At 39.9% G+C, this 72089-nt stretch overlaps 6 protein-coding genes across 6 annotated transcripts; all 6 read left to right on the top strand.

The window, feature by feature from the left end:
* Positions 1-9796: 9796 nt before the first annotated feature.
* LOC143958033 (olfactory receptor 1N1-like) lies at positions 9797-11566 on the top strand. The gene has a single exon (XM_077467480.1). The coding sequence runs from the start codon at positions 9812-9814 to the stop codon at positions 10748-10750; it is 939 nt and encodes a 312-aa protein (XP_077323606.1). The 5' UTR covers positions 9797-9811; the 3' UTR covers positions 10751-11566.
* A 1280-nt stretch (positions 11567-12846) lies between these two features.
* Positions 12847-16487, top strand: LOC143958032 (olfactory receptor 1J2-like). Its single transcript, XM_077467479.1, has one exon. The coding sequence runs from the start codon at positions 14688-14690 to the stop codon at positions 15627-15629; it is 942 nt and encodes a 313-aa protein (XP_077323605.1). The 5' UTR covers positions 12847-14687; the 3' UTR covers positions 15630-16487.
* Positions 16488-23768: 7281 nt separating this feature from the next.
* On the top strand, positions 23769-25837 carry LOC143958087 (olfactory receptor 2A12-like). Its single transcript, XM_077467538.1, has one exon. It carries the CDS (start codon positions 24470-24472, stop codon positions 25406-25408), a length of 939 nt encoding a protein of 312 aa, XP_077323664.1. The 5' UTR covers positions 23769-24469; the 3' UTR covers positions 25409-25837.
* An 8475-nt stretch (positions 25838-34312) lies between these two features.
* Positions 34313-41456, top strand: LOC143958031 (olfactory receptor 5H18-like). Its single transcript, XM_077467478.1, has one exon. The coding sequence runs from the start codon at positions 34405-34407 to the stop codon at positions 35338-35340; it is 936 nt and encodes a 311-aa protein (XP_077323604.1). The 5' UTR covers positions 34313-34404; the 3' UTR covers positions 35341-41456.
* Positions 41457-46343: 4887 nt separating this feature from the next.
* LOC143958086 (olfactory receptor 8U9-like) lies at positions 46344-47606 on the top strand. Its single transcript, XM_077467537.1, has one exon. The coding sequence runs from the start codon at positions 46435-46437 to the stop codon at positions 47371-47373; it is 939 nt and encodes a 312-aa protein (XP_077323663.1). The 5' UTR covers positions 46344-46434; the 3' UTR covers positions 47374-47606.
* Positions 47607-63680: 16074 nt separating this feature from the next.
* Positions 63681-64701, top strand: LOC143958084 (olfactory receptor 1N1-like). The gene has a single exon (XM_077467536.1). The coding sequence runs from the start codon at positions 63763-63765 to the stop codon at positions 64699-64701; it is 939 nt and encodes a 312-aa protein (XP_077323662.1). The 5' UTR covers positions 63681-63762.
* Positions 64702-72089: the final 7388 nt, after the last annotated feature.

Raw genomic sequence — 72089 nt, 5'->3', positions numbered from 1 at the left:
GGTCATGTACAGATGTTAGCTTGTTACAGATGGAGCGTGCATTCCAAAGGGCGCATGAGATAGGGGGGCTGCTTAGAGGAAGCAGGGGGATAGAAACTAAATTAAGTGGATTGCGGTGGTTGCCAGAGGGGGAGGGGTTTTGAAGATGTGGCTTGCAGTTTGAGAGTGGTGGCCCAGGATTAGGAGAAATGTCACCCGAGACTAGGAGAAGGAGGAGGGTGAGGAACACAAGATGGGAGTGAGATGAGCATGAGTGCATGTGTCTCGTGGCTTTGGAGTTTATGCCAGCATATGGATGCAGCAAATGCAGGAGATGATGGGTGCAGTAGTAGGAAGAAGGTAGGAGTGAGGGTGATATGTGCATGCTGCAGGGTAGAGAGGAGGGATAGAGTAAGGAGAATTTGAGGATAGAAGACACTGATGTGAGAAGGAAGAGAATGAGGAGCATCGTACTAGATAGAGTGGGAATCTGACTTGATACAAAATAAAGGAGAATTGCTGGTTTGCTTGTTGTCTTGCAGAGATCTTGTTGTGTCTTCATCCACTTCTAGTTATCCTGCTTTGGTTAAACTGCGTCGCTGAAACTGCGCATCACTCGTGACAGAGCCACTCAGGAAAGAGCCATGATGTCTGCGCCATGCCCCGGTCTGCGCCCCCCCCATAGAATGATTTAAATTTATAGGGAGAGGGAGAAGGCATGCATTTCTCTATTGGTCATCATAGGGTCTGATTTAAGACACCTGAATATGGGAGAGAAGATGTCCAAAACCAGACACAGGCTAGAGTCATAAAGCTAATTGCTTCAGTGATCAAGAGAAGTACATGGGGTTTAGAATCAGTCACCAGTAACCAGTAATGTTGCTATTGTAGTGTGGTTGTTATATAGCTAACATTAAATATGGAAGTTTAAAGATATGACAGTAGAAGTAATTTACCAAATATGTTACAGCAATGACAGTTCAGCAGAGAGGAGTAGATTGTACAGATGGATAAGTAATTTACCAAATATGTTACAGCAATGACAGTTCAGCAGAGAGGAGTAGATTGTACAGATGGATAAGTAATTTACCAAATATGTTACAGCAATGACAGTTCAGCAGAGAGGAGTAGATTGTACAGATGGATAAGTAATTTACCAAATATGTTACAGCAATGACAGTTCAGCAGAGAGGAGTAGATTGTACAGATGGATAAGTAATTTACCAAATATGTTACAGCAATGACAGTTCAGCAGAGAGGAGTAGATTGTACAGATGGATAAGTAATTTACCAAATATGTTACAGCAATGACAGTTCAGCAGAGAGGAGTAGATTGTACAGATGGATAAGTAATTTACCAAATATGTTACAGCAATGACAGTTCAGCAGAGAGGAGTAGATTGTACAGATGGATAAGTAATTTACCAAATATGTTACAGCAATGACAGTTCAGCAGAGAGGAGTAGATTGTACAGATGGATAAGTAATTTACCAAATATGTTACAGCAATGACAGTTCAGCAGAGAGGAGTAGATTGTACAGATGGATAAGTAATTTACCAAATATGTTACAGCAATGACAGTTCAGCAGAGAGGAGTAGATTGTACAGATGGATAAGTAATTTACCAAATATGTTACAGCAATGACAGTTCAGCAGAGAGGAGTAGATTGTACAGATGGATAAGTAATTTACCTGTAAGAAAGCAGAAGAAAAGACATGATCAGGATTGATAACTGCGTCGCTGAAACTGCGCATCACTCGTGACAGAGCCACTCAGGAAAGAGCCATGATGTCTGCGCCATGCCCCGGTCTGCGCCCCCCCCATAGAATGATTTAAATTTATAGGGAGAGGGAGAAGGCATGCATTTCTCTATTGGTCATCATAGGGACTGTTCAAAATTGCCATTGTGATACATATGAGGGTCATCATTATAATGATTTCAGAGAGGGGAGAATCTATTGCACGTATTAAATGGTGGATGACAGTATTAAGACAAATTGGAGTAAGAAACCTGATCCTTATGATAACGTGCGGGTGAACCTCTCTGATAATAGTTTTCATGTTCAAATTGAGAGTTTCTAGAGTTATCACCTCTAGATTGTCCTCTCCCACCCCTCCTATTTGAATTCTGACCTCTCCCCCTATATGTGTTAGTGGGGGTAAAAGTACCTGGGTATCTACCTTTTTGAGTGGAAGAACTCTCTCTTGGTACATACCCTTTAGTTGTATTAGAAATAAGAAGTTTAATATTGGGGCGAGTACAATGTTCTGTAGTCTCTTCTCCACTTTGTTGGCCTGCAATAGCAGTGCCAACCTCCATGGCTGAATCAGAAGCCACTGATTGCTGCCACTTGAATACATTCCCTGATTTATATTCCCAAATATCTCTGGAGTACTGTTTATGTTTTTTATTTTTCTGATCTCTATCCTCTTTGATGATGCGAGCTTGGAGATTAGAAGACAGGGAATTGTATTCTATGGAATTTTTATAAACCAAAAGACCATCTTTAAGCTCTTTGATCTCTCTATCAAGAGTAGAGAGACGATTACATTTTCTTGTAATGAGAAAATTCAGAAATTTTGTTCCTGCCTCATTAAAATATTTTTACCATGACTCAAGGTCGGTATTCCACAATTGTGATCCCAGGGGTCCAAAATGTATGATCATTGGCAGATTCATTCCTCCATGGAGAGGGGGTGCCTCTACTAGGGGTGTTTCTAGACTAGAAACTTTTTGGGATATACCAATTACAGTCCCACTGCCCATTTTATATGAATGTTGAGTGGGACGTAAATGCTTTTATAAATAAAGCATGACATTTTTATGTTCATAGTGGATCATCTATGTGAGATTCTTCACTGTGAGAATACCACTATTTCTTCTTTTTAGCATATTTCAGATATGTATATTATATTTAACCTGTGCATTATATGCTCTTAGTTGTATATAGTTTAACTGCTATGTACACCTCATACCATCATGACTTTTTTTATGTTTTTAGTTGTTTTCTATGGGAGTTCCATCTCTGAGAGTTAATTATCATCTTTTCTATAACTATATTCTAGATGTGCACATTTTATCTATTGTTTTGTTGTATGCTTGTTGTTGTATATAACAGGACTGATATGGCTTCAATTTGAATTGGCCTCTATGGAGATACCATGGCCGGCACCCCATTCCTCTATATTTTGTCCATTTATGGTACTGCATTCCTTTCGGGCCTCTGTATTGGCTGACATGCGTATTGTTATCACGTTCCGTCATGCTGTTTAACGGTCCTTCACCGATATTACGATCGAGGCTTGAATGCGCTTCCACTAGGCTTGTGCAATTAGTTTCGTAATGAATCGAAATTCGGCCGAATTTTGCATCTTTCGGACATTCGGATGCATCCGAATGTCCGAATAAAAGAATAACGAATAACAACGAATACGAAAGAAATATAACAAATTAATTCGACATGATTCGGTAATTCTTTAAAGATCTAATGAAATGAAAGGTCAGCTCAAAGTAAATCTTATAGTCCAATCAGCTAATTAATTTTGTGCCGGAGGATGGATTACTGGCAAAGTGCAATCCTGAGAACTGAGTTAGAAGGGTGTTGTATTGTATTTGAGCCGAGGAGAAGAGACGTTGTCATTGTGTGTGTTAAAAGATTCAATAAACAAACAACTTTCCAAACTACGAATCATTATCACGAATAATTATGTATGTATTACATAATACATACATATGTAGCGAATTTCAACAAATACGAACGAATGAATTCAACACTCTACGAATAATAACGAATTATCCGAAAACGTATTAACGTAACATAACGAATATAACAGAACGAAATGATGTATTTTACGAATGACAACGAAACAAAACTAAACTAAATTTTCTGTTGTGCACAAGTCTAGCTTCCACTTCTGATTTTCATCTGGAAGTGACGATATCGTCCATTCAAAGTGAGGCTTGAGACGCGTCAAGTTCCGTTTTATCCGGATATGACGTTGTGTTGTTTTTGTTAACATTACGGCTCCAGTTTTCTGCACTTTGCCGTTGTGGCTTGTTAGCAGCCCACATCAAAGTGTGGTTGAAAAACCATTTACCTTATAGGATATATGGGGTATATATGGGGTATTGTTTGTTACTGTTGGGCACTTGAGGTTTTTACTCTGGACTGGAAGTGACATTTATTCAACCAGAACTTCCAGTAGGTAGAAATTCTTTTTGGAGCCACATTACCTATAAAAGCACACTGGTGATGGCTGTTACTTATACCCCAGATGAAATCTATTCAAACGAAATGCGTCGGTAGAAGTGCCGCTATCACATTGTGACATCTTATGCCATTAATCTTTGGTTGATATGTGAGTGTTCAATTTTTTTACTAATTTTAATTAAAAGATCTGAAATTATGATGTGAAGTTATGAGTGATTATCACACTATGTGGAAACTTTTTTCATTTGGCCTACAATTACTAACTCACGGACATTGTCCGGATTCCTCAGACCATTTGGTCTTTACCACATATCTGTCAGTTTACACGTGGCTTTGCATTATTACAATATTGTCTATATTTATGAACAGATTTTCTTTTTAAAGCGCTGCGTTATTTTTTCTTTTGGTTTCTGAATTGGAACTGGACTGTTGTTGCTTCTACCAAACTGGGTTGATCCTGGTAAATTTTTACTTTCCTTATTTTTTTCTTTTATTTTTACTTTTTCATACACTTTATTACATATCAAACACATACGTAATAATAAAAATTACATTTACAATTTTCTACATTAATCATTCTGTTCATCTACTCTATCTCTCATTAGTCTCTTTCATACTACACCATTTACTCCAAATTTTCTGATATTTCTGTAAGTTTACCCTACTTTCCTATATACATTTTCAATATGCTATGATATGATTAACTGCATTCATCCATTCTCTGATAGAAGGAGTTATAAATGGCATCCATCTTTAACCACTTAAGGACCGCCGTATTGCCATTGTACGTCATCACAATGGCACAGGCAGGCACAAGCACGTACATGTATGTGCCTGCCTTCCAGCGGGTGGGGGGTCCGATCGGACCCCCTCCCGCTGGATACGGCAGTCCGGTTCGCTGCAGAAGCGATCTGTGATGAGGGGATGGCCGTTGGTTTCTGGCCACCCCCTCTGGATCGCTCCTGGCCAATGACGTATATATTGACGTGTATTGTTTACACAGGAAGGAGGAAGTGATGTCATTCTCCTCGGGGCGGTCTTTTTGACCGGACTACGAGGAGAAGACTAAAAGTAAGTGTGTACCAACACTACACTGACATGTAGGTACACACAGGCACACAAACCCCCCCCGATCCCCCCCCGCCCCCCCTCCCCCCCAGTCACAGTGTCACTGATTGCATTGATCATTTCTTTACTGATCACTGCATTCAGTGTCAGTTGTAACAGTTAAAACTGTCAGGGCAGTTAGTGTTAGGTCCAGGGTAGACCCTTATCACCCCCCAATAAAGATTTAACCCCCTGATTGCCCCTAGAGTTAACCCTTTCACCCCCTCTTGCCAGTGTCACTAAGCGATCATTTTTCTGATCGCTGCATTAGTGTCGCTACTGTCGCTAGGTAGCTAGTTTTTTTTTTAGGTTCACCGCCAGGTTTTTATATCGCTAGGTACCCCGATATACTACCCAATAATGGTTTTAACCCCCTGATTGCCGCTAGTTAACCCTTTCATCCCCTTTTGCCAGTGTCACTAAGCGATCATTTTTCTGATCGCTGCATCAGTGTCGCTACTGTCGCTAGGTAGCTAGTTATTTTTTTAGGTTCACCGCCAGGTTTTTATATCGCTAGGTACCCCGATATACTACCCAATAATGGTTTTAACCCCCTGATTGGCCCTAGTTAACCCTTTCACCCCCTTTTGCCAGTGTCACCAAGCGATCATTTTTCTGATTGCTGCATTAGTGTCGCTAGTGTCGCTAGGTAGCTAGTTATTTTTTTAGGTTCACCGCCAGGTTTTTATAGCGCTAGGTACCCCGATATACTACCCAATAATGGTTTTAACCCCCTGATTGCCCCTAGTTAACCCTTTCACCCCCTTTTGCCACTGTCACTAAGCGATCATTTTTCTGATCGCTGCATTAGTGTCGCTAGGTAGCTAGTTATTTTTTTAGGTTCACCGCCAGGTTTTTATATCGCTAGGTACCCCGATATACTACCCAATAATGGTTTTAACCCCCTGATTGCCGCTAGTTAACCCTTTCACCCCCTTTTGCCAGTGTCACGAAGCGATCATTTTTCTGATCGCTGCATCAGTGTCGCTACTGTCGCTAGGTAGCTAGTTATTTTTTTAGGTTCACCGCCAGGTTTTTATAGCGCTAGGTACCCCAATATACTACCCAATAATGGTTTTAACCCCCTGATTTCCCCTAGTTAACCCTTTCACCCCTTTTGTCACTGTCACTAAGCGATCATTTTTCTGATTGCTGCATTAGTGTCGCTAGTGTCGCTAGGTAGCTAGTTATTTTTTTAGGTTCACCGCCAGGTTTTTATAGCGCTAGGTACCCCGATATACTACCCAATAATGGTTTTAACCCCCTGATTGCCCCTAGTTAACCCTTTCACCCCCTTTTGCCAGTGTCACCAAGCGATCATTTTTCTGATTGCTGCATTAGTGTCGCTAGTGTCGCTAGGTAGCTAGTTATTTTTTTAGGTTCACCGCCAGGTTTTTATAGCGTTAGGTACCCCAATATACTACCCAATAATGGTTTTAACCCCCTGATAGCCCCTAGTTAACCCTTTCACCCCCTTTTGCCACTGTCTCTAAGCGATCATTTTTCTGATCGCTGCATTAGTGTCGCTAGGTAGCTAGTTATTTTTTTAGGTTCCCCGCCAGGTTTTTATAGCGCTGGGTACCCCGATATACTACCCAATAATGGTTTTAACCCCCTGATTCCCCCTAGTTAACCCTTTCACCCCCTTTTGCCAGTGTCACTAAGCGATCGTTTTTCTGATCTCTGCATTAGTGACGTTAGGTAGCTAGTTATTTTTTTAGGTTCACCGCCAGGTTTTTATAGCGTTAGGTACCCCCATAAACTACCCAATAATGGTTTTAACCCCCTGATTGCCCCTAGTTAACCCTTTCACCAGCGATCACAGTATAAGTGTCACTGGTGACGCTGGTTAGCCAGTTAGTTATTTAGGTTCCCCATCAGGTTTTTATATAGCGCCAGGGACCCCCATATACTACCTAAAAAAAATTTGAACCCCCTGATTGCCCCTAGTTATCCCTTTCACCACTGATCACCGTATAAGTGTTACGGGTGACTCTGGTTAGTTTGCTTTTTATAGCATCAGGGCACCCGCCATTTATTACCCAATAAATGTTTAACCCCCTGATCACCCGGCGGGTGATATCAATTAGGTTTTAGGGTCAGGGTCTGCGTCGCCCCAGGCAGCGCTAGGTTAGTGCCAGTACCGCTAACACCCACACGCAAAGCATAAACCTCCCGTAGTGGTATAGAATCTGAACAGATCAATATCTGATCTGATCAGATCTATACTAGCGTCCCCAGCAGTTCAGGGTTCCAAAAAAACGCATTGTTAGCGGGATCAGCCCAGATACCTGCTAGCACCTGCGTTTTGCCCCTCTGCCCAGCCCACCCAAGTGCAGTATCGATCGATCACTGTCACTTACAAAACACTAAACACATAACTGCAGCGATCGCAGAGTCAGGCCTGATCCCTGCGATCGCTAACAGTTTTTTTGGTAGCATTTTATATTTAAATCCGGAAGGCAGTGCTTGGTTTTCGGGGTCACGTACATGGCTAGGCTCCCAAAAAGTCCCCCACATGTGGTATCCCCATACTCGGGAGAAGCAGCAGAATTTATTTTGGGGTGTAATTTGACTTATGCCCATAGCATGTGTGAGCAATATATCATTTAGTGACAACTTTGTGCAAAAAAAAAAAAGTTTGTAATATTCCCGCAACTTGTGGCAAAATATAAAATATTCCATGGACTCAACATGCCTCTCAGTAAATAGCTTGGGGTGTCTACTTTCCAAAATGGGGTCATTTTGGGGGGTTTTGTGCTATTTTGGCATTTTATGGCCTTCGAAACTGTGATAGGTAGTGAGGAGTGAAATCCAAAATTTGCACCCTTAGAAATCCTGAAGGTGGTGATTGGTTTTCGGGGAACCGTGCCGTGCACATGTGTTATCCCCATACTCAGGAGTAGTAGCGGAATATATTTTGGGGTGCAATTCCACATATAACCATGGCATGTGTGAGCAATATATCATTTAGTGACAACTTTTTGTAAATTTTATTTTTTTTGTCATTATTCAATCCCTTATGACAAAAAAAAAAAATATTCAATGGGCTCAACATACCCATCAGCAATTTCCTTGGGGTGTCTACTTTCCACAATGGGGTCATTTGGGGGGGGGGGGTTTACTGCCCTGCCATTTTAGCACCTCAAGAAATGAGATAGGCAGTCATAAATTAAAAGCTGTGTAAATTCCAGAAAATGTACTCTAGTTTGTAGACACTATAACTTTTGCGCAAACCAAAAAATCTACGCTTATTGACTTTTTTTTTACTAAAGACATGTGGCTGAATAAATTTTGCCCTCAATGTATGACTAAAATTTAGTTTATTCGATTTTTCTTATAACAAAAAGAAGAAAATATCATTTTTTTCAAAATTTTCGCTCTTTTTCCATTTATATCGCAAAAAATAAAAATCGCAGAGGCAATCAAATACCATCAAAAGAAATCTCTATTTGTGGGAAGAAAAGGACGCAAATTTCGTTTGGGTGCAATATTGCATGACCGTGCAATTACCAGTTAAAGCAGCGCAGTGCGAAATTGGAAAAAGACCTCTAGTCCTTAAGGTGTTTATTGGTCCGGGGCTGTAGTGGTTAAGCAATTTATTTACGAGCCTAAAAAAAGTTGCTTTTTTGCAAAAAGATATTTTTCATGTCCTGACCCTTCTTCATCATTCAACATCCCCAACAAACATACTTCAGGGGTACAAGGCACCGGTCTTTTAATCATTTCAGATAGCTTTTTTATTTCTTGATTCCAATATCCCATTACCTCCCTACATAACCAAATCAAATGGCAGATATCCGTTTCATCTTGATGACATCACAAACATTCTGATGTTGGCCTTCTACACATTTTATATAGTCTAATGGGGCTAAGATATATCTGTTGCATTATATACAATTGTGTAATCTTGTTATTATCTTTTGACGATACCAACAAGTACGAGGAGCATATCTCCTCCCATTTCTTATCTGTTATTTCTGGGACTAAATCCATTTGTCTCTTACTTAGACGCCGGGTTTCCCCCATCCAATTCGCAATAGCAGGAGATTTTGACCTTCACTCTATAGAGACGGTTCACATATATCCACTGCGGCTCCGGTGCGAATTTGCACACGAGCCCTGTGCATCTTTTGGTGCTCCTTTTATAGTGTTTTATATCACTCTGTCCACTAACCAATACATAAAATAAGTGACAAAAAGGTAAAAACACTTTCAGTGGATTCTAAATTCAAATTTTAAAGACTGTTCTCAATTATAGAAAAGGGGCTCCCAAGGTGTTATAAATGACATCTTAGGAGACCTTTTATGAGACTTTCAGCTTTGTGTTCTTACAGCACAGCAGACTGTCCTGAGGGGAATGCCAACATTTTATATAAGAATAAATCATTCGCTGGTAAAAATTCCCACATGTAAACCTGGGTGTAATGTGTAGGTACACCGTACAGGTTTTCATTTTAAACCTCATATCTATCCATAAATGTAAACAGAGAAAAAAATAATAATAATAATATGAGAAATGTGACAGAGATTTCCTTTTTCACACTTGTGGGTCTATCAGACCATCCACAGACCATGAATGGACTATTTGTGCTCTTCCTTCTCATCTATCTGATGACTCTGATCACAAACCTTCTTATTTTTTTCTTAGTCCTCACTGACCGCCATCTGCACAACCCAATGTATTTTTTTCTTGCCAACTTGGCATTTCTGGACATGTCCTGTTCATCAGTGACGGCACCAAGGATGCTCTTTGATTTGGTCACAAAAAGACGTTCAATATCCATTCCCGCCTGTTTATCCCAAGTCTTCTTCTACCTCTCCTTTGCTTGCTCAGAAGTTTTCTTGCTCTCAGCTATGTCCTACGACCGCTACATTGCCATCTGCCACCCTCTACATTACAAACAAATTATGTCTTGGAGGGTCTGTACTCATATGGCCTCTCTGGTCTGGGTTGGAGGATGTTCTCTCCCTTTGGTTCATACTTTACTTTTGCTCAGGTTGTCCTTCTGCAGAACAACTTCCATCCAAAACTTCTTTTGTGACCTTCCACACCTTTATCAAATTACATGTACTGACCCCTTCATAAATATAATGGTGGTATTCTTTTTAAGTGGTAGTATTTTATTGGGAGTCTTTCTTTTGACATTTCTTCCCTATGTCTTTATTTTCAGTACCATCCTTCGAATCCGTAGCAAGACAGGAAAGAGGAAAGCCTTCTCCACCTGCTCATCACACCTCACCGTGGTCTTCATCTTTTATGGCTCCTTACTTTTTATTTATTTTGTTCCCTCCTCCAGCAATATGGTCAATTTAAACAAACTGTTTACAGTCATATCTGCCCTCATTAACCCATTGCTGAATCCTCTGATCTACAGCCTGAGGAACAAGGACCTTATAGAGGCACTTATGAGGTCTTATTATCACTTAAAGTTGATCCAGGCATCATGATGAAAATATCATTGGAAACGTTGACACTTTTTGTATTTCCGGGACATTTTCAGTTGTTTAAAAATGTTAGTAATGTACTTTATAAAATGTAAACATGTCAGGGACTCATACTTGTACTTACAATTGCACGACCAGAGGCAATATCCCACAAACCAAATGTATCCATTTCAATACACTTTGATTATCCTCAAAATAACTCTGTGACTAAGATGTCTACCATTTTGATGCATAAACAAGGCTATTCATTAGAACAAATTATTTATAAATGCTCAAATCAGATTCTTTAAAAACTGAGAATTAGAGAAAAATCTGAAAAAATTCAGTTTTCGTTTGATTTATGAGCAATGTATAATACTTGTTCAAATATTTTTACCAAATTATTTTCTCCTTTTTCTCCCAAGTACAGGAACCCCGGTGTAGGTTTTGGTATACGTTGGATCTTAATGGTTGATAAGCAATATATTGTACTCAGTGGGTGGATGGGTGATCATTCTATACAGCATCTCTTACAGTAGAAAAAAAAAAACATTTTAACTAAGTGAATAGGACTTTTTAAATGCCAAACGAGACCATTATGCCCTGTACACAGGACCGTTTCTCCCATCAGAATAATCGCTGAAGGTTTTTCCCGACGGAAACTGTGTTGCGTACACACGATCACACCAAAGTCTGACCATCTAGAACGCGGTGAAGTACAACACGTATGATGGAACTAAAAAGAGGAAGTTCAATAGCCAGTAGCCAATAGCTGCCGTCTAGTACTTGCTTCAGAGCATGCGTCGTTTTTGGACCGTCGGAACAGCATACAGATCAGCGGCTTTCCTGATAGGAATTGATTCCGTTGGAAATATTTAAAACATGTTCTATTTCTAGGTCCGTCAGAATTTTCGGGAAAAAAAAAGTCAGATGAGGCCCACACACGATTGTAATATCCGATGAATAGATTCCGTCTGACTTTTTCTGCCGGAAAGTCCAATCTTGTGTACGCGACATTAGATTTTGTGTAAAACTCATGTTTTCTGAGGCATGCATCCCAAAATCCATCATAATTTAGCACCTTTTCCTTTTTTTTTATTCATGCATAAGGATTTATTTATTATTACATGTGGAATAAGTAACATAAACAACCAGACAATATTAAAGGTATGGTTATTTGGTAAGCACCCTAAATATCAAGTAAGCCAATCTGGATCGTTCATTTCAGATAAATCAGCAGATAAGGGAGGTAGGGGGAAGAAGGAGACAAGGAGACTTCAGTTTATCAGGAGAGTCTTGTGTAGGTGGGAAGGTCACATTTTCACTGCTCCTACCATTGACCAATCTTAGGTGAATCTAAACAGAGAGGGTAAATATACCGAGTTGAAAGAAATTTTCTAAAAAGTCATATGGAGTAAGAAGCTCTTGATTGGATCAGCTTGAGGAACCGAGCAGCATGCCGTATTAGGAAGTATAGGAATAACATCCAACTGGGTAAGGGAAATATAGAAGTTACATTCTGAAATGTAGAGATTGTTTTGTGATGGTTCATAAATGAGGCGAGGAGGTATGGCCACTTGAAAAGGTGATTAAATGAGGCAAGAAGAGTTTTTACGGGACATCCTAAAACATTTTTTAAACCGCTTCCAACTGCCCCCCGCATATATACTGCTGCAGGGCGGCCCAGCTGTGCAAAATGACATTCCAGTTCGTGATTTTGTGTACAAGGTCTGGGGCACATGCAGCACCCCCGCTGACCCGCTTCCCTTGTGATTGGACCCCACAATCTTTGAGAGGAAAAGGCAGAACGGTGATTCTGCTTATGTAAACAAGGTAAACCACCATTATGTGAGGGAGGAAAAATGGAGATCTTGTGTTCCTGCTATATATCTTGCTGATAAAATGGTTAGATTAAAGCCCCGTTTACACCTTGATTTTGTTTTGCTGTGCTTTGCTTCGGCTTTGCTTCAAAAATGATACCCTATGTCACTTTAGATGGGCTTCAAAGCATCTTCAAAGCCTCCATAAAAGTCTATGGCAAAGCTCGATTGAAGCCCCACTGAAGCCTCATTGAAGCCCCACGAAGACTCACCAAAGACTCATGAAAGACTCATCAAAGCCTCACTAAAGCCTCATGGAAGCCGCATCAAAGCCCCACCGAAGCACCAAGCAAAAGCAAGGTGTAAACAGGACTGTAAGCTAACCATTTTATTTAGTGACAGGAACTTTCACTGGCATTCAGAGAGCTTTAACAAAGCCTGAACGAAGCCTTATTTTGAAGCAAAGTGTAAATTAGCCCTAAGACAGCTACCTGTATCTTATTGTAAATATAGAGGAATTGGATTATAATGGTACTAATGACAAATGGTTCATAACAAGTTGAATAAAAAAAATATATATAATCTCTTTATTAATATAAAGAGAAAAATATAAACAGGGGATAATGAAGTAGTTAAAATCAATGGTAGAGCATCTACACTAACTATGCTCAAAATTGAAAAACAGATGGGCTTACGGGCACCCCCTGCCCTGCCATGACAAAGTCTATTTTTGTGTTATTATGTATTATCACTTATATATATTTTTTGCCTTCTATGTTAGAGCTGGATTATTGTGGTGGTCCCACACTATCCCCTGAGGAAGCCATCATTGACGAAACATGTTGGGATTCAACTTCCATCTGTGACCATCTTTTCTTTTCCCTTGTGGGTCACCAGAAACCCAATATATGGGGTACAAGGCACCGGTCTTTTAATCATTTCAGATTTGTTTTTTTTATTACCTCCCTACATGTCCAAATCAAATGGCAGAAATCCGCTTCATCTTGATGACATCGTGAAAACATTCTGATGTTGGACTTCTACCAATTTTATAATATTTATTTAATGGAGCTAAGATATATCTAGTGCATTATATACGATTGTGTAATCTTGTTATTATCTATTGGAGATACCAACAAGTACGAGGAGCATATCTCCTCCCATTTCTTATCTGTTATTTCTGGGATCAAAACCTGACATTTGTCTCTTAGAGGTATACACCATTGCCAGTAAAAAATACATATTTTTTTATTTAATTGTCACTCTTTTTTTGTTTATAGCGCAAAAAATGTAAACCGCAGAGGTGATCAAATACCACCAAAATAAAGCTCTATTTGTGGGAAAAAAGGGACATAAATTTTACATAGGTACAGCGTGGCACATCTGCGCAATTGTCAGTTAAAATGACGCAGTGCTGTATTGCAAAAAATGGCCTGGTCATTCTGGGGCTGAAGTGGTTAATTTTAGGTAGCCTTGCTGTTTGTGCCACCAATCTTACCACTAAATCCTCTACCTGGAGTATTTCAAATAGGTACTTTTCCACTCCTCCTTCTCTTTACTGTATTATCCATGTCTGTAGCTGTTTTATCCGCCCTGCCAGGTAATATAAATATATATCTGGAAGTGTCATCCCTGCCTCAGTTTTCGATCATTGTAATGTTGTTATTTACTTTCCTTACTGACTATCAGCTGTAGGATTCAACTACGTTTTTAATCGACAACCCTTATAAAATTTAGCTACAAAATGATGGAGGCAAAAAGAAAAGTAGTGTTCCTTTTATAGTGTTTTATATCACTCTGTCCACTAACCAATAAATAAAATAGGTGACAAAAAGGTAAAAACACTTTCAGTGGATTCTAAATTCAAATTTTAAAGACTGTTCTCAATTATAGAAAAGGGGCTCCCAAGGTGTTATAAATGACATCTTAGGAGACCTTTTATGAGACTTTCAGCTTTGTGTTCTTACAGCACAGCAGACTGTCCTGAGGGGAATGCCAACATTTTATATAAGAATAAATCATTCGCTGGTAAAAATGCCCACATGTAAACCTGAGTGTAATGTGTAGGTACACCGTACAGGTTTTCATTTTAAACCTCAGATCTATCCATAAATGTAAACAGCTAAAAAAAAAAGAATAATATGGGAAATGTGACAGAGATTTCCTTTTTCACTCTTGTGGGTCTATCAGACGATCCACAGACCATGAATGGACTTTTTGTGTTCTTCCTTCTGATCTATCTGATGACTGTGATCATAAACCTTCTTATTTTTTTGTTGGTCCTCACTGACTACAATCTGCACAACCCAATGTATTTTTTTCTTGCCAACTTGGCATTTCTGGACATGTCCTATTCATCAGTGACGGCACCAAGGATGCTCTTCGATTTGGTTACAAAAAGCCGATCAATATCCATTCCTGCCTGTATATCCCAAGTCTTCTTCTACTCTTCCTTTGCTTGCTCAGAACTTTTCTTGCTCTTGGCTATGTCCTACGACCGCTACATTGCCATCTGCCACCCTCTACATTACAAACTAATTATGTCTTGGAGGGTCTGTACTCATATGGCCTCTCTGGTCTGGGTTGCAGCATGTTCTATCTCTTTGGTTCATACTTTACTTTTGCTCAGGTTGTCCTTCTGCAGAACAGCTTCCATCCATAACTTCTTTTGTGACCTTCCACATCTATATAAAATTACATGTACTGACCCCTTCATAAACATAATGGTTTTATTCTTATTAAGTTGTAGTATTGCATTGGGAGCCTTTCTTTTGACATTTCTTCCCTATGTCTTTATCTTCAGTACCATCCTTAGAATCCATAGCAAGGCTGGAAAGATGAAAGCATTCTCCACCTGTTCATCACATATTACGGTGGTCTTCATCTTTTATGTATCTTTAATTTTTATTTACTTGGTTCCCACTTCTAGTGATATGGTCAATTTAAACAAACTGTTTAGTGTCGTATCTTCGCTCATGAACCCATTGCTGAATCCTCTGATCTACAGCCTGAGGAACAAGGACCTTATGGAGGCACTTATGAGGTCTTATTATCACTTAAAATTGATCCAGGCATTCCGATGAAAATATCATTGGAAACGTTGACACTTTTTGTATTTCCGGGACATTTTCAGTTGTTTAAAAATCTTAGTAATGTACTTTATAAAATGTAAACATGTCAGGGACTCATACTTGTACTTACAGTTGCATGACCAGGGGTCATTGTATCCCACAGACCAAATGTAACCGTTTCAATACACTTTGATTATCCTCAAAATAACTCTGTGACTAAAATGTGTTCCATTTTTATGCATCTACAAGGGGATTCATTAGAACAGATTATTTATAAATACTCAGATGAGATTCTTTAAAAGCTAATAAATAGAGAACAATCTGAAAAAAATGCAGTTTTAGTTTGATTTATGAGCAATGTATAATACTTGTTCAAATATTTTCACCAAATTATTTTCTCATTTTCTCTCAAGTACAGGAACCCCGGTGTAGGTTTTGGGATACGTTGGATCTTTATGGTGATAAGCAATATATTGTACTCAGTGGGTGGATGGGTGATCATTCTATACAGCATCTCTTACAGCAGAAAAAAAAGAAAACATGTTTACTAAATCAATAGGACTATTTAAATGCCAAAGAAGACCATTAGATTAGAAAAGCTTTGTGGAAAACTCATATTTTCTCAGGAATGCATCAGAAAATCCATCAAAATGTATCACCTTTTCCTCTTTTTTGTGTCTTTTTTTTTTATTTTATTCATACATAAAGATTTATTTATTATTACATGTGGCATAAGTAACATAAGCAACCAAACAATATTAAAGGTATGGCTATAAGTATATAAAAACAGCATTTGTGATGTACCCCAAATAATAAGTAAGCCAATCTGGATGGTTCATTTCAGACAAAACAGCAGATAAGGGAGGTTGGAATAAGGGACAAGAAGAAGGGGGAAGAAAGAAGGGGGGAGAAAGAAGGGGGCAGGGTAGGAAGGAGATAGAAAGAGACAAGGAGACTCCAAGTTACCAGGAGAGTCATGTGTAGACCCATTACTGATCCATCCAAGGCAGCTAAATCATTTACATTTTTTTATTTTTATTTTTATTTCTATTTCTGTAGGTCAACTTATATATAGGCAAGGCGTCATTAACAGACAGTTCCCTCGAAGACACTTTGGGTGGTAAGGGCGAGACTCATCAATAAAGGATTTCTTTCTTATCATAATACATTAACTATGAAAGGAGCAATTTAATGTGATGGGGTCTCTGCTCATCCTTGTGTATACTCAGATGGGCCAACGCAGGAGATATCAGTAGGGTCAGTTGCAAGTGAGTATTTATAGTACCATATACTGCTGACCAAAAGTGATGTAATTTGGTGCAAGTCCAAAACATGTGCAAATATGTTCCAGGGGTTACCTACCTGGCAATGAGGAAAGCTAGGAGTGTTTTGGGGAGAGATCCTAAATAAGAACTGAATATGGATCAATTCATTCATGGAGGAATTTCAAGTCTTCCCTGTCCTTTCTGTCCAGATTGGGAAGGTCAGGTTTGCACTGCTCCTACCATTGACCGATCTTAGGTGAATCTAAACAGAGAGGGTAAGTATACAGAGATGAATTTTTTTTTTAAGTCATATGGAGTAAAAAGGATCAACTTGAAGAACTGAGCAGCGTGCCATATTAGGAAGTATCGGAATAGTGAAATGTAGAAGTTAAATACTGAGATGTTGATATTGTTCTGTGATGGTTCATACATGAGGCGAGGAGATATGAGCATTTGGTTATCAAATGAGGCAAGGAGAGTTTCCCGGGACATGCTAAAACAGGAACATCCTAAAACATTTTTAAGCCGCTTCTGGACCGCCCACCGCATATATACTGTGGCAGGGCTGCCCGGTTGCATTAAATGACATTCTGGTACATATTTCCTGCATGAGGTCTGGGGCATGTGTGGTGTGATTGGACCCTGCAATCGTTCAGAGGAAAAGGCAGAACGGTGGTTCTGCTTCTGTAAACATGGCAGACCACCATTATGTGAGGGAGGAAAAAATGGAGATCTTGTGTTCCTGCTATGCTATATATCCTGCTAATAAAATGGTTAGCTTACAGTCCTGTTTACATCTTGTTTTTGCTTTGTTGTGCTTTGCTTCAGCTTTGCTTCAAAAATGATACCCCATTTTGCTTTAGTTGTGATTCAAAGCATCTTCAAAGCCTCCATAAAAGTCTATGGCAAAGCTTGATTGAAGCCCCATTGAAGCTTCATTGAAGCCTCAAAAAGTCTCCCCAAAGCCTCATCAAAGCCTCACCAAAGGCTCATTGAAGCTCCAACAAAAAGCCTCATGGAAGCCGCATTAAAGCCCCACCGAAGCACTAAGCAAAAGCAAGGTGTAAACAGGACTGTAAGCTAACCATTTTATTTAGTGACAGGAACTTTCACTGGCATTCAGAGAGCTTTAACAAAGCCTGTCCGAAACTTTGTTTTTAAGAAAAGTGTAAACTAGCCCTTAGACAGCTACCTGTGTCTTATTGTAAATATATGGATCATAAGTCGAATAAAAATATATATATAATCTCTTTATTAATGCAAAGAGAAAAATATAAACAGGGAATAATGAAGTAGTTAAAATCAATGGTAGAGCATATACACTTACTATGCTCAAAATTTAAAAAACAGATGGGTTTACGAGTGCCCCCTGCCTCTCCCTGAGGTCATAACAAAGTCTATTTTTGTCTTATTATGTATTTTCACTTATATATTTTTTTGCCTTCTATGTTAGAGCTGGATTATTGTGGTGGTCCCACACGATCCCCTGAGGAAGCCATCATTGACAAAACATGTTGGGATTCAATTTCCATATGTGACCATCTTTTCTTTTCCCTTGTGGGTCACCAGCAACCCAATATATGTAATTTGTATATGCTCCACCATTGATTTTAACTACTTCATTATCCCCTGTTTATATTTTTATCTTTGTATTAATAAAGACATTTTTTTTTTTTTATTCAACTTGTTATGAACCATTTGTCATTAGCACCATTATAATCCCATTCCTCTGTATTTACAATTTTGCTAAGCGGGATGAGGTGCATGATGGTATAGAGCCACTCAGATCATACTCTATAATCTACCTGTGTCTTATGTTTCTGAATTTTGGACTGTTGTCACTTCTACCAAGCTGTGTTGATCCTGGAAAATTTTTACTTCCTTCTTTTTTCTTTTTTCTTTTTTTTACTTTCTCATACTCTTTATTACATATCAAAAACATACATAATAATAAAAATTACATTTACAATTTTCTACATTAATCATTCTGTACATCTAATCTACCTCTCACTAGTCTCTTCCATACCAAACCATTTACTCCAAATTTTCTGATATTTCTGTAGATTTCCCCCAACTTTCATATATAACTTTTTCATATGCTATGATATGATTAGCTGCATTCATCCATTCTCTGATAGAAGGAGTTATAACTGGCCTCCATCTTTTAGCAAATTGCTTTCGAGCCTAAAAAAGTGTTTTTGTTTTTGCAAAAAAGATCTTTTTCAAGTCCTGACCATTCTTCATCATCCAACACCCCCAACAAACACACTTCAGGGGTACAAGGCACCGGTCTTCAATCATTTCAGAATTTCAAAACTATAGTAATTTTTGGGGTTAATTGTGCTAAATTGTACTTTGGCATTCGTTTGGCTGGGCTGTATAGAAGTTCTGCCCAGTCATAGGTGGGGTTGTACACCTGTGGGAGGCTTTAGAACGCAGTCTGGTTGGATGCACTGGGTACCAATCTTCATCTCGGAGCCAATCAGTTTGTCTCACTGCGTAATCCAGGAGCGGATACTTAAAGTGCCGAAGTCATGTGGTTCTGTTTTCCGGGCCAGAAGTTGTTGCTGACTCCGTGGTCCTGGTCCTCCTGACCAGCCCACAGGGGCCCTCGTGGCCTGGGGTGCAGATCCATCCGTTTCCGAGCCTCAGAACTGACTAGTTCGAGGTGCAGTAACTGGAAGGAGGATTCTAAGGTGTTTTGGTGCCATCTCGAGTTTGGAGAGGCCCAGCAACTCTACACACGACCAGGGGAGGGCTCTTCAGTAAGAAAACCACGCACAAAGCTGGCTGTTTGGTAAGAGGCTGGAAACTGAGCTACCATGGACACTGATTGAATCCACAATTCCTACAGAATCGCCGGAATGGCTGAAAGATTCTGGTACAGTAAGAAAGGTTTACTTCTATCCTTCCAGTCATAACCAAGTTTCCAACCAAGTCTATGAGAGAGACTTTGAAAAAGCTAGAATTACCTGTTGGCTGCTAAACCCAAACTTAAGGATTTATCCAACAGTTAAAGAATCCAGTTGCGAGTGGCTATTCCCTGGATTGTGTACAAAGAGAGAGAGACTTTTATTGAAGTCAGCAGTCCCAAGCACCTGAGCTAAACTTTACTCTGATACCCTCTATTCCCAACTTAGGGACTGAGTTTGTTCAATTGTTTTACGCAAAATAAAAATCCTAACAAAAAAAAAAGTCGATCTCTACAGTTACTGGGTCAACAACCCTGGGAACGCCTAGACAAGAACAACGAGTACGAGCTAGTGGAGGTAATTGGTAAGCCCAGAAACATTCAGCAGCTCCTTCGGGGGTTAGTGCTACACTTGTGCTACACTTGATTCCAATATCCCATTGCCCCCCTACATGACCGTATCAAATCAGAAAATCAGAAATCTGCTTCATCTTAATGACACCGCAAGCATTCTATTGTTGGCCTTCTACCCATTTTATATAGTTTAATGGGGCTAATATATATATCTGGTGCATTATATACAATTGTGTCATCTTGTTATTATCCATTGGTGATAGGATACCAACAAGTGCGAGGAGCATATCTCCTCCCATTTCTTATCTGTTATTTTTGAGATCAAAACCTGCCATTTGTCTCTTACTTCGAGGCTGGGTTCACACCATTGCGAGTAAAAAATATATATATTTTTTTTATTTAATTGTCGCTCTTTTTTTGTTTATAGCGCAAAAAATAGAAACCCCAGAGGTGATCAAATACCACCAAAATAAAGCTGTATTTGTGGGGAAAAAAGGACATAAATTTTACTTGGGTACAGCATGGCATGAGTGTGCAATTGTCAGTTAAAATGACGCAGTGCTGTATCGCAAAAAATGGCCTGGTGATTCTGGAGCTGAATTGGTTAATTTTAGGTAGCCTTGCTGTTTGTGCCACCAATCTTACCACTAAATAGACATGTGCATTGGTTTTCGTCCGAATGCATTTTCGTCCGGATTTCAGCTATTTTCATTTTCGTTTTGATAAACGATAATGAAAGCACAGAATCCGAAAAACGAAAGATCCGACATAAATAAATGCTTTATTTTCGTTTTCATTGTTACAACAGTTCGATATAGAATAGGAGATTCAACATGACTCTGACAACAATCTGTCTATAGAACCTGTGGTCGAATGTGCCTAACCTTACCTCTATTAGTCCAAGATTATATAGAGAAAATATTCGACAGAGAAAAAAGATTTGACAGAGAGAAAAGATTCTGCAAGTTACTGTCCTAAAAAGTGTTTGGGGACCCGGGTCCTGCCCCAGGGGACATGTATCAATGCAAAAAAAAGTTTTAAAAACGGACGTATTTTCGGGAGCAGTGATTTTAATAATGATTAACGTGAAACAATAAAAGTTTAATATTCCTTTAAATTTCGTACGGGGGGGGAGGGGTGTCTATAGTATGCCTGTGAAGGGGCGCATGTTTCTGGTGCTTAGAACTGTCCCTGCACAAAGTGTCATTTATGCAGGAAAAAAAGTCCTTTAAAATCACTTGCAGCTATAATGAATTGTCGGCTCCGTAATACAGAGAACACTCATTAAAAGTCATTGATAAAAAAAAATAAAAATAAAATAAAATAAAAAGCGTGGGGGTCACCCAAATTCAATTACCAGGCCCTTTAGGTCTGGTATGGATATTCAGGGGAACCCTGCGTCAAATAAAAAAAAAATTGACGTGGGGTTCCCCCTAAATATCCATACCAGACCCTTCAGGTCTGGTATGGATATTAAGGGGAACCCCGCGTCAAATTAAAAAAAATTGACAGGGGGATCCCCCTAAAAATCCATACCAGACCCTTTATCCGAGCACGCAACCTGGCAGGCCGCAGGAAAAGAGGGGGGACGAGAGAGCGGCACCCCTCCCTACTGAACCGTACCAGGCCACATGCCCTCAACATTGGGAGGATGCTTTGAGGGTCTGTGACCCCTCAAAGCACCTTGTCCCCATGTTGATGCAGAGAAGGGCCGCATCCCCACAACCCTGGCCGGTGGTTGTGGGGGTCTGCGGGCGGGAGGCTTATCAGAATCTGGAAGCCCCCTTTAACAAGGGGACCCCCAGATCCCAGCCCCCCCTGTTTGAAATGGTAAGGGGGTACAAAAGTACCCCTACCATTTCACAAAGAAAGTGTAAAAAATAGTTAAATAAGACAAACACACTTTTGAAAAATTCCTTTATTAAAAACAAAAAAAAATAAAAAAAAGATTCCAGCGGTGGTAATCCACTTGCTATCCAGCGACGGACGATCATCTCTCCGGGGTCCAGCGATGGCTCATCTGAATCAGCGCAGCGAATCCATCCATCTTCTGTCTCCACAGAGGAGACACTGCAGGGATTCCGGCGGCCTGACGTTTCTTATATGCGGAGGGCGGGGCCACCCGTCACCTGACTCGCCCCCTCTGATGCAAGGGGAAACCCGGGGTTTCCCGTGACGTATGGGTGACCCCACACTCCTCTGATGTAACACAGGCAGGTTTCCGTTACATCAAAGGGGGGCCGGGTCACCCATACATCACGGGGAAGCCCAGGTTTCCCCTTGCGTGAGAGGAGGGCGGGGTCAGGTGAGGGGTGGCTCCGCCCTCCGCATATAAGAAACGTCAGGCTGCCGGAATCCCCGCAGTGTCTCCTCCGTGGAGACAGAAGATGGATGGATTCGCTGCGCTGATTCAGATGAGCCCTCGCTGGACCCCGGAGAGATGATCGTCCGTCGCTGGATAGCAAGAGTGGATTACCACCACTGGAATCTTTTTTTAATTTTTTTTATTTTTAATAAAGGAATTTTTCAAAAGTGTGTTTGTCTTATTTAACTATTTTTTATACTTTATTTGTGAAATGGTAGGGGTACTTTTGTACCCACTTACCATTTCAAACAGGGGGGCCGGGATCTGGGGGTCCCCTTGTTAAAGGGGGCTTCCAGATTCTGATAAGCCTCCCGCCCGCAGACCCCCACAACCACCGACCAGGGTTGTGGGGATGAGGCCCTTGTCCTCATCAACATGGGGACAAGGTGCTTTGAGGGGTCACAGACCCCCAAAGCATCCTCCCAATGTTGAGGGCATGTGGCCTGGTACGGTTCAGGAGGGAGGGGGCCGCTCTCTCATCCCCCCCTCTTTTCCTGCCGCCTGCCAGGTTGCGTGCTCGGATAAAGGGTCTGGTATGAATATTTAGGGGAAACCCCACGTCAAATTTTTTTTTAAATTTGACGCAGGGTTCCCCTTAATATCCATACCAGACCTGAAGGGCCTGGTAATTGAATTTGGGGGACCCCCATGCTTTTTTATTTTTTTTTATTTTTTTTTATCAATGACTTTCAATGAGTGTTCTCTGTATTACGGAGCCGACAATTCATAATAGCTGCGAGTGATTTTAAAGGACTTTTTTTCCTGCATAAATGACACTTTGTGCAGGGACAGTTCTAAGCACCAGAAACATGCGCCCCTTCACAGGCATACTGTAGACACCCCCCCCCCCTACGAAATGTAAAGGAATATTACACTTTTATTGTTTCACTTTAATCATTATTAAAATCACTGCTCCCGAAAAAACGGCAGTTTTTAAAACTTTTTTTGCATTGATCCATGTCCCCTGGGGCAGGACCCGGGTCCCCAAACACTTTTTAGGACAGTAACTTGCAAATTAGCCTTTAAAATTAGCACTTTCGATTTTGAACGTTGGAGTCCCATAGACTTTACTAGGGTTCTAAAGTTCACACGAAGTATGCTATATACTAGCTCCGTCTAATCTTCTTTATACATTCGACAGACACCATAAGCCTTCAAAGACAGATTCGACCGTAATTCATGTGGATTTTCGGACGAATGCAATTTTTGAACGAAAAACAAAATAAATAAAAACGAATTTCGGGAGTAACTAAATAAATTTTTCGGACGAAAACGAAATTCCAAAACAAAATATTTTACTCTGCACATGTCTACCACTAAATCCTCTACCTGGAGTATTTCCAATAGGTACTTTTCCACTCCTCCTTCTCTTTACTGTATTATCCATGTCGGTAGCTGTTTTAACTGCCCTGCCAGGTAATATAAATATATATCTGGAAGTGTCATCCCTGCCTCAGTTTTCGATCATTGTAATGTTGTTATTTACTTTCCTTACTGACTATCAGCTGTAGGATTCAACTATGTTTTTAATCGACAACCCTTATAAAATTTAGCTACAAAATGATGGAGGCAAATAGAAAAGTAGTGCTCCTTTTATAGTGTTTTATATCACTCTGTCCACTAACCAATAAATAAAATAGGTGACAAAAAGTTAAAAACACTTTCAGGGGATTCTAAATTCAAATTTTAAAGACTGTTCTCAATTATAGAAAAGGGGCTCCCAAGGTGTTATAAATGACATCTTAGGAGACCTTTTATGAGACTTTCAGCTTTGTGTTCTTACAGCACAGCAGACTGTCCTGAGGGGAATGCCAACATTTTATATAAGAATAAATCATTCGCTGGTAAAAATGCCCACATGTAAACCTGGGTGTAATGTGTAGGTACACCGTACGGGTTTTCATTTTAAACCTCAGATCTGTCCATAAATGTAAACAGAGGAAAAAAAAAGAATATTATGGGAAATGTGACAGAGATTTCCTTTTTCACTCTTGTGGGTCTATCAGACGATCCACAGACCATGAATGGACTTTTTCTGCTCTTCCTTCTGATCTATCTGATGACTCTGATCACAAACCTTCTTATTTTTTTCTTGGTCCTCACTGACTACAATCTGCACAACCCAATGTATTTTTTTCTTGCCAACTTGGCATTTCTGGACATGTCCTATTCATCAGTGACGGCACCAAGGATGCTCTTTGATTTGGTCACAAAAAGGAGTTCAATATCCATTCCTGCCTGTATATCCCAAGTCTTCTTGTACTCTTCTTTTGCTTGCTCAGAACTTTTATTGCTCTCAGCTATGTCCTACGACCGCTACATTGCCATCTGCCACCCCCTACATTACAAACTAATTATGTCTTGGAGAGTCTGTACTCGTATGGCCTCTCTGGTCTGGGTTGGAGGATGTTCTGTCTCTTTGGTTCATACTTTACTTTTGCTCAGATTGTCCTTCTGCAGAACAACTTCCATCCACAACTTCTTTTGTGACCTTCCACACCTATATCAAATTACATGTACTGACACCTTCATAAACATAATGGTTGTATTCTTATTAAGTGGTAGTATTCTATTGGGATTCTTTCTTTTGACATTTCTTCCCTATGTCTTTATTTTCAGTACCATCCTTAGAATCTGTAGCAAGACGGGAACGATGAAAGCATTCTCCACCTGCTCATCACACCTCACCGTGGTCTTCATCTTTTATGGCTCCTTACTTTTTATTTATTTTGTTCCCTCCTCCAGCAATATGGTCAATTTAAACAAACTGTTTACAGTCATATCTGCCCTCATTAACCCATTGCTGAATCCTCTGATCTACAGCCTGAGGAACAAAGATCTCATGGAGGCACTTATGAGGACTTATTATCACTTAAAGTTGATCCAGGCATCCTGATGAAAATATTATTGGAAACGTTGACACTTTTTGTATTTCCGGGACATTTTCAGTTGTTTAAAAATGTTAGTAATGTCCTTTATAAAATGTAAACATGTCAGGGACTCATACTTGTACTTACAATTGCATGATCAGGGGTCATTGTAACCCACAGACCAAATGTAACCATTTCAATACATTTTGATTACCGTATCCTCAAAATAACTCTGTAACTAAAATGTCTACCATTTTTATGCATAAACAAGGCTTTTCATTAGAACACATTATTTATAAATACTCAAATCAGATTCTTTAAAAACTGACAAATAGAGAAACATCTGAAAAAATGCAGTTTTAGTTTGATTTATGAGCAATGTATAATACTTGTTCAAATATTTTCACCAAATTATTTTCTCCTTTTTCTCCCAAGTACAGGAACCCCCATTGTAGGTTTTGGTATACGTTGGATCTTTATGGTTGATAAGCAATATATTGTACTCAGTGGGTGGATGGGTGATCATTCTATACAGCATTTCTAATAGTAGAAAAAAAAACATTTTAACTAAATGAATAGGACTTTTTAAATGCCAAAGAAGACCATTATGCCGCATACACACAAACGATTTTCCCGTCGGAATAAACTCTGAAGGTTTTTCCGACGGAGTTCCGCTGAAGCTGTGTTGCGTACACACGATCACACCAAAGTCCGACTGTCTAGAATGCGGTGAAGTACAATATGTATGACGGAGCTAGAAAAAAGAAGTTCAATAGCCAGTAGCCAATAGCTGCCGTCTAGTACTTGCTTCAGAGCATGCGTCGTTTTTGGACTGTCAGAACAGCATACAGACCAGCGGTTTTCCCGATAGGAATTGATTTCGTTGGAAAGATTTAAAACATGTTCTATTTCTAGGTCCGTCAGAATTTTCAAAAAAAAAAAAAAAAAAAAAAAGTCAGATGAGGCCCACACACGATTGGAATATCCGATGAAAAGATTTAGACTTTTTCTGCCGGAAAATCCGACCGTGTTTACGCGGAATTAGATTAGAAAATCTTTGTGTAAAACTCATGTTTTCTGAGGCATGCATCCCAAAATCCATCATAATTTAGCGCCTTTTCCTTTTTTTTAATTCATACATAAGGATTTATTTATTATTACATGTGGAATAAGTAACATAAACAACCAGACAATATTAAAGGTATGGCTATTTGGTATGCACCCTAAATATCAAGTAAGCCAATCTGGATGGTTCATTTCAGATAAATCAGCAGATAAGGGAGGTTGGAATAAGGGACAAGAAGAAAGGGGAAGAAGGAGACAAGGAGACTCCATTTGACCAGGAGAGTCATGTGTAGGCCCCTTACTGATTTGTCCAAGGCAACTAAATCTTATCAATTTTTTTTTTTCAATTTTTGTTGATGTAGATTAACTTATACATAGGCAAGGCATCATTAACCGACAGTTCCCTAGAAGACACTTTGGGTGGTAAGGGCAAGAACTATCAATAAAGTACTTCTTTCTTATCATAATACATTAACTATGAAATGAGCAATTTAGTGTGATGAGGACTCTGCTCATCCTTGTGTATACTCAGATGGGCCAATGCAGGAGATATCAGTAGGGTCAGTTGCAAGTGAGTATTTATAGTACCATATACTGCTGTCCAAAAGTGATGCAATTTTGTGCAAGTCCAAAACATTTGCAAATATGTTCCAGGGGCTACCTGGCAATGAGGACAGCTAAGAGACCTTTGGGGAGAGATCTTATGTAAGAATTGAATCTGGATCAATTCATTCCTGGAGGAATTTCAAGTCTTCCCTGTCCTTTATATCCAGATTGGGAAGGTCACGTTTGCACTGCTCCTACCATTGACCAATCTTAGGTGAATCTAAACAGAGAGGGTAAGTATACAGAGATGAAAGAAATTTTTGAAAGGTCATATTGAGTAAGCCCCTGTACACACGGTCGGAGATTTCGACAACCAAATCCGTCGGATTTTGCCCGTCGGATTTTGTCCGTTGGATCTTGTCCGAAACTGTTGCATACACACGGTCGGACAAAGTTGTCGAAAAATCCGATCATTTAGAACGTGATGACGTAATTTCGTTACGACGGGACTACGTTCAGGCTAGTAGCCAATAGCTTTGATGTAGGAATTTGATCTGAGCATGCGTGGCACTTTGTCCGATCAAAATTCTCTACACATGATCGGAGTATGTCCTATCGGACCAGTTTGTCGGAAAATATTTACAACAAGTTGGAAAATTGAGTCCGACGGATATTCCGATGGAAACAGTCCGATGCATACCACACACAGTTGGATTATCCGACAAACCGGTCCAATAGGACACATTCCGTCTGAATCTCCAACCGTGTGTACAGGGGCTAAGAAGCTCTTGGTTGGATCAGCTTGAAGAACCGAGCAGCATGCGTATTAGAAAGTATCCTAATAACATCCGACTAGGTATTTGAAATGTAGACATTAAATACTGAAATTAAGAGATTGTTCTGTGATGGTTCATAAAGGAGGTAATGAGATCTGGGCATCTGGAAAGGTAATTAAATGGGGCAAGGAGAGTTTCCCGGGACATCCTAAAACAGGGACATCCTAAAACATTTTTTAAACTGCTTACGGACTGCCCACCGCATATATACTGCGGCAGGGCGGCCCGGCTGCGTGAAATGGCATTCCAGTATGTGATTTTGTGCACGAGATCTCGAGCACGTGCGGCGCCAGTGCCGACCTGCTCCCCCTGTGATTGGACCCCACAATCATTGAGGGGAAAAGGCAGAACAGCGGTTCTGCTTATGTAAACAAGGTAGACCACCATTATGTAAGGGAGGAAAAATGGAGATCTTGTGTTCCTGCTATATATCCTGCTGATAAAATGGTTAGCTTACTGTCCTGTTTACACCTTGTTTTTGTTTTGCTGTGCTTTACTTCGGCTTTTCTTCAAAAATGATATCCCATGATGCTTTAGTTGTGCTTCAAAGCATCTTCAAAGCCTCCATAAAAGTCTATGGCAAAGCTCGATTGAAGCCCCACTGAAGCCTCATTGAAGCCCCACGAAGACATTTGATGGAGCTTATAAATCTTATATATGCTTTTAAAAGGTTTTTCTATGTAACTGATATTTTGTTTGAAAGATGCGTTCTAAGGCAGTCTGGCTTCTCCTCGCCCGTTTCCTGTGTTTAAAGTCAGATGTTGGTCTCATATTTCTACTCTCTTGACCCCCACCCTTGGAAGGGAGGGGTAGGAGTATTCAGGGAGTGGATATTTTTGGGCGCTTTTTTCAAACAAAGAATGCTAAAGTTTATAAAAAGCTTTAGCTGGAAGCCAGGGAGTCTCTTTCTCCTTTCATCCATCTTCAAAATCACACAGAGTTCCTCCAGCTGCTCTTCAGCATACAAAGGGTTAATCCGCCATCTTTAAAATCCAAGAAGACCAGGAGCACATGTATTTAACTTTACTTAGAAGCAACTTTATTTCATATCTTTGACCTTATCTGAAGCTACATTTATTTTGTATTAATGTACAACTACTGTACTTATTTTCCTATTTTTGTGTGTACAATAAATCATACAGTTTGATTTAAGCTGACTCAGACATAATTAAGAAATTTGTATCACAATCATCATTTCAAAGCTTTTGCAATATTAAGCTATTTTTACAGAGATTCATCAATAAAGGATTTCTTTCTTATCATAATATATTAACTATGAAATTAGCAATTTAGTGTGATGAGGTCTCTGCTCATCCTTGTGTATACTCAGATGGCCCAACACATGAGATATCAGTAGGGTCAGTTGTAAGTGAGTATTTATAGTACCATATACTGCTGTCCAAAAGTGATGCAATTTTGTGCAAGTCCAAAACATGTGCAAATATTCCATTGGCTACCTGACAATGAGGACAGCTAGAAGACCTTTGGAGAGAGATCCTATGTAAGAATTTAATCTGGATCAATTCATTCCTGGAGGAATTTCAAGTCTTCCCAGTCCTTTCTATCCAGATTGGGAAGGTCACGTTTACACTGCTCCTACCATTGACCAATCTTAGGTGAATCTAAACAGAGATGGTAAGTATACAGAGATGAAAGAAATTTTCAAAAAGTCATATGGAGTAAGAAGCTCTTGATTGGATCAGCTTGCATAATCGAGCAGCATGCCAAATGAGGAAGTATCGGAATAACTTCCAATTAGGTAAGTGAAATGTAGAAGTAAATACTGAAATGTAGAGATTGTTCTGTGATGGTTCATAAATGGACATCTGGAAAGGTTATTAAATGAGGCAAGGAGAGTTTCCCGGGACATTCTAAAACAGGGACATCCTAAAACATTTTTTTAAAAAGCTTCTGGACCGCCGACCACATATATACTGCGGCAGGGTGGCCCGGCTGCGTGAAATGACATTCTGTTACGTGATTTTGTGCATGAGGTCTGAGGCACATGCGGCACCACAGACCCGCTCCCCCTGTGGTTGCACCCCGCAATCGTTCAGAGGAAGAGGCAGAATGGCGGTTCTGCTTATGTAAACAAGGCAGATCACCATTCTGTGAGGGAGGAAAAATGGAGTTCTTGTGTCTAGCTTACAGTCCTGTTTACACCTTGCTTTTGTTTTGTTGTGCTTTGCTTCAGCTTTGCTTCAAAATTGAGGGTGATGGTGGTCTGATTGGCCGGACGCTACAGCCGGTCTTTGGACTCCCTCCCATCCGGGAGCTGTGACGAGTCTGGTGCCCCCTCCCCCTCTGGGGGGTGGACCTGCCTCCACAGCGCGCCAGCGTCACACTTCCATTTTGGACGCTAGCGCATTCGACTTGGTGATTCTTTACACTCGCGCATTTCAGAGGTGGGGAGTTTGTGCCAATTGGCCAGGCGCTATAGTGCCCATTCGGCAGTGCTTCTCACCCTTCCCAGGTGTGTGTGGCATGACGCTGGTGGGCGGTCTTTGTGGCGGCGCCCATAAAGGCGGATCCTTGGCTGTACTGGCTCTCGAGGCTTCCATTACACTGGGTGCTTTATCTGTTTGGGGATTGTTTTTTCTTTCTCTCCTTTATCAGTTCACTCCACACATCAAGTACTCTCATTGTTTACTGCTACTTCTTTTTACAGTCCTAATCTGGTTTATGCTTTTCCATTGGCACTTATTTCTTTCACCTTTCCTTTTAAATACTTATTTGCATTCACTTTCAGGGTCACTCTAGCCGTGGCCGCACTCCTCTTTTCCTTCTTTCCTTCCCTTCATGTCCCACTCTTCCCCTTCCCCTCCCTCAGCATCACATTCACTCGTTCACTCCAGTTCACCACCCGGCGGCACTTCCTGTTTTGAACTTCCATTCATATAATTTCAATTCACATGCAGGCCTGCCTCGTGAGGTTTATGCCGGCCCTGGATGATGTCTTACGGGTTACCTCCGCTGCTCCGTCCACTTCAGCTCGTGGGGGAGGCGCCTCCGGATAGCCGGCGGCTCCCGCCTTCCAGAGACCATCACACGAACCATAGTATGTAAGCATGTACCTAGGGTGGGGGTTTCTATTAATACCCTACCTCATGTTTGCAATTACCAGATCACTTTCATATCATATATTTCTAATTCTAGATAAGACAAGCGCTTGCTCCTGATGAGTGGCATTTCTGCCACGAAAGGTGTAAAGCCACCAAATGTCGTGTTCTTCATAATTCTACCCAATCCTCTACAATTGTTATGTAATGTCTACCCCATAGGTTATTTGAGCCACCTGTCATGCAGGCACTATTTTATATTTCATGATTTTACAACAATATTAATTTGGTGTACTGCGGAATATTTTTGTGTACATAAGATTCTGTATGATTGCTTTATTATGGTTACTGTAAATATCTGTTCTTATCAGGAATTGGTACTAATACTCTATGTATGTTACATTGTTGTTTTTTACTGAACTGAAAATTTTTATGAACCAATTCAAGTTTTCCCAATTGTTCACCAAATTCTATCTATTTTTTGCACTCACGCGCTTCATGTAAAGTCCCGCCCTCGTTGCTTTCCCCATTTTTGATCATTATGTGATGGAGGAAAAATGGAGATCATGTGTTCCTGCTATATTTCCTTCTTAGTGACAGGAGGTTTGGCGTTCAGAGAGTTTTTACAAAGCCTGTCCGAAGCCTTGTTTTGAAGCAAAGTGTAAACTAGCCCTTGTTGACGATACCAACAAATTCAAGGAGCATATCTCCTCCCATTTTTTATCTGTTATTTCTGGGACCAAAACCTGCTATTTGTCTCTTACTTTGAGGCCAGGTTCCCTGTATCCAATTTGCAATAGCAGCAGATTTTGACCGTTTCTCTATGGAGCCGGTTCACATATTTCCACTGCGGCTCGGGTGCGAATTTTCACAGAGGCCCTAAGCGTCTTTTGGTATATTTCAGGTCCGAATTCAGTCAAAACAAGGACCCCTGCTGGGAGCCGCATTCGGTGATGGTGTTAACCCAGTCTCGATGGTTGTCTGCCTATTTTAGCTTGTAATAGAAGTGAGTACAATATTGATATTAGTCATTTCGCCCCTGTGACTTCAGAATTCCGATAAGGGGGCATTTTGATATCTTAAGATTCTATGTGCCAAATTGCATCTACAAGGCATGTCTTAATTTTAAATATTTATAAAAATGTTTATGTGATAAATCATGTTGTTTATTCAGGTATTCAAATGTTCGCATAGTTCCGTGATCATACAACTGCTCTAATACAACCTCACCTTTCTGTTTCCAGAAGCTTCCATCTGGGTTTACTCTCAGCTGTTCAAATGATGGATTATTCCAGATGGGAATTTCCTGGGGAATATCCCTAAACCCTACTATTCCCTTAGCTTCTTTCCATACCACTCGTGCCATTGGAAACATGGGGATCTTATCCACTTGCCGACCAGCTGCTATAGTTATACGGCAGTAGGTCAGCTCTATTGCACGAATCGCCGCAGCTGTACAATAGCTGTACCAATATACGCTTATTGCGTTTTTTTACCAAGAATATGTAGAAGAATCCATTTTGGCCTAAACTGATGAAGAAATTCGTTTTTTTTTTTGGGGGGGGGGGATATTTATTATAGAAAAGTAAAAAAAATATATATTTTTAGAGGTGATCAAATACCACCAAAAGAAAGCTCTATTTGTGGGAATAAAGTGACATAAATTTTACTTGGGTACAGCATTACACGACCGTGCAATTGTCAGTAAAAGTGACACGGTGCCGTATTGCAAAAATGGCCTGGTCATTAAGTGGATAAATGCTTCCAGGGCTGAAGTGATTCATATTAGGTAGCCTTACTGTTTTTGCCTCCAATCCTACCACTAAATTCTCTACCTGGAGTATTTCCAATGGTAATTTTCCACTCCTCCTTCTCTTTACTTTACTTTAATATTCTTAAAGCCAGCAGCCGATTCGATGGACGGATCGGCCTCGGGGGAAGACATTGTTGACTCGCTGGACAGGTAAGTGTCCTTATTAACCACTTTCAGACCGGACCATTTTGCTGGCTTAAGACCAGACCACTTTTTGTGATTCGGCACTGCGTCGCTTTAACTGACAATTGTGCAGTGGTGCGACGTGGCTCCCAAACAAAATTGACGTCCTTTTTTTCCCACAAATAGAGCTTTCTTTTGGTGGTATTTGATCACCTATGCGGTTTTTATTTTTTGCGCTATAAACCAAAATAGAGCGACAATTTAGAAATAAACGCATTCTTTTTTACTTTTTGTTATAATAAATATCCCCAAAAAATATATAAAAAAACATTTTTTCCCTCAGTTTAGACCGATACGTATTCTTCTACATATTTTTGGTAAAAAAAAATCGCAATAAGCGATTATTGATTTTTTTTTGCAAAAGTTATAGTGTTTACAAAATAGAGGATAGTTTTATGGCATTTTTATTAATAATTTTTTTTTTACTAGTAATGGCAGCGATCAGTGATTTTTATTGTGACTGCGACATTACAGCGGACACATCGGACATTTTTGACACATTTTTGGGACCATTGTAATTTATACAGCAATCAGTGCTATATAAATGCAGTGATTCCTGTGTAAATGACACTGGCAGTGAAGGGGTTAAGCAGGGGGTGGCAGTGTAGGGGTTAAGTGTTTCATAGGGGCGTGTTACTAACTGTGGGGGGCTGGGCTTTGTGTTAGTGAACACTGATCTCTGCTCCAATCACATGGAGCAGAGATCAGCGTCCCTTATTGCTAGGCAGAACGGGGAGATGCTGTTTACAAAGGTATCTCCCCATTCAGCTGCCCCGTGAGATGATCGCGTGTATCCCCGCAGCGATCGAGTCCGCAGGACCTGCGACTGGCATATAAAAATAGACGTACCTGTACGCCAATATGCCTGCCCGTGCCATTCTGCCGACGTACATCGGCGTGCGCCCGTCAGGAACTGGTTAAAAGTCAGCAGCTACAGTGTTTGTAGCTGCTGACTTAAAAAAAAAACGCGTCCGGAACACCCCTTTAAATATATATCTGGAAGTGCCATCCCTGCTTCAGTTTTTGATCATTGTAATGTTGTTATTTACTTTGCTTACTGACTATTAGCTGTAGGATTCAACTATGTTTTTAATCGACAACCCTTATACAATTTAGCTACAAAATGATGGAGGCAAAAAGAAAAGTAGTGTTCCTTTTATAGTGTTTTATATCACTCTGTCCACTAACCAATAAATAAAATAGGTGATAAAAAGGTAAAAACACTTTCAGTGGATTCTAAATTCAAATTTTAAAGACTGTTCTCAATTATAGAAAAGGGGCTCCCAAGGTGTTATAAATGACATCTTAGGAGACCTTTTATGAGACTTTCAGCTTTGTGTTCTTACAGCACAGCAGACTGTCCTGAGGGGAATGCCAACATTTTATATAAGAATGAATAATTCGCTGGTAAAAATGCCCACATGTAAACCTGGGTGTAATGTGTAGGTACACCATACAGGTTTTCATTTTAAACCTCAGATCTATCCATCAATTTAAACAGAGAAAAAAAAAAGAATAATATGAGAAATGTGACAGAGATTTCCTTTTTCACTCTTGTGGGTCTATCAGACCATCCACAGACCATGAATGCATTATTTATGCTCTTCCTTCTGATCTATCTGATGACTCTGATCACAAACCTTCTTATTTTTTTCTTGATCCTCACTGACTACCATCTGCACAACCCAATGTATTTTTTTCTTGCCAACTTGGCATTTCTGGACATGTCCTATTCATCAGTGACGGCACCAAGGATGCTCTTTGATTTGGTCACAAAAAGACGTTCAATATTCATTCCTGCCTGTATATACCAAGTCTTCTTCTACTCTTCCTTTGCTTGCTCAGAACTTTTCTTGCTCTCAGCTATGTCCTACGACCGCTACATTGCCATCTGCTACCCTCTACATTACAAACGTATTATGTCTTGGAGGGTCTGTACTCGTATGGCCTCTCTGGTCTGGGTTGGAGGACATTCTATCTCTTTGGTTCATACTTTACTTTTGCTCACGTTGTCCTTCTGCAGAACAGCTTCCATCCATAACTTCTTTTGTGACCTTCCACACCTTTATCAAATTACATGTACTGACCCCTTCATAAACATAATGGCCGTATTTTTATTAAGTGGTAGTCTTTTATTGGGAGTCTTTCTTTTGACATTTCTTCCCTATGTCTTTATTTTCAGTACCATCTTTAGAATCCGTAGCAAGACTGGAAGGAAGAAAGCCTTCTACACCTGCTCATCACATATTACAGTGGTCTTCAGCTTTTATGGATCTTTAATTTTTATTTACTTGGTTCCCACTTCTAGTGATATGGTCAATTTAAACAAACTGTTTTCAGTCATATCTTCCCTCATCAACCCATTATTGAATCCTCTGATCTACAGCCTGAGGAACAAGGACCTTATGGAGGCACTTATGAGGTCTTATTATCACTTAAAGTTGATCCAGAAATAGATAAAAATCTGAAAAAAATGCAGTTTTAGTTTGACTTATGAGCAATGTATAATACTTGTTCAAATATTTTCACCAAATTATTTTCTCCTTTTTCTCCCAAGTACAGGAACCCCCGATGTAGGTTTTGGTATATGTTGGATCTTTATGGTTGATAAGCAATATATTGTACTCAGTGAGTGGTTGGGTGATCATTCTATACAGCAAAAAGAAAACAATTTTTACTAAATCAATAGGAATATTTAAATGCAAAAGAAGACCATTGGATTAGAAAAGCTTTATCTAAAACTCATGTTTTCTGAGGAGTGCATCCAAAAATCCATCAAAGTTTAGAACCTTTTCCTTTTTTCTGTGTTTTTTATTTTATTTATACATGAGGACATTTTTATTATTACATGTGGCATAAGTAACATAAACAACCAAACAATTTTAAAGGTATGGCTATAAGTATACAGAAACAGCATTTGTGATGCACCCTAAATAGCAAGTAAGCCAATCTGGATGGTTCATTTCAGATAAATCAGCAGATAAGAGAGGTTGGAATAAGGGACAAGAAGAAGGAGGAAGAAAGAAGGGGGCAGGGTAGGAAGGGGGAAGAAGGAGACAAGGAGACTCCAATTTACCAGGAGAGTCATGTGTAGGCACGTTACTGATCCCTCCAAGGCAGCAACATCTTTTCACATTTTTATTTTTCAATTTCTATTTATGTAGGTCAACGTATACATAGGCAAGGCATCATTAACAGATAGTTCCCTCAAAGACACTTTGGGTGGAAAGGGTGAGACTGTTATATTCTTAATATTTAAAACGTAATTTGGTTTTAAAAAATACATAAATATCTCTGCAGAGTTCTCCTTTATTAATGTGAATGTGAGTCTATTGAGCTAATGGTTTACAGATGGTGACATTTGAACTATGTTCTCAATTTCTAGAAGCTTTTGAGACATTTGATGGAGATTATAAATCTTATATATGTTTTAAAAGGTTTTTCTATGTAACTGATATTTTGTTTGAAAGATGCATTCTAAGGCAGTTTGGCTGCCCCTCATCCGCTTCCTGTGTTTAAAGTTAAGCCAGATGTTGGTCTTATATTTCTACTCTCTTTACCCCCACCCTTGGAAGGGAGGAGTAGGAGTATTCAGGGAGTGGATATTTTTGGGCGCATTTTTCAAACAAAGAATGCTAAAGTTTATAAAAAAGCTTTAGCTGGAGGCAGGGGATTCTCTTTCTCCTTTCATCCATCTTCAAAGGCACACAGAGTTCCTTCAGCTGCTCCTCAGCATAGAAAGGGTTAATCGGCCATCTTTAAAATCCAAAAAGACTAGGAGCACATGTATTTAACTTTACTTAGAAGCAACTTTATTTCATATCTTTGAACTTATTTTGTATTAATGTACAACTTTTTACTTATTTTCCTATTTTTGTATGCACAATAAACCATTTAAGCTGACTCTGAATTAAGAAATTTGTCTCACAATCATCATTTCAAAGCTTTTGCAATATTAAGCTATTCTTACATTGGCCAGCCAGCCATTATCAACTTAGCGGAAGTTTTTTTTTTCCACTTGCTTCCTTTGATCAGAGGGGAGAAGGTGATGAACAGAAATTAACTTTGCAAATACTGAACAAACCTAGAGGAAAAAATTGATCGATGATTGTGAAGACCTGAGAATTTCAAGTGGAAATCAGAAGTCTTGACAGTTAATCAAGTTCAGCGCAAAGCGAAAACAGCTTTTATATTTGGTGAGTAGAAAACTATGGATTTTGTAGATTGGCTAATGAAAGTAATTTGGAGTTTGAAGGTTTAGCCAATCATGTATCAGACGCTGGTTTGTGGATATCTATGTTTCAGCAATTTTTTCAGGCAAATACTGAAATTGATAAGGTTAGATTCCCTTGAGAATTCTCATTAGCTAAAACAAAGAAAAAAATTACGTAATGTCATGAAGTTAGCTACGGTTTTTAATTCAATGGTTTTTGATATGCCAGAAAAAAAAATGATTTGTGTAGTGAATAAGTCAGGAAGTCAAAGTGTAACAGAAATTACACAAACACATGAGAAGCTATCTATTGAACCCAGTTGTTCAAACTGTGACATTTTTTGTACCTATATTAAGCATTTAGAGAGTGAAATGGAACAGCAAAATGTTAAAATTTCAAAAAACTAAAAATATTTTGGTAATTACAACGAGAAATAATAAGAAATCGTCAGACACAGCAAAGATGTTTTATATTCCCGATATTTCAATGAAAGAGGACAAACCAAGTGAAGCAGATTTGCGAAAGCAAGTTATTATATAGAGCGTGTAAGCTTAAGTTGCTAATGCATAATCAGGTGATGAAAATTTTGAAAGATATCCCACATTATGATTCAAGAGCAAATACGTTTTACAATGGGAATGTCTTTGAAAGTTTTTGTGATTGTTTCAACTTGAGTGATGAGCAAAAGAATGCAATTTTCTGTTTATGGGTTCCTAATTATATCGCAAGACGTTTAATCAAATCACCCTATCTTAATAATTATGGAGCTGAAGTTCATAGTGATGCGTCTGAAAGATTGCATCAGTTGTTACTGTGCATTGCGGGAGAGGAAACTCCAACAGCTGAAATATTGGACTCTTTAAGAGTTTCAATAAATTATGATCTGTTTCATTTCAGTGAAACATTTGCAAAGGCATTCTGCATTAATAAGGGCATTTGTTCGAAAATTTACATATTTAGATCCTGCATCAATGGCATTAGCTTTTAGTCAAAAAGAAACTCTGGATGAAGCAACTTCGGTCATGGATCTTGTAAGAAGACAATTAAAGCAGAGTAATTAAAAATCCAAGATTTCTGTCATTCAGAATAGCAATTTTGATAGAGACATTCAGACTAATGTTAAATCAGGTGATGCTTCTACCTTCAGGAAAGACAGGATAAGACAGTTTGATCATAAAAGGACAATTGCTTGTTTTTTTTGTCAAAAGCTTGGCCATTATAAAGCTCAGTGTAGGAAGTATTTAAAATATATTGAGTTGAAAAACATTGGGAAAGAAAATGGATTGATATCCACTAAAACTTCTGCCCCACCTTCAGCAGAAGAAGGTAAAACGTTTTCTCCTTACGCTCCTCTGAGGAAAGAGCTAAGAGAGATTGGTATGAATATGAATGCACATTCAACCAGTGACAACAGTGGGAGAGCCATTCTTGGCTTCCCCATGACAGATGGAGGAAAAATAAATAGTTTCCCACCCTTTAGTTTATGTAGCTCCTATATTTCTAAACAAGAGTGGTCATCCTTATTTAAAAGCTACAATTAATGGACAAAAGGTGAGAACTGTTTTAGACACAGGTGCCCGGGTTAGTGTCACTGGTTTGAAATTACCTGTTATCAGATGCAGTAATTTGTACAATTGTTGGATTTAATGGAACGGGTGATTCTCAAGCTAAAATGTATAAAAATGTTTCTTTTGAAATCCCAGGTCATTTGCAAACTGAAATAGACATGTGTTTCTGTAAGGGATCTGAAAATATCATTGCAACCGATAGTTTGTTTCAAAGAGGCTAGATTATTGATTTAGGCAATGGAGTGATTTGGAAAGGTTCAGCTAATCATAAGCCTTTGGTAATTGATCCAGCCAATTATTCAGAAGTGGGAAGCATCTGTTTGACAGAAGCAGTTGACACTGATTACAAATGCACGAGATCATTTTGAAGTTAAAACAAGTGGTACAGTCACACAAAAAATGTTGTAGTCAGAAAAAGAACGAGGTTGGTCTATTTAAAGATATTGTTGTTAACATTGAGGGCAAGGATCATCCATTTGTGAAGCCATACAAATTACCACCAGATTCTGATGAACCTGTCTCAATGATCATTCAAGAGTTTTTGGAACAGTGTATCACCAGGAAAGCAAATTCTGTGACAAATAATCCTTTATGGGTTGTGGCTAAAGGAGATGACCCTAATGCATACAGACTTTTGATTGATTTAAGAATGCTAAACAAATACATACCATGTTGTTCCCCTATTGTAGCGGAAACACCAGATATCATGGCGCAATTAAACGCTAACACAAAAATGCTTTCTGTACTAGACATTGCAAACGGATATTGTAGCATTCCTTTGGCCAAAAAGCTGTCAATATAAATTTTCATTTGTTTACAAAGATGTCCAATACGTTTTTAATAGACTTCCGCAAGCCTATCACAGTTCACCATCTATATTTCATCAGGCGTTGCCAAATGTTTTATCAAGGGTCTCTAGACCCGATTGTTTAATTCAATACGTAGATGACATACTTCTTTCAAGTGAAAATGAGGAGAAGCATTTGACTCTCTTGGCAGAATTGTTGACACTTATGCAAGAAGAAGGTCTCAAGCTGAATACACACAAAGTTCAGCTCATGAAAAGAGAGGTAAAATTTCTAGGAAGGAAGCAGCAGCCTTTACAGGAATGTATAGAGGCTATTGCATCTTTACCTGTACCAACAATATTCAAAGCATTAAGACAATTTTTGGGTGTGGTATATTTTTCCAGAGATTTTATCGAGCCATTGGAAGAGGGGGCGAAACCGCTATATGACTTGTTAAAAAATACTGAGGATAATGAATTTGGTCCCTGGACAGAAGTCCAGTAAAATGCTTTTGAAATGTTGAGAAATGATTTGCAGTCAGCCCTTGCAATAATTTTCTCAATGATTGTTGGCTCTGTCACATAAACAAATAAAAGTTGAACACAATGCCAAGTATATCTTTCCTCATTTGATGGAATACAATGGGATAGAACATGAATGTTTGTGTGAAGTCCATGAAACACACTCTCCTCTCTTTCCTAGAGTGGCAGAGAAAATTGATGAACCTGTATTTGTTGATGATTCGAGATATTGTATGTCAGGTAATAATAACAGTGGGTATTCAATTTGGTATCTAAAGCATAATCTTGTCAAACAAAACGTAATCCTGGACATTTTTAAGCTCGACGAGCAGAACTTAAAGCAGTAAAAACAGTACTGACAATTGACAAGGAAGAGAATAGAGGCTCACTAGTGATTTATAGTGATAGTTCATATGTTGTTCATTCCCTTACTGATTACTTACCTATTTGGAATTGTAGAGGTTTTGTAGATTTGTCCAATAAGACTCTTGTGCAGAAAGAGACACTAGAATCAGTTTTAACCTTGCAGAGAGTAATCCTCCTGCAAATGCTATTATAAAAATTCCATCACATAAAAAAGAAAATAGTGAGTTATCTGTAGGCAATAGAACAGCAGAAACATTAGCAAAGGAAAGAGCTTTGCATGGAGAATTATTGATTCAACCTGAAGTGGTTTCAATTAATGTTGTGAAGAAAACAGACACACAGATTCCTTCTTTTTCAGAGGAACAAAAGAGGGACACGTCACTTTTTTCTTCTTCTCCGGGTGACATAAGATCTTCCTTTGTTTGTGAAAACGGGATCTTGTGTCATGACTTAAATGGGTTTCTGCGTCCTGTACCACAACACCTACAGGCGGAATTCACTAAATTCAACCATGACAGTTTAGGTCCTCCAGCAGATGGACCTTGGTCTTCTATACAAATAGATTATATAGACGGCCATTACCATCAGGAAAAAATGGATTCTGATTTGCATTCGTTTTAGTTGACATTTTTTCAAAGTGGATCGAAATTCTTCCAGTACACAAAGATGATGATTTAACAACTGCTAGGATGTTGATTAATCATGTTTTTCCAGTTTGGGGTATACCAGCAAACCTCAGTAGTGACAGAGGATCCCATTTTACAGGTAAAATCATGCAGGCAATGGGTAAAATCTTGGGAATAGAACAGAAATTTAATGTACCCAATCCTCCACAGTCTGCAGGTAATGTGGAGAGAATGAATAGTGTTATCAAATCCAGAATTGCAAAAAAATGTTGTTAGACAGAGTGAATACTTGGGTTGATGCTGTTCCATTCATTTTAATGAGTGTAAGAAGCACAATTTCTACTGCTACAAAGTATTCTCCTTTTGAATTGATGACAGGAAGAAAGATGTCACTTGTGTTTCCCAATGAACCTCTTACACCCCAAAGAGAGGCAATAGAGAAGTAAAAATGGTTGCAGATGTTACAGGACAATCTGAACAGTATTTTGTCACATGTGCTTAAAATGGTCCCTCCACACATTTCTAAGTTTGAGAAAGGAGGTCAACTCATGATAAAATGTTTCAGGAAAAGTGGACCGTGGAAAAGTAATTAGGAAGGTCCATTTGACATCTTGGATGTTCAAGGGGTAATGGTACAGGTACAAAGACCTCTTAATTCAGTGAAAATGCATGTAGACAACAAAAAACTTGGGTACACACTGACCAATGCGAATGTTATATTCTGAGATAAATGATGCTGCTTTTCTTTTTCCTAGGAATGAATTATGAAAATCTAAGCTGGAGAAATCATGGATTCCAAAAAGAAGGAAAGATGTCAGCACAACACAAGAAAAGTTTCAAAGAGAGAAGACTTATCCTTATCATAGGATCCATCTTTTCTCTAGTGACAATTTTATCTGTGGTAAAATATATCACAAAATGTTCCAGCTATGCAGAGGTTAACAGGATTGAAGATTTACACAATAAAGACATTACATTATTCAGAAACAAAAGAGATGTAGACATTGATATAAATATAAATTACAAAATTGATAAAGACATTGATATTAATACAGATGAACAAAATTATAAAAACACAGATATCAATACAGAGGATAAAAAGGATAAAAATATTGATATTAATGTAAAAAATCATAATTTTAGATATGTTGATAATAAAGATGATAATGAAGATTTGTATGGATATGTATGCGTAAGACAGAGATATGATTGCTGTATGCAATTGTATTTCATTCATAGCAAAAACATAAATTTAAAATGTTTTGTAAAAATATTACATCCAGAACATTTAAATATAATTGGAGATGAAAAAGGGGATGTTGTAAGAGCATGGGATTTTAAAGTAACAAGAAAATTAGCTCAAATAAGGGTTAAAATTAGTATTTCTGTGGTCGATATGATTGTTCCAGAAATTAAAATATTTCCACAATCTTTAAAAATCATTGAAGACAAAGATAGCTTGCATTTGATATGTAATACAGAAATATATTTACCTCAAAATTCATTGTTAACTTGGAAAAGGAATGGTGAATTTTTTGGGTAGCTTTCTTCGCAGTTCTACTATTATAATGTATAATGGCATTTTTGGTAGTGTGAACTGGATCAATGATACATTTGTTTATCAACAAATGAATGTATCTTTGAATGATACTGGTATATATGAATGTTGCATATCAATAGGAAATTATCTGGTGAAATGTGCTAAGGCAAGTGTTGTAATGTCTCCAAGTAAAACTCCATGTATTAATAAGAAAAGCGTTCCTGCAAATCAATTTCAGATTAATCATTTCCAATCCAGAACTCTTTTGAGAGACAGAAAGTTTGGTATTATGTTGTGGAACTTTAATGTTCCAGAATGGAAAATTTCTACAAGGTTTCCACAATGTGAAGGACATTTGGTTAATATGGAATTGGGTATTGAGAGTTGTTTTGGAATTAATAATAGAAATCATAACAGAAATAAGCGTGGTATTGTTGAAGATATTTTAGGAGGGATTGGCACAATTGGGAGTATAACAAATAGTATGGATATCAATACTTTAAAGTCTGATCTTGAAACAGCTGGTTTAGTGGGGAGTAAAGGTATTAAAATACAAAGACATTTCAATGAAATATTAGAAAATATGGTTATTAAAACAGCTAATATAATAGGTCCACCTATTTTATATCTTCAAAATATTACTCCTAATTTAATGACAAGTGAACAACATTTTCATATAGCCAGAGCATACTTAAAGATCCAGACTGAATATTCCACTCACTCACTTTCATGGTCACTCTACCCGTGGCCGCACTCCTCTTTTCCTTCTTTCCTTCCCTTCATGTCCCACTCTTCCCCTTCCCCTCCCTCAGCATCACATTCACACACTTCACTCATTCACTCCAGTTCACCACCCGGCGGCACTTCCTGTTTTGAACTTTCATTCATATAATTTCACTTCACATGCAGGCCTGCCTTGTGAGGTTTATGCCAGCCCTGGATGATGTCTTATGGGTTACCTCTGCTGCTCCATCCACCTCAGCTACCGGGGAGGCGCCTCCAGATAGCACCCGCCTTCCAGCGACCATCACGCGAACCATAGTATGTAAGCATGTACCTAGGGTGGGGGGTTTCTATTAATACCCCCCTCATGTTTGCAATTACCAGATCACTTTCATATCATATTTTTCTAATGCTAGATAAGACACGCGCTTGCTCCTGATGAGTGGCATTTCAACCACGAAAGGCGTATAGCCACCAAATGTCGTGTTCTGCGTAATTCTACCCAATCCTCTACAATTGTTATGTAATGTCTATCCCATAGATTATTCGAGCCACCTGTCATGCAGGCACTATTTTATATTTCATGATTTTACAACAATATTAATTTGGTGTACTGCGGAATATTTTTGTGTTCATAAGATTCTGTATGATTGCTGTATTATGGTTACTGTAAATATCTGTTCTTATCCGGAATTGGTACTAATACTCTATGTATGTTACATTGTTGTTTTTTACAATTTTTATGAACCAATTCAAGTTTTCCCAATTGTTCACCAAATTCTATCTATTTTTTGCACTCACGTGCTTCATGTAAAGTCCTGTCCTCGTTGCTTTCCCCATTTTTGATCATTATGTGACGGAGGAAAAATGAAGATCATGTGTTCCTGCTATATTTCCTGCTTAGTGACAGGAGCTTTGGCGTTCAGAGAGTTTTTACAAAGCCTGTCCGAAGCCTTGTTTTGAAGCAAAGTGTAAACTAGCCCTTGTTGACGATACCAACAAATTCGAGGAGCATATCTCCTCCCATTTTTTATCTGTTATTTCTGGGACCAAAACCTGCTATTTGTCTCTTACTTTGAGGCCAGGTTCCCTGTATCCAATTCGCAAAAGGAAGAGATTTTGACCGTCTCTCTATGGAGCCGGTTCACATATTTCCACTGCGGCTCGGGTGCCCTAAGCGTCTTTTGGTACATTTCAGGTCCGAATTCAGTCAAAACAAGGATGCACCAGACCCCTGCTGGGAGCCGCATTCGGCGATGGTGTCAACCCAGTCTCGATGGTTGTCTGCTTATTTTAGCTTGTAATAGAAGTGAGTACAATATTGATATCAGTCCCTTCGCCCCTTCGCCCCTGTGACTTCAGAATTCCTATAAGGGGGCATTTTGATATCTTAAGATTCTACATGCCAAATTGCGTCTGCAGGGCATGTCTTAATTTCAAATATTTATAAACATTTTATAAATCATGTTGTTTATTCAGGTATTAAAATTTTCCCATAGTTCTGTGTTCATACAACAATATCCCTAAACCCTACTATTCACTTAGCTTCTTTCCACACCTCTCCACACCACTTATGCCATTGTAAACATGGAGATCTTAATCACTTTCCGACCTGCGGCGGCAGGTAAGCTCTATTGCGTGAATCTCCGCAGCTGTATGCCATGCAATAGATCCTGAGGCATGGCACCAGAGTCGATGCACGTGGCTGGCAGCCGCGATGTCCACCGGCCACGCACAATCGCTCCACAGAGAGCCATAACGGGGATCTGCCAATGTAAACAAACAGATCCCCGATCTGACAGAGGAGGAGAGAGAGGTCAGCTGTTCCTAGTGATTAGGAACAGCGATCTCTCTTCTTCTCCAGTCAGTCCCCTCCCCCAACAGTTAGAAACACCTCCCTAGGGAACATATTTAACCCCTTGACTGCCCCCTAATGTTAACCCCTTCCCTGCCAGCGTAATTTACACAGTAATCAATGCATTTTTACAGATCACTGTATAAATGTCACAAAAAGTGTCAAAAGTGTTCCGATCTGTCAGCCGCAATGTCACAGTCCCGCTAAAAATCACAGATCACCATCATTACTAGTAAAAAGACAATAATAATTTAAAAAATGCCATAAATCTATCCCCTATTTTGTAGATGCGATAACTTTTGCTCAAACCAATCAATATACGCTTATTGCAATTTTTTTACCAAAAATATGTAGAAGAGTACATTCTGGCCTAAACTGATGAAGAATTTTTTATTAATTTTTTGGGGATATTTATTATTATATTCATTATCAAAACCTGCCATGTGTCTCTTACTTTGAGGCCGGGTTCATACCATTGCGAGTAAAAAATATTGTTTTTATTTTTTTTAATTGTTGCTCTTTTTTTGTTTATAGCACAAAAAATATAAACCGCAGAGGTGATCAAATACCACCAAAATAAAGCTCTATTTGTGGGGAAAAAGGAACATCAATTTTACTTGGGTACAGCGTAGCATGATTGCGCAATTGTCAGTTAAAATTACGTAGTGCTGTATCGCAAAAAATAGCCTGGTCATTCTGGGGCTGAAGTGGTTAATTTTAGGTAGCCTTGCTGTTTGTGCCTCCAATCCTACCACTAAATCCTCTACCTGGAGTATTTACAATAGGTACTTTTCCACTCCTCCTTCTCTTTACTGTATTATCCATGTCTGTAGCTGTTTCATCCCTACCTCAGTTTTCGATCATTGTAATGTTGTTATTTACTTTCCTTACTGACTATCAGCTGTAGGATTCAACTACGTTTTTATTCGACAATATAAAATTTAGCTACAAAATGATGGAGGCAAATAGAAAAGTAGTGCTCCTTTTATAGTGTTTTATATCACTCTGTCCACTAACCAATAAATAAAATAGGTGACAAAAAGGTAAAAACACTTTCAGTGGATTCTAAATTCAAATTTTAAAGACTGTTCTCAATTATAGAAAAGGGGATCCCAAGGTGTTATAAATGACATCTTAGGAGACCTTTTATGAGACTTTCAGCTTTGTGTTCTTACAGCACAGCAGACTGTCCTGAGGGGAATGCCAACATTTTATATAAGAATAAATCATTCGCTGGTAAAAATGCCCACATGTAAACCTGAGTGTAATGTGTAGGTACACCGTACAGGTTTTCATTATAAACCTCAGATCTATCCATAAATGTAAACAGAGAAAAAAATAATAATAATATGGGAAATGTGACAGAGATTTCCTTTTTCACTCTTGTGGGTCTATCAGACCATCCACTGACCATGAATGGACTTTTTCTGCTCTTCCTTCTGATCTATCTGATGACTCTGATCACAAACCTTCTTATTTTTTTCTTGGTCCTCACTGACTACAATCTGCACAACCCAATGTATTTTTTTCTTGCCAACTTGGCATTTCTGGACATGTCCTATTCATCAGTGACGGCACCAAGGATGCTCTTTGATTTGGTCACAAAAAGACATTCAATATCCATTCCTGCCTGTATATCCCAAGTCTTCTTCTACCTCTCCTTTGCTGGCTCTGAACTTTTCTTGCTCTCGGCTATGTCCTATGACAGATACATTGCCATCTGCCACCCCCTACATTACAAACTAATGATGTCTTGGAGGGTCTGTACTCATATGGCCTCTCTGGTCTGGGTTGGAGGATGTTCTGTCTCTTTGGTTCATACTTTACTTTCGCTCAGGTTGTCCTTCTGCAGAACATCTTCCATCCATAACTTCTTTTGTGACCTTCCACACCTATATCAAATTACATGTACTGACACCTTCATAAACATAATGGTTGTATTCTTATTAAGCGGTATTATTTTATTGGGAGTCTTTTTTTTTACATTTCTTCCCTATATCTTTATTTTCAGTACCATCCTTAGAATCCGTACCAAGACTGGAAAGAGGAAAGCCTTCTCCACCTGTTCATCACACCTCACCGTGGTCTTCATCTTTTATGGCTCCATAGTTTTTATTTATTTTGTTCCCTCCTCCAGCAATATGGTCAATTTAAACAAACTGTTTTCAGTCATAACTTCCCTCATTAACCCATTGCTGAATCCTCTGATCTACAGCCTGAGGAACAAGGACCTTATGGAGGCACTTATGAGGACTTATTATCACTTAAAGTTGATCCAGGCATCCTGATGAAAATATCATTGGAAACGTTGACACTTTTTGTATTTCCGGGACATTTTGTTGTTTAAAAATCTTAGTAATGTACTTTATAAAATGTAAACCTGTCAGGGACTCATACTTGTACTTACAATTGCATGACCAGGGGTCATTGTAACCCACAGACCAAATGTAACCGTTTCAATACACTTTGATTATCCTCAAAATAACTCTGTGCCTAAAATGTCTACCATTTTTATGCATCTACAAGGCTATTCATTAGAACAAATTATTTATAAATACTCAAATCAGATTCTTTAAAAACTGACAAATAGAGAAACATCTGAAAAAAATCAGTTTTAGTTTGATTTATGAGCAATGTATAATACTTGTTCAAATATTTTCACCAAATAATTTTCTCCTTTTTCTCCCAAGTACAGGAACCCCGGTGTAGGTTTTGATATACTTTGGATCTTAATGGTTGATAAGCAATATATTGTACTCAGTGGGTGGATGGGTGATCATTCTATACAGCATCTCTTACAGTAGAAAAAAATAAAGAAGACCATTTTACCAAATAAATAAGACTTTTTAAATACCAAAGAAGACCATTAGATTAGAAAAGCTTTATGTAAAACTTGCAGCACCTTTTCCTTTTTTTTGTGTTTTTTTATTTTATTTTATTCATACATAAGGATTTATTGATTATTACATGTGGCAAAAGTAACATAAACAACCAAACAATATTAAAGGTATAGCTATAATTATACAAAAATAGCATTTGTGATGCACCACAAATAGCAAGTAAGCCAATCTGGAGGGTTCATTTCAGATAACTCAGCAGATAAGGGAGGTTAGAATAAGAGACAAGAAGAAGGGGGAAGAAAGAAGGGAGCAGGGTAGGAAGGGGGAAGAAGGAGACTCCAAGTTACCAGGAAAGTCATGTGTAGGCATATTACTGACCCATCCAAGGCAGCTAAATCATTTCAAATATATTATTTTTTTTTTCAATTTCTATTTATGTAGGTCAACTTAAACATAGGCAAGGCATCATTAACAGACAGTTTCCTCGAAGACACTTCAGGTGGTAAGGGCGAGACCCATCCATAAAGGATTTCTTTCTTATCATAATACATTAACTATGAAATTAGCAATTTAGTGTGATGGGGTCTCTGCTCATCCTTGTGTATACTCAGATGGGCCAAATCAGGAGATATCAGTAGGGTCAGTTGCTAGTGAGTATTTATAGTACCATATACTGCTGTCCAAAAGTGATACAATTTTGTGCAAGTCCAAAACATGTGCAAATATGTTCCAGGGGCTACCTACCTGGTAATGAGGACAGCTAGGAGACCTTTGGGGAGAGATCCTTTTTAAGAATTCAATCTGGATCAATTCATTCCTGGAGGAATTTTAGGTCTTCCCAGTCCTTTCTATTCAGATTGGGAAGGTCAGGTTTGCACTGCTCCTACCATTGACCAATCTTAGGTGAATGTAAACAGAGAGGGTAAGTATACAGAGATGAAAGAAATTTTCGAAAAGTAATATGGAGTAAGAAGCTCTTGATTGGATCAGCTTAACCACTTGAGGACCGCCGTATTGCCATTGTACGTCAGCACAATGGCACAGGCAGGCATAATCACGTACATCCACGTGATTGCCTTCCAGCGGGTGGGGGGTCCGATCGGACCCCCTCCCGCTGGTTACGGCGGTCCGATTCGGTCCAGGAGCGCTCCGTGATGAGGGGATGGCCGTTGGTTTTCGGCCACCCCCTCTGGATCGCTCCTGGCCAATGAGAAGCTTCCTCCCCTGTGTATTGTTTACACAGGAAGGAGGAAGTGATGTCATTCTCCTCGGGGCGGTCTTTTTGACCGGACTACGAGGAGAACAGTAAAAGTAAGTGTGCACCAACACTACACTGACATGTAGGTACACACAGGCACACAAACCCCCCCCGATCCCCCCCCGATCGCCCCCCGATCCCCCCCCCGCCCCCCCTCCCCCCCAGTCACAGTGTCACTGATTGCATTGATCATTTCTTTACTGATCAATGCATTCAGTGTCAGTTGTGACAGTAAAAACTGTCAGGACAGTTAGTGTTAGGTCCAGGGTAGCCCCCTATCACCCCCCAATAAAGATTTAACCCCCTGATTGCCCCTAGAGTTAACCCTTTCACCCCCTTTTGCCAGTGTCACTAAGCGATCATTTTTCTGATCGCTGCATGTGTCGCTAGTGTCGCTAGGTAGCTAGTTATTTTTTTAGGTTCACCGCCAGGTTTTTATATCGCTAGGTACCCCGATATACTACCCAATAATGTTTTTAACCCCCTGATTGCCGCTAGTTAACCCTTTCACCCCCTTTTGCCAGTGTCACTAAGCGATCGTTTTTCTGATCGCTGCATTAGTGTCGCTACAGTCGCTAGGTAGCTAGTTATTTTTTTAGGTTCACCGCCAGGTTTTTATAGCGCTAGGTACCCCGATATACTACCCAATAATGGTTTTAACCCCCTGATTGCCGCTAGTTAACCCTTTCACCCCCTTTTGCCAGTGTCACTAAGCGATCATTTTTCTGATCGCTGCATGTGTCGCTAGGTAGCTAGTTATTTTTTTAGGTTCACCGCCAGGTTTTTATAGCGCTAGGTACCCCGATATACTACCCAATAATGGTTTTAACCCCCTGATTGCTGCTAGTTAACCCTTTCACCCCCTTTCACCAGCGATCACAGTATAAGTGTCACTGGTGACGCTGGTTAGCCAGTTAGTTATTTAGGTTCCCCGTCAGGTTTTTATATAGCGCCAGGGACCCCCATATACTACCTAATAAAAATTTGAACCCCCTGATTGCCCCTAGTTAACCCTTTCACCACTGATCACCGTATAAGTGTTACGGGTGACTCTGGTTAGTTTGTTTTTTATAGCATTTTATATTCAAATCCGGAAGGCAGTGCTTGGTTTTCGGGGTCCCGTACGTGGCTAGGCTCCCAAAAAGTCCCCCACATGTGGTATCCCCGTACTCGGGAGAAGCAGCAGAGTTTATTTTGGGGTGTAATTTGACTTCTGCACATAGCATGTGTGAGCAATATATCATTTAGTGACAACTTTGTGCAAAAAAAAAAAAAAGTTTGTAATATTCCCGCAACTTTTGGCAAAATATAAAATATTCCATGGACTCAACATGCCTCTCAGTAAATAGCTTGGGGTGTCTACTTTCCAAAATGGGGTCATTTGGGGGGGTTTTGTGCTATTTTGGCATTTTATGGCCTTCGAAACTGTGATAGGTAGTGAGGGGTGAAATCAAAAATTTGCACCCTTAGAAATCCTGAAGGTGGTGATTGGTTTTCGGGGTGCCGTGCGCGACTAGACTCCCAAAAAGTCCCACACATGTGGTATCCCCGTACTCGGGAGAAGCAGCAGAATGTATTTTGGGGTGTCATTTCACATATGCCCATAGCATGTGTGAGCAATATATCATTTAGTGACAACTTTTTGTAAAAAATTTTTTTTTTTTTTTTTTTTGTCATTATTCAATCCCTTAGGACAAAAAAAATAAATATTCAATGGGCTCAACATACCCATCAGCAATTTCCTTGGGGTGTCTACTTTCCAAAATGGGGTCATTTGGGGGGGATTTGTACTGCCCTGCCATTTTAGCACCTCAAGAAATGAGATCGGCAGTCATAAATTAAAAGCTGTGTAAATTCCAGAAAATGTACTCTAGTTTGTAGACGCTATAACTTTTGCGCAAACCAAAAAATATACGCTTATTGACATTTTTTTTACTAAAGACATGTGGCTAAATAAATTTTGCCCTCAATGTATGACTAAAATTTAGTTTATTCGATTTTTCTTATAACAAAAAGAAGAAAATATCTTTTTTTTTCAAAATTTTCGCTCTTTTTCCATTTATATTGCAAAAAAAAAAAATCGCAGAGGCAATCAAATACCATCAAAAGAAAGCTCTATTTGTGGGAAGAAAAGGACGCAAATTTCGTTTGGGTGCAATATTGCATGACCGCGCAATTACCAGTTAAAGCAGCGCAGTGCGAAATTGCAAAAAGACCTCTGGTCCTTAAGGTGTTTATTGGTCCGGAGCTGAAGTGGTTAAAGAACCGGGCAGCATGCGTATTAGGAATTATGGGAAAAACATCCGACTAGGTAAGTGAAATGTAGAAGTTAAATACTGAAATGTAGAGATTGTTCTGTGATGGTTCATAAATGAGCCAAGGAGATGTGGGCATCTGAAAATTTTATCAAAGGGGTTGTATGGGTTGGTTTTATTTAAATAACAAACATGTTATACTTACCTCGACTGTGCAGTTAGTTTTTCACAGAGTAGCCCCGATCCTCCTGTTCTGGGGTCCTTCGGTGGCTGTTTCAGCTCCTCCCCACAATAGCTAACCTCTCTCTGGGAAGCTCTATCCAGAGGGGGTTAGCTTGCAGGCGCGCTCCCTGTTATATACGCTGTGTCCATGGACGGGTCATTGGATGTGATTAAAAACAGCACGAGCCAATGGCTGCGCTGCTATAAATCTCTCCTATCTATTCAATCAACGGGCAGACTCCATGGAGAAGAGGACACCGGGGGACGCGCACAGCAGGTGAACGTGCTCAGGTAAGTAAATGTGGGGGCTGGGGGGATGTCATTGCCAGGTGTTTTTTCACCTTAATGCATAGGATGCATTAAGGTGAAAAAACACAAACCTTTACAACCCCTTTAAATGAGACAAGGAGAGTTTCCCAGGACATCCTAAAACATTTTTTAAACCGCTTCCAGGCCGCCCACACATATACTGCGGCAGGGCCGCCTGGCTGCGCAAATTAAGATTCCGGTATATGATTTCGTGCATGAGGTCTGGGGCACATGAGGCGCCACCGACCCGCTCCCCCTGTGATTGTATCCTGCAATTGTTCAGAGGAAAAGGCAGAATGGCAGTTCTGCTTATGTAAACCAGGCAGACCACCATTATGTGACAGAGGAAAATGGAGATCTTGTGTTCCTGCTATACAGTATATCCTGCTGATAAAATGATTAGCTTACGGTCCTGTTTACACCTTGCTTTTGTCTTGCTGTGCTTTGCTTCAAAAATTATACCCCATGTCGCTTTAGTTTTGCTTCAAAGCATCTTCAAAGCCTCCATAAAAGTCTATGGCAAAGCTCAATTGAAGCCCCACTGAAGCCTCATTGAAGCTCCATGAAACCTCACCAAACACTCATTGAAGCTCCACCAAAGGCTCATCGAAGCCCCCCAAATCCTTATGGAAGCCTCATCAAAGCCCCACTGAAGCACCTAGCAAAAGCAAGGTGTAAACAACAGGACCATAAGCTAACCATTTTATTTAGTGACAGGAGCTTTGACTGGCATTCAGAGAGCTTTAACAAAGCCTGTCCGAAGCCTTGTTTTGAAGCAAAGTGTAAACTAGCCCTAAGAAAGCTACCTTTGTCTTATGTTTCTGAATTTTGGACTGTTGTTGCTTCTACCAAACTGTGTTGATCTTGGAAAATTTTTGCCTTTCTTCTTGTTTCTTTTTTTTTTACTTTCTCATACTCTTTATTACCTATAAAAACATACATAATAATAAAAAAGACATTTACAATTTTCTACATTAATCATTCTGTTCATCTACTCTATCTCTCACTAGTCCCTTCCATACTACACCATTTACTCCAAATTTTATGATATTTCTGTAGATTTCCCCTACTTTCATATATAACTTTTTCATATGCTATGATATGATTAGCTGCATTCATCCGTTCTCTGATAGAAGGAGTTATAACTGGCATCCATCTTTTAGCAATTTGCTTACGAGCCTAAAAAAGTTTTTTTTTTTTCATGTCCTTATCATTCTTCATCATTCAACACCCCAAACAAACATACTTCAGGGGTACAAGGCACCGGTCTTTTAATCATTTCAGATATTTTTTTTTATTACTTGACTCCAATATCCCATTACCTCCCTACATGAACAAATCAAATGGCAGAAATCCGCTTCATCTTGATGACTTTGCAAACATTCTGATGTTGGCCTTCTTATTTTATATAGACGAATGGGGCTAAGATATATCTGGTGCATTATATACAATTGTGTAATCTTGTTATTATCTATTAGTGATACCAACAAGTGCGAGGAGCATATCTCCTCCCAATTTATTATCTGTTATTTCTGGGACCAAAAAGCCATTTGTCTCTTACTTTGAGGCCGGGATCACACCATTGCGAATTGGATGTGGGTTCCTCGCATCCAATTCGCAATAGCAGGAGATCCTGACCCTCTCTCTATGGAGCCGATTCAAATATCTTGACTGTGGCTCCGGAGCGAATTTACACAGGAGCCCTGTGTGTCTTTTGGTCCATTTCAGGTCCGAATTCAGCCAAAAATTTGGACTGAAATTGGACCTGAAACGGTGAACCGGGACGCACCGGACCCTGGCTGGGAGCCCCATGCAGTGATGGTGTGAACCCAGTCTCAATGGTTGTGTAGAGTAAAAAGGTTATGGCGCTAAACCCTATCAGTGATGTGATGAGTTAACCTATCATCAAAACCTGGTGTTAATATTTTATATAGAAAGAAAAAACTGTTGGTAGTAACGTGCAGAGATTTCCTAAAATAATTTTATCCTAAAAAAAATTTTCTAAAAAAATTGTGTGTGATCAATGTGGAGTCAACATTCGTGTTCCATCATAATTAAAACCAAAGTGGGTATTAAATTATCTTATACGTATCAGCCTACTATGGGTGGATACTAAAAACATGTAAACATTCATTTAGGTATGCAAAATGGTGGAAATATTGTTTATATTCAGAAATGTGCTAGTTCAGAACAGACTGTGCAAACATGTGCAAAAAATGTGCAAAAAAGCAACTAAGGATCAGAACAACCAGGGATCAGAAATAATTCAACCAAAAATCGCATGAAGACGCAAAATATGTGCAAAAAAACAACTAAGGTTTAGAACAACCAGGGGTCTGAAATATTTTCAACCAATAATCGCATGAAGACGCATCTGTGTCCAATGTAAGTCCAAAATTAATGTTTGGCTTAATGATACTGCCTCTTCAGATTATTGTTGTAATTGATGCATAAAGTCAATAGGGAATATTTGATTCACTCGTTTTCAATTAGAGAACTTCATCCCCGGTGCGCCACTCAGTGCTATAGTATGTGAATGCTCTCACCAGAGTTAATGCCCCTTGTGGGGCTGGATGGACCTTCACAATGTAAGCCACTGTGCTGCTCTCTGGCTGCTGCTGGTGCACTGGGTGAAGCTTCGTTATTCCGTCCGTATGGTATCCAACGTTAATTATATATGAGGAAAGACATATCCATAGTGTAATACATTCTTAACCAGATCGTTCGTTTATTAGTATTAAAAAACTACTCACATTTAACATTAAAAGCATATGCGTATGGAAAAACTCAGCCGTTCGTCTCAAACGAGTGCACACAACGTGGCCACGCCCTACGCGTTTCGTCACTACGACGTCCTCTGGAGCGGCCATGTTGGTGCACCTTACTACTTAAATAGGGTGCAGTGCTCCACTACGCCTGCGCTGAACTAACAGCGCCATTTTGAGTGTGGGATGCCCTTACTCTGCTAGGGATGAACACAATTACTTCCCCTATAACGCCCTTAGGGAAGACAGATAGAATTAGCCTTGGAGCACTGCAGCCTACCCATAAACCATACCCAATTTAGATGACATCCCTTAGCATTTTCCCATTGAACCGAAAATTTATATTCAGGGAGGAATATATATAATTACTTCTGTCTGGGGAATATTGAATAAGTAACTCCCAGGTGAATTCGGACAGAAGAGAAAACAAAAGATATGGAATAAAAATAAAAATAAAAATACAATGAATAAATATATGTATAAAAATACATATATAAAAAATTCATACATATATAAAAAATTATTACATATATAAAAATGGGGTACATATTAATACTGAAGAAAAAACGCATGAAAATTCATAAAATTATGTGACATTATTTAAAAAAGGTTTTTTTATGTATGCTAATATATGAATTAGAAGAATATAGAAGAGGAGATTATTCCAGAGGAAAGTTTTTTCAAGAGGAAAGTTTTTTTCGGGAAAAATTAAAATTCTTAAAAAGATTTATGTATATGTAGAGGTACAGGGAAGGTCTATTTAGAGTTGTCCTATAGGTGATTGTAATGCTTGTGACTGTATATTTGGTTCCAACAGGGGGACCTTTAGATTATTATTACTTCCCAATTGGGGGTAAGACTATTTTTTGTTTGGTCGTACCGTAAAAAATAAAAATTAAAAAATATGTTCTAACCTACAAAGAATTAAATGTAAATAGAAAGTGTATAAAGGGACGTTCATATACCTAAAGTGCCTGATAGTCAAGTCTTGTTGTAATTCCGACACATCTAATGTATTTTGAATGAATAACATTCGACCCGAACCCAAAGGTTTAGGCCATGAAGCTCATGAATTGTCTTGTGTTGGGGCAAGTAGGCTACTTATATATGTGGCTAGGTCTTGTCGGAATCCTGCAACATCATGTGTTTGTATGGATAACATTCGACTTTGACCACAGAATATTCGACCAGCATTATCCAATGTTGAGGCAAGCAGTTAACTATTAAAAGTTAGTTAAGAAGCAATTGAGGTCTAAGTCTATGTTCATTCCCCTTGGCTGGGGGGTGTCTAAATTAAAAATCCATTTCGTTTCATTCCTGGATATTTTGATCGTTTTGTCTTCCCCTCTCCAGTGGCCTCTTATTTTGTCTATTCCGTAGAAAATCATTTGTCCAGGGTCCCGGTTGTGGAAATCCCTAAAGTGTTTAGAAACACTGTGTTTCTGGAAGCCTTTTTTGATATTTGCAATATGTTCCCTTATCCTGACTCTTAACTCCCTAGTGGTCCTTCCCACATATTGCTTGTGGCAAGGACACTCAATGACGTAAGTGACGTGGGAGCTATTACAAGTGATCAATTCTTTGATTTTATATTCTTTTCCATTAGAGGTGGATTTAAAAGTGGTTTTCTTTTTTTCCGTCTTTTTGCTGTTTCTGCAAGGGAGGCAGTTTCCGCACTTATAGAATCCTTTTAGGGTCTCAGAGATTCTTATTTGTTTTGGTGGGTCCACCACATTTTTTACTAATTTATTTCGGAGTGTTGGAGCCCTCCTGTAGATGAACCGTGGTTTGTTCGGCAGCATGGCCTGGAGTGAGCTGTCTGCTTGTAAGATCGGCCAGTGTTTTTTGATGATACGCTCCACATCTTTGTGTTGCCTGTTATACCCTGTAAGGAACGCGATATCATGGAGGTTTTGTTTTGGTTTTGCTTTCTTGCCTTCTAGTAATTTTTTCCTATCCATATGTTTTACTTCGTTTTTTAATTTATGGAGATTTTCTTCCTTATATCCTTTCTTCCTAAACCTTTTCGATGACGATTTCCGCCTGCTTATCAAAGTCGTCAATTTTACTGCAGTTCCTGTACAATCGTAGAAGCTGGCCCTTAGGTATATTCCCTAGCCACCTAGAATGGTGGCAGCTTTTTGTGGGAATGTACCCATTGTGATCTGTGGTCTTGAAGAAGGTACGGGTGCCAAGATTTCCTTCATGTTTGTAAATTTGGAGGTCCAGGTAATCTACACTCTGGGTGTTAAACTTTCCTGTAAATTTAATGTGATATATATTGTTATTAATTTCTCCAAAAAAGTCTTGCAGTTGTTCTACCGTGCCTCCCCATTCCAATACAATATCGTCTATATATCGACGGTAAAATTTTAAATTTTGCCTATGCACTCCATAGATTTGTTCTTCCTCCCATCGGTTCAAAAACAAGTTCGCCACACTTGGAGCATACTTTGCCCCCATTGCCACGCCTTTCGTCTGTGCATAGAAAGTTCCATTGTACCAGAAATAGTTCGAAGTCATTGCCATCCTTAGGCCTTCAATGATATATTTTATTTGCTCCTGTTTTAAATCCGATAGTCGTTGCAATGCCCACTCGACACTGCTGATGCCATCCTCTTGTTTTATGTTTGTATATAATGATTCTACGTCTATCGTCACCAGTATGTCACTTTCACTGATGGGGATTCCATTCAAGTCCTCTAGTAATTGCTTACTGTCCCTTAAGTATGACCTTCCTTTTATCACCAAGGGCTGTAGGAAACCATCCACATATGCCCCTAACCTGGAAAACAAAGAATCGATTCCACTTATTATGGGTCTCCCGGGTGGATGAGTTTGATTTTTGTGGATCTTAGGGACGTAGTATATAACGGGGGTCTTTGCCGCCTTTGGGAGTAGGTATCTTGCCTCTTTTTTATTCAAAATGCCTAAATCTTTACCCCTTTTGATATATTTCTTAAGTTTAGTTTCATATTCTGATTTCGGGGTTTTTTTCAACTTCTTATATGTGTTAGGTATGTTCAACAAGTTCTCCATTTCTTTCTCGTAGTCTTGTCTATCCAAAATGACAAGGCCGCCTCCCTTGTCTGCGGGTCTGATGATGATCCCCTTTCTCTTTTCTATTGATTTGATGGTGTCCCATATTCCTTTTCCTTTGGTTTTCCTAACCTCTATGTTCCTTAGGTCGTGTTCAACCATCTTCTTGAAGACCTTAATGTTTTCATCCTGCTGGACTTTGGGATTAAAGGTTGAGTTATTTCTTAATTGCGAGTGTTGGTAAATTGTGTTATTATCTTCCTTTGTGTGGGGATTCCTAGTTGCAAAAAATTTTTTGATGTTAAGTTTCCTCACGAATCTTTGGAGGTCTATATATGTTTCAAATTTATCTAGTCCCTTATCTGGGGCAAATTTTAAACCCATGTCCAGCACCCTGAGCTCTTCCTCCGTAAAGACCACCTTACTTAAATTATAAATGCCCTCCCCTATTGTTCCCTTCTTCTTTTTCTGGAGGCCTCCTCTCTTTCCTCGTATGCGTTTTCTGCTCTTCTGTCTTGTGTCCAGTATGTTTCTTCCCCTCTTTGGTTCCGATGACGGCCGTTTCCCCCATAGTTCCTCCTCGTATTGTCTCAATGGTTGTCTGCCTATTTTAGCTTGTAATAGAAGTGAGTACAATATCTTAAGATTCTACTTACTAAATTGCATATGCAAGGCATTTCTTAGTTTTAAATATTTATAAAAATGTTTATGTGATAAATCATGTTGTTTATTCAGGTATTCAAATGTTCGCATAGTTCCGTGTTCATACAACTGCTCTAATACAACCTCTTCTTTCCGTTTCCAGAAGCTTCCATCTGGGTTTCTTCTCAGCTGTTCAAATGATGAATTATTCCAGATGGGAATTTCCTGGGGAATATTCCTAAACCCTACTATTCCCTTAGCTTCTTTCCGCATCACTCGTGCCATTGTAAACATGAGGATCTTAACCACTTGCTGATCAGCCGCTGCAGTTATACGGCAGCAGGTATTGTGTGAATCGCCGTAACTGTACGTCATGCAATAGATCCCGCGGCACCAGACCTGATGCGCATGGCCAGCAGCCGCGATGTCCACCGGCCACCCACAATCTCTCCACAGAGAGCCAGAATGGGGATCTGTCAATGTAAACAAACAGATCTCCATTCTGACAGAGGAGAAGAGGGAGGTCAGCTGTTCCTCGTGATTAGGAACAGCGATCTCTCTCCTCTAGTCAGTCCCTTCCCCCCACAGTTAGAAAAACCTCCCTAGGCAACACATTTAACCCCTTGATTACCAAAAAAAACCAAGGAGAGAGGTGCCTCTAGTGCAGACGTTTTTAACAAGCTTTAATACACATAAATTAGTCAAACTCACATTTCAGCAGAAAGTGATAGGCATAAAAGTATAGACGTGGTTATGTCACGGTGGAGATCCTGAGTCCTGGTCCTTGTAGTTCCTCCGTCAAAACAGTCTGGTCCGAGAAGTGCCCGCCGCTAAGATGGTTATGCCGACTCCGGAAGACAAACTCGAGACGAGACGTAAGGCGCAGGGAACAGCAAGCTGCAGGGGGTGACGTCACCAGTAGTGGACGCATTTCTTGAGCAGGCGTGCTGTGGTGTACTGGCAAGCTGCATTCCTTTATCTACAGACATCAACCCCCCGATAACCCCCTAGTGTTAACCCCTTCCCTGCCAGCATCATTTAAACAGTAATCAGTGCATTTTTACAGCACTGATCACTGTATAAATGTCACTGGTCCCAAAAAAGTGTCAAAATTGTCCAATCTGTCCATCATAATGTCAGAGTCCCGCTAAAAATCACTGATCACCCTCATTACTACACCCTGTTCCAAATTATTATGCCAATGATATTTTTCTCATTTACCTAAATAATTGATGTAAACAAGAGTCAGCATAATTCTCATGTTATCAACTATTAACCTCCCTGGCGGTATGATTAGTTCTGATTTTAGGTGCTGAAAGTGGTACAATTATTTTGCATGGAAATTTGGCGTTTTATATTGTAGGCCTGCAATTCTTAGGAATAAATCTCTTAAATCTGTTCAAACCAGAGTCTAGCGGACACTCAGGGTATGATAACGTTTATAATATAATAAATAATGATAATAAATCATAATAATAATTATTCAATAATGTAATCAAATCCAAAAACACGGAGATTTGCTCATGTGCAGAATTGTCGCTGTCATTAGATTTTGATGACGAATTTCCCCACAAATCGCTATCGCTCAATTCTGCGAATGATTATAATTTATTATCGCTGTTTTCTAGTTGGTCTAAAATCACTTTTGACATAAAGGGACACTTTCTGGTTGCTATGGACAATCTCCAAATTCCAGGCAGAAAAAAACAGTATTTATAATATAAAAGTGCATGCCGGGCACTGGACAGACCACTAAGGGGATGTGTATTTTCTTTATACAGTACTGTAATCTATAAGATTACAGTACTGTGTGTGTTTTGTGTGTTTTCACTTTTTTGAATTTGGCGCCGATCTCCGCTCCCGTGCGCCATAACATCGCAGGAAAAGGAGCTTGGCGGCACTCGGGCACTGTGTGAATCGAGCGGAGGACAGCTCGATCACACAGCGAGGAGGACATCGCTGGATCCAGGGGACAAGGTAAGTAAGTCTCCCTGTGTCCTCCCTGTATCCAGCGATGCGATCCCGAGTCTGGCTCGGGGTTACCGCTTATGGTACTGAAATCCCAGCCCGAGCCAGACTCGGGATCACCGCCAGGGAGGTTAAGTACAATTCAAATTTTATTGAAAAAAACTCCTAATGATTTTCCAAAAAAAAAAAAACTTACAATGCACTGTTCAAAATTATTACGCACAGTAAGCTTCAAAACACTTTATAGGTTGTAAAGAACTGAAAATTGCCATTTGTTGTGTTTGCAGCATATTTACTGAAATCAAAAGCTATTTCAATCAAACTTTGAACAACATTTTAACTTTTTAAACATTTTAACAGGTCAGGTTACATTTTAACATAGGACCCCTTTTTTGATAGCAGCTTCAGAAGTCTTGGCATCCATTGAACCTGTGAGTTTTTTGGACAGTTTCTGCTTGAATTTGTTTGTAAGTTTCTGCTGTTTGGATGTAAACTGCCTCCCACCCTCATAGATCTTTGGCTTGAGGATGCTCCAAAGGTTCTCAATAAGATTGAGGTCAGGGGAGGATGGAGGCCACACCATGACTTTCTCCCTTTTTATCCCCATAGCAGCCATTGATGCAGAGGTATTCTTTGCAGCATGAGATGATGCATTGTAATGCATGAAGATGATTTTATTACGGAAAGCATAGTTCTTCCTTCTGTACCAGGGGAAGGAAGTGGTCAGTCAGGAACTCCACATACTTTGCAGAGGTCATCTTTATACCTTCTGGGACCCTAAAGGGGCCGCCCAGCTGTCTTCCTATGATTCCGGCCCAAAACATGACTCCACCACTGCCTTGCTGACGTTGCAGCCTTGTTGGAACAGGGTGGCCGTCCACCAACCATCCACTACTCCATCCATCTGGACCATCCAGGGTTGCACGGCACTTGTCAGTGAACAGGACTGTTTGAAAATTAGTCTTCACGTATTTTTATGCCCAATGCAACCATTTCTGCTTGTGAGCATTGGTTAGTGGTGGCCGAATGGAAGGTTTATGCACAGTTGCAAGACTCTGGAGGACTCTACACCTTGATGTCCATTGGACTCCAGAGGCACCAGCAGCTTCATCTATCTGTTTGCTGCTATGCAATGGTGGTTTAGCAGCTGCTCTCTTGATCCGATGCATGGATCTTGCAGAAATCTTCCTCAATGTGCCTTTATCTGCACGAAACCCGTCTGTGCTCTGAATCAGCCACAAATCTCTTAATAGTGCGATGATCACACTTACGTTTTCGTGAAATATCTAATGTTTTCATACCTCATCCAAGGCATTGAACTATTTCACTCTTTTCGGCAGCAGAGAGATCTTTTTTCTTCCCCCATATTGCTTGAAAATGGTGCTCTGCTTAATAATGTGGAACACCCTCCTTTAGTAGTTTTTCCTTTAATTGAGCTCACCTGGCCATCTAATTATCACAGGTGTCCGAGATTGTTTTCAGAGATCAAAAGAGCCCTGAGACACAATGCCATCCATGAGTTAAATTGAAAAACAAAATATTTAATCTTTGTGACACTGAAATAGAATTTTCATAATAATTTGGAACAGGATGTAGTAAAAAGAAAATAATAATTTAAAAAATGCCATAAATCTATCCCATATTTTGTAGACGCTATAACTTTGGTGAAAACCAATCAATATATGCTTATTGCGATTGTTTTTTAACAAAAATATGTAGAAGAATACATTTTAAAGAAATGTTCGTTTTTTTGGAGATTTATTATATAAAAAAGTAAAATATATATATATATATGTATACCGTATTTATCGGCGTATAACACGCACTTTTTCCCCCTTAAAATCGGGGGAAAGTCGTGGGTGCGTGTTATACGCCGATCCCCACTGTCTGTGAGTCTAAAATACTGAGAGCCGCCGAAAAAGACCGAGCGCCGCCGAAAAAGACCGAGCCGACTGCTCGGCTCCACTCGTAGTCCCGCCTCCCTGCTGTTTCTGGAGCGAGCGCTGCCGAAAAAGACCGAGCCGACTGTACTGTGTACTCGGCGGGACTGCAAGCCGAGCCAAGCCGAATACACAGTAGAGTCGGCTCGGTCTTTTTCGGCAGCGCTCGCTCCAGAAACAGCAGGGAGGCGGGACTACGAGCGGAGCCGAGCAGACGGCTCGGTCTTTTTCGGCGGCGCTCGCAGCGGTCTGTCTCGGCGGCGGGATATTTAAACATGGGCAAGGCTGCAAACGGCGCTGGGCGAGCTGGAAATGACACTGGCAAGCTGCAAATGACACTCGGCAAGGCTGCAAACAGCGCTGGGCAAGCTGCAAATGACACTGATCATTCTGCAATGATGGACAAGGCTGCAGATGCACACTAATAAGGCTGCATTGACGGGCATTTAAATGTAAGTTTTTTTTTCCTTAAACTTCCCTCCTAAAACTTTTTTCCTTAAAACTTGGGGTGCGTGTTATACCCCGATAAATACGGTATATATATTTTTTAATTGTTGCTCTTTTTTGGTTTATAGCTCAAAAAAACATAACCCCCAGAGGGGATCAAATACCACCAAAATAAAGTTCTATTTGTGTGAAAAATATAATTTTACTTGGGTACAGCATCTTACGACCGTGTAATTGTCAGTTAAAAGGACGCAGTGCTGTATCGCAAAAAATGATCTGGTCATTAAGGGGGTAAATCCTTATAGGGCTGAAGTGGTTAATTTTAGGTAGCCTTGCTGTTTGTGCCTCCAACCCTACCACAAAATCCTCTACCTGGAGTATTTCCAATAGGTACTTTTCCACTCCTCCTTCTCTTTACTGTATTATCCATGCCTGTAGATGTTTTAACATCCCTGCCAGGTAAAATAAATATAAATCTGGAAGTGTCATCCCTGCCTCAGTTTTCGATCATTGTAATGTTGTTATTTACTTTCCTTACTGACTATCAGCTGTAGGATTCAACTACGTTTTTAATCGACAACCCTTATAAAATTTAGCTACAAAATGATGGAGGCAAATAGAAAAGTAGTGCCCCTTTTATAGTGTTTTATATCACTCTGTCCACTAACCAATAAATAAAATAAGTGACAAAAAGGTAAAAACACTTTCAGTGGATTCTAAATTCAAATTTTAAAGACTGTTCTCAATTATAGAAAAGGGGCTCCCAAGGTGTTATAAATGACATCTTAGGAGACCTTTTATGAGACTTTCAGCTTTGTGTTCTTACAGCACAGCAGACTGTCCTGAGGGGAATGACAACATTCTATATAAGAATAAATCATTCGCTGGTAAAAATGCCCACATGTAAACCTGAGTGTAATGTGTAGGTACACCATACAGGTTTTCATTTTAAACCTCAGATCTATCCATAAACAGAGAAAAAAAAGAATAATATGAGAAATGTGACAAAGATTTCCTTTTTCACTCTTGTGGGTCTATCAGACCATCCACAGACCATGAATGGACTTTTTCTGCTCTTCCTTCTCATCTATCTGATGACTCTGATCACAAACCTTCTTATTTTTTTCTTGGTCCTCACTGACTACCATCTGCACAACCCAATGTATTTTTTCCTTGCCAACTTGGCATTTCTGGACATGTCCTATCCATCAGTGACGGCACCAAGGATGCTCTTTGATTTGGTCACAAAAAGACTCTCAATATCCATTCCTGCCTGTATATCCCAAGTCTTCTTCTACCTCTCCTTTGCTATCTCTGAACTTTTCTTGCTCTCGGCTATGTCCTATGACAGATACATTGCCATCTGCCACCCCCTACATTACAAACTAATTATGTCTTGGAGAGTCTGTACTCGTATGGCCTCTCTGGTCTGGGTTGGAGCACATTCTGTCTCTTTGGTTCATACTTTATTTTTGCTCAGGTTGTCCTTCTGCAGAACATCTTCCATCCACAACTTCTTTTGTAACCTTCCCCACCTATATCAAATTACATGTACTGACCCCTTCATAAACATAATGGTTGTATTCTTATTAGGGGGAAGTATTGCATTGGGAGTCTTTCTTTTGACATTTCTTCCCTATGTCTTTATTTTCAGTACCATCCTTAGAATCCGTAGCAAGACCGGGAAGAGGAAAGCCTTCTCCACCTGTTCATCACATATTACGGTGGTCTTCATCTTTTATGGATCTTTAATTTTTATTTACCTGGTTCCCACTTCTAGTGATATGGTCAATTTAAACAAACTGTTTTCAGTCATATCTTCCCTCATTAACCCATTGCTAAATCCTCTGATCTACAGCCTGAGGAACAAGGACCTTATGGAGGCACTTATGAGGACTTATTATCACTTAAAGTTGATCCAGGCATCATGATGAAAATATTATTGTAAACATTGACACTTTTTGTATTTCCAAGACATTTTCAGTTGTTTAAAAATCTTAGTAATAAGGCAGCACTTCATTAAAATTGTGCAAATCGGGGGCGCATGCGCGGTGCGGGACGAGCAGGCAGCTAAACCCAGGAGCTCCGGGGACGACGGAGACTCTATAGCAATCCCCAGGACGATCCTGCTCACCTATTGACTCACAGATATGCTTCTCCCTCCTGCGGGACCACTCGTGTATGCCGACGTATAAGAAAGGCAAGCGGAAAAACCGCTCAGCACTCTCTTACAAACTGCCCACTGAACGACCGGAGATGTCCCAAGATGGCGCCCAGGCTCACATGGCCACAGAGGCCTCGCGGACAGCGGAATCTCCTACAGGTACTGGGGATATGCACTTAACAAAAGCTGACTTGGAAGATAGTCTAGCAAACATGTATGACAGACTGGCCAGGAAATTCCAAGCGGAATTAAATAAATCAACTAGCACACTTTCACAAGAGCTAGCGGCCCTGGGAAGTAGGACTGATCTCCAAGAAGTCAAACATGATGAACTCCAATTGGCTTATACTGATCTCTGGAGGGATCATGAGGTATTGGGGGACACGGTTGTCCAGCTCCAGAACGATTTGGAAGATCTGGACAACCGCAACAGAAGGAACAATATTAGGGTGCGGGGGTCCCGGAAACGGTGACCGACCTTCCTACTACGGTCATAAAGCTGTTCCAACTCCTCCTACCAAACCAACCTAAAGAATCCTTCGTCTGTGATCGCCTACATAGGGCACTGAGACCTAAACCCCCTCCGGAGAAACCCCCCCCGCGATATTGTTATGTGCCTTAAAGATTTCCTCATAAAAGAAGAAATCCTCAGAGCCTCCCGTACTACACCACGTATTCAGCTGGACGGGCCTTCCCTGCAAATCTTTCCAGACATAGCACCAGCGACAGTGGAAAAACAACGAAGAATGAGAGAAATCACTTCTACCCTGCAGACGGCACAGATACGCTATCGATGGGGCTTTCCGTTTAAATTGATAATACCCCACAACAGATCAACCATATCGTCACCACAGTAGCTGAGGGCAGAGAAGTTTTGGTGAAGTTAGGCCTGTTAGAGCGACAACAAACCCCTAGGCACCCTCCTACTCCTCGTCCATCTCCCATTTGGGCAACCCCATCGCCTCAGAGGGATAGACGCTCCCGCAGACTGCAACCATTGCCTGAAATCTGACCACAATACTGAACAGATGGTGCTCTCGGTTAAGTCAAGGCAAGCGCAACAGGTTATCAGGTGTCGCCATGAGAATGTAGACTGATAAACTTCCCCCTTCTTTACCCCCCGAATTTTAATATATATATATATATATATATATATATATTTTTTTTTTTCTTCCCTCCCTTCTTATCTTCCCCCCCTCCCTTCTTATCTTCCCCCCCCTCCCTTCCCTTACTCTCAGCGAACACCACTTCTGGATCAACTACTTGACGTAAATGGATTGCTTGAGCTCTTTTTATGCTCATTTCAACCCGGCATGTCTATGCTTGAAACTTTAGTTCTCCCAGTCCCCGGAGGAGATCTTTTCCTTTTGCCACGCGACCTCCCCCCCCTCCATACTTGCCCACCACTCCCTATTTGATCCCTCCTTTTTTTTCCTTGCTTTCCTTTTTGATCAAGGTTCCATTTTTTGAACCCTGTGACTGAGGACTGAACTCTCCCTACCCTCTCTTACCTATCTACCTCTGCGGTGGGAAGCGGGTGGAACAAGTGGAAGTAAGGGCCGGAGTGCCCTTTGTTTACATGTTAATTGGTCTGGATGGATTTCCCATCCCGACTCCATAGTGTTTTAGGTTATTTTTTTGTTTATTTGTTTTTATGTTATGCTGACCTCACTGTACGATCTCAAACTTGGTTGTGTATGTTTACTGTATTTGGCTCTTCTGATTGGTGGAGGTCTGGTCATGAATATGTCCTTGAGATACTATGCTTTGACGCGAGAACCTGGGACTCCCCTGGCACTGGACTCTGGAATGAGGTAGCGAACTTTAATTTTACAGTTGTGCATTTATAACTCCCAGACAGTATGGGTCTACGTATCATTTCCCATAACGTGAGAGGCTTTAATTCTCCGCAGAAGCGGAGGAAGGCCTTCCGTTACTATAAACAAATTGGAGAAGATATCATTCTTCTGCAAGAGACCCATTTCTCTTCAATGGCTTGCCCTTAATTTTTTGATAAGTCCTTTTGAGTCCAGGGCCAGGGGAGTTGCGGTTTTTATTCGAAGTAATGTCCAGTTTGAATCCTCCCACATTTATAGAGATCCTGACAGTAGATTTCTTATTATCCAGGGTATGTTGCAGAGGTAAGGCTGTAACTATTGCTAATCTGTATGCCCCAAATACCGCACAAGGCGCTTTCTTTAATACGTTTCTACGTACTTTAGATAGATACATCTCCCCCCATGTGATTGTGGGGGGAGATTTTAACTTAGTAGCTAGCCCCTCAGTAGATAGAAGCAAGGTAACACACAGTGCTAATGCGTTCCCTAAATTACTCACCAGATCATTGGATAGACTACAACTCATTGATACTTGGAGGGCATTGAACATTGGCGCTAAAGAGTATACACATTATTCCCATCCCCATGACAGTTACGCAAGATTAGACTACATTTTCGCTTCCCCCATTTTATTGGCCAATTCGGCTCTGGCGACTATCCACCCCTGCCCCTGGTCTGATCACCAGGTAGTAGCCTTTCATACCTCACATGTCGGGCTCTCCCCAGCAATAGCCTCCTGGAGGCTGAATGACTCCTTGTTGTCAGACCCAGAAACTTTCACTCATATTGTAGGCCACCTAGAAGATTATTTTAGCATTAATGACACTGATAACATCTCCCCAAAAGTTCTTGGGACGGCCCATAAAGCTGTATTACGTGGCCACCTAATCGAACTAGCAGTCACAGGGAAAAGACAGAAAGCTGCGTTGATTCAGACACTCACCCGTGATTTACATAGACTGTATCAGGCCCACACCCAAACACATTCTCCAGACACCCTACTATTAATTAATCAAAAGAGAGCCGAATTGGACACTATACTCTCCGAAGGCACAGAGAAATCCTTACACTGGTCCAAAGCCAAGTTTCTTTTGCATAGTAATACAGCTTTGGGTATGTTCTCTCGCAAACTCCATCAATCCCTTCAGCCTACCCATGTCTATAAATTAAAAAATAATTCCGGCCAAATGGTTACTCACCCCAGAGAAGCACTGCAAATTTTTACGTCCTTCTACCAAACTTTGCTATCTCCCCCCTCACAGCCCATAGCCCATAATTTAGACCAGTGGCTTGATTCCCTACGTCTCCCATCCCTCTCAGAATCACAGCTTCATAGCTTAAAAGCCCCCTGTACTGACCAAGAAGTCATGGCCACTATAAAAACGCTTAAATCTTCTACCGCCCCTGGCCCAGATGGCTACACCTCTTTATATTACAAAAATTTTTCCCAGATACTGGCCCCTAAATTGATGAAACTTATCAACCAGACAGTACAAGGACATAAACTTCCGGACGAAATGCTTCGTGCCAATATGACATTGATACCTAAACCGTATAAGGACCACTCTCTGCCCCAAAACTATAGACCTATTTTGGTTTTAAACAATGACATCAAAATTTTAGGGAAAATTTTGGCAAATAGATTGGCCCCTGTTATCAGCACTTTAGTCGGTCCGGAACAAACAGGCTTTATTCCCAATAGGCAGATCACAGATAATATCAGATTGGCCACGAATGTTATACAAGACGCAAATCTTTTTTCTCATAAGGTTCTGATTCTGGGATTGGATATCCATAAAGCCTTTGATAGTATCTTATGGCCATATTTAGATCTGATTTTAGCTAAATTTGGGTTTGCGGGTGAGTTTGTGAATGGGTTTAAGGCACTATATCATATGCCCCAGACTAGAATAAAACTCCCTGGTTGCTCATCAGACTTTTTCCCTTTGGGCAGAGGTACCCGGCAGGGTTGTCCCCTGCCCCCCCTGGTATTTGCCCTTGCCTTGGAGCCCTTGGCAAGGGCAATCATAGCCAACCCAAACAATAGAGGGTACTCGAAGGAGGAGGGGGAGTATAAAATAAGTCTTTATGCGGACGATGTCCTCTTGTTCTTGCGCGACCCCCTATCACTCCCTAACCTTCTTGAGATCCTTAGGTCCTTTCAGAAGCTCTCAGGCCTAGGTGTTAACCTGGCCAAATGTTCTGCCGTCCCTATCAATTTCGCCCCAAGAGATTTCTAACCTAAAAAACTAATTCGGCCTTTCCTTATCTAACCATACATTGCAATACCTCGGGAACCACTTAGCCCCTTCCCTAAAAGACCCCCAGCCTTTATTGGGGTCAGACGATGGCTGAGATTGTGGTCGACATATCACATTCCCCTAATGGGTAGAGTGGTAGCCGTCAAAATGTTGATTCTGCCAAAGTTGTTATATTTTTTTAGAGCTCTCCCTTTATATATCCCCCACCAATTCCTCACCACGATACAGCGAGACATCAACGCCTTTATATGGCAGGGTAAGAGGCCCAGATTCGGGAAACTCCTGGTGCATCTCCCTCTGCCACAGGGTGGACTTGGCTTGCCCGATATATGGCTATATTATCTAGCGGCAAGACTAGCCCAAACAGCGCAATGGCATGCCCCCACTGCTGGGGTACCGTGGTTACAATTTGAAACCCAGTCAATACGCCCATACTTCCTCCCGGGCATCCTGTGGCAGGAGTGACTGAGGCCGGGAGACCTAGCTCCCCTTAATATAATAGTTAGTCGTTCTCTTTATCTTTGGTCACTCTATCACCTTAAATTTAAATTACGCCCCACTGGACCCCGATTGGCATCTTTTTTGGGGGATAGGAGATTTCCTCTAGCCTTTGAATCACCTAGCACCTTCCAGTGGTGGATCCAGAAATATATGATCACTTTACAAGCTCTTTATAATAATAACGCCATTTTTGTCTCTTTCTCGCAACTCCAGGCACACTATGATATCCCGAGGGGGGAATTTTATAAGTTCCTTCAAATTCGCCATTTCTTTCAGTCACACTATAAAACCCCTCATGACCTCACTAATGCACAATTTGAATCCATATGTTATCGTCATTCCAGGGATAGGGGTATTATCTCAACTATATACAAGTATCTAATTGGGACTCAACAGTCAGAGAAATCACGGGCTATGTGCCTCTGGGAATCTGATCTGGCCACCGAATTCTCTTCCCAGGATTGGTGGGATATGATCCTGAATATGCATAAATGTTCCAGATCGATGGCTATAAAAGACACTATAGTGAAACTCCATATGCGGTGGAATCTCACACCGGATAGAGTCCACAAATTTTACCCAACGGTCCCTAACCTCTGTTTCAGGGGATGTCCAACAGTGGGTACCCTACTCCACACTTTTTGGAGCTGTCCTCAGCTTCAACTTATCTGGGATCAGGTTTCTACCACAGTGGCTGCCATTGTGGGCTCTGGTGTTGATTTGACGGCTGTACGCTGCTTATTGTTTGTCCCGATCCCAGGGATCCCCCAAACCTCCCAGAGGTTGATCAATACATTATTTTGCGCCATTCAATGGACTATAGCGCTACATTGGCGCTCACAACTGACTCCCTGGTCCCAGGTCCTTCGGAGGATGGATTCTATTCGCCTCATGGAACGGATTCACCACACGATCATGGACACTATGCATATTCATACTGCTAAATGGGCCAAATGGCCCCTGAACACAGGGTCCAGTGGGGCGGTACCTCTCCCCCACCTTTCTCCCGAGGTTATTAAAATTTTTGATGGGTTTGAGCTCCCTATTGGGGTGAGATTGGTTCCCAATATCTCTGTCACCAAGTTTACCCCACCAGATGGTTCTGAGCTCCCATGCACACTGAGCTAGGATGAGACTACTTATTGCAGGGTTGGACTACAATCCTAATAGTTCCTTGAATAGATGGTCAGCTTTAAATGTTGGGTCATAGTTTTATTAGCTCTATACTAATCATTCGGATAACTATGAATGGTATCTCCCATTAGTAATAGCCTAGTCTATGCGTATTTTTTCTGCACTATGTTTTTTTTTCTTAAGATACTGAACTCTATAAACATATATGAAGTGTACTATTTGTTGTCCTCTGATGCAGCAATGTAACTTTTTGTTGTTATGTTTATTTCTTCTCAACCAAAAAAAAAAGGTTGTATTAAAAAAAAAAAAATCTTAGTAACGTCCTTTATAAAATGTAAACATGTCAGGGACTCATACTTGTACTTACAATTGCATGACCAGGAGTCATTGTAACCCACAGACCAAATGTAATCGTTTCAATACACTTTGATTATCCTCAAAATAACTCTGTGATTAAAATGTCTACCATTTTTATGCATCTATAAAGGTATTCATTAGAACAAATTATTTATAAATACTCAGATCTGATTCATTAAAAGCTGACAAATAGAGAAAAATTCTGAAAAAATTCAGTTTTCGATTTATGAGCAATGTATAAAACTTGTTCAAATATTTTCATCAACTTATTTTCTCCTTTTTCTCCCAAGTACAGGAACCCCGGTGTAGGTTTTGGTATACGTTGGATCTTTATGGTTGATAAGCAATATATTGTACTCAGTGGGTGGATGGGTGATCATTCTATACAACATCTCTTACAGTAGAAAAAAAAGTAAACCATTTTTACTAAATCAATAGGACTATTTAAATGCCAAAGAAGACCATTAGATTAGAAAAGCTTTATGTAAAACTCATGTTTTCTCAGGAGTGCATCCCAAAATCCATCAAAATTTAGCACCTTTTCCTCTTTTTTATTTTTTTGTGTTTTTTTTATTTTTTTCATACATAAAGATTTATTTATCATTACATGTGTCATAAGTAACATAAACAACCAAACAATATGATATGTTGCTTTAGTTGTGCTTCAAAGCATCTTCAAGGCCTCCATAAAAGTCTATGGCAATGCTCGATTCAAGCTCCACTGAAACCTCATGAAGTCTCACCAAAGGCTCATTGAAGCTCCACCAAATCCTCATGGATGCCTCATCAAAGCCCACCAAAGCACTAAGCAAAAGGTGTAAACAGGACTGTAAGCTAACCATTTTATTTAGTGACAGGAGCTTTCACTGGCATTCAGAGAGCTTTAACAAAGTCTGTCTGAAGCCTTGTTTTAAAACAAAGTGTAAACTAGCCCTAAGAAAGCTACCTGTGTCTTATGTTTCAGAATTTTGTCATGTGTATAAACCGTGCTGTGTGAAGATTAAGCAGCCAGCATGGCCGGAGACAAACAGCAATAAACAAAAAGAAAAAATAATGCAGCACTT

This window comes from Lithobates pipiens, unplaced genomic scaffold, assembly GCF_037356315.1.
Source record: "Lithobates pipiens isolate NorthernLeopardFrog02 unplaced genomic scaffold, aLitPip1_a1.2 Scaffold_56, whole genome shotgun sequence".
Classification (NCBI taxonomy): Eukaryota; Metazoa; Chordata; class Amphibia; order Anura; family Ranidae; genus Lithobates; species Lithobates pipiens.
The sequence above is the reverse complement of the archived record's forward strand: the minus strand, read 5'-3'. Positions and strand labels throughout refer to the sequence as shown.

What these genes read in the sequence shown, in the direction of transcription:
- LOC143958086 (XM_077467537.1), top strand. Translation starts at nt 46,435, where the DNA reads ATGGGAAATGTGACAGAGATTTCCTTTTTCACTCTTGTGGGTCTATCA.
- LOC143958031 (XM_077467478.1), top strand. Translation starts at nt 34,405, where the DNA reads ATGAGAAATGTGACAGAGATTTCCTTTTTCACTCTTGTGGGTCTATCA.
- LOC143958084 (XM_077467536.1), top strand. Translation starts at nt 63,763, where the DNA reads ATGAGAAATGTGACAAAGATTTCCTTTTTCACTCTTGTGGGTCTATCA.
- LOC143958032 (XM_077467479.1), top strand. Translation starts at nt 14,688, where the DNA reads ATGGGAAATGTGACAGAGATTTCCTTTTTCACTCTTGTGGGTCTATCA.
- LOC143958087 (XM_077467538.1), top strand. Translation starts at nt 24,470, where the DNA reads ATGGGAAATGTGACAGAGATTTCCTTTTTCACTCTTGTGGGTCTATCA.
- LOC143958033 (XM_077467480.1), top strand. Translation starts at nt 9,812, where the DNA reads ATGAGAAATGTGACAGAGATTTCCTTTTTCACACTTGTGGGTCTATCA.